The sequence below is a fragment of the Vicia villosa genome, linkage group LG7, assembly GCF_029867415.1.
Source record: "Vicia villosa cultivar HV-30 ecotype Madison, WI linkage group LG7, Vvil1.0, whole genome shotgun sequence".
Classification (NCBI taxonomy): Eukaryota; Viridiplantae; Streptophyta; class Magnoliopsida; order Fabales; family Fabaceae; genus Vicia; species Vicia villosa.
In genome coordinates this window covers 23,455,448-23,526,924 of record NC_081186.1, presented here as the reverse complement: position 1 = coordinate 23,526,924, position 71,477 = coordinate 23,455,448, and the positions used below count along the sequence as shown (strand labels likewise).

Below are 71,477 nucleotides of genomic sequence, written 5' to 3'. Positions count from 1 at the left end.
TAGGACAAATTTGGGGTATGACATAGAGCAACTTGATGTTAAAACAACATTCTTACATGGAGATTTAGAGGAACAAATATGCATGGAGCAACCCGGAGGATTTTTAGAACCAGGAAAAGAACACCTTGTGTGTCGCTTGAAGAAAAGTCTATATGGGTTGAAGCAAGCTACAAGCAATGGTATAAGAAGTTTGAACTCTTCATAACAGAACATAAATTTGAAAATACATCTGTAGACCACTGTGTGTTTGTGAAGAAAAATGATAATGGTGAATCTATCATACTTTTGTTGTATGTTTATGATATGCTCATTTTTGGGAAAGACAAAACAAAGATATCTGCTCTGAAGAATGCATTGAGCAAATCTTTTGCCATGAAAGATTTAGGTGTGGTAAAGAAGATTCTTGGAATGAAGATCATTCGAGATCATCCTAAAAGAATGTTGTGCATGTCACAAGAAAATTATATCAAGAAAGTCCTTGAGAGGTTCAACATGCATAACGCTAAACATGTGTATGTACCACTACCTGGTCATCGGAAACTCAATAAGACACAATGTCCAAGCAATGAAGAAGAAAAAGAATAAATGAGCAGGGTACCCTATTCTTCAACTGTGGGTAGCCTTATGTATGCAATGGTTTGTATAAGACCATACATTACTTATGATGTAGGAGTTGTGAGTAGATTCCTGTCGAATCTAGGAAAGGAGCATTGGAATGTTGCGAAATGGATACTGAGGTATCTAAGAGGAACTGCCAAACAATGTTTGTGCTTTATTAGTGAGAAGCAATTACTCATTGGGTATGTAAATCCAGATATGGTAGGAGATGTAGATTCAAGAAAATCGACTTCTGGATATTTGATTACTTTTGCAGGGGGAGCTGTCTCATGGCAATCACGATTACAAAAGTGCATTGCTTTGAGTACCACAGAAGCTGAATACATTGTAATCACTGAAGGTTGTAAGGAAATACTGTGGATGGAGAATTTCATGCAAGAGTTAGGTCTGAATCAAGAAATTTATATTCTCTATTGCGACAACCAGAGCTCAATTCATCTCAGCAAGAACTCGACATACCATTCAAGGTCGAAACACATTGACGTAAGATAACACTGGATTCGTGATGTGTTGGAGAGTAATTTGTTGAAAGTAGAGAAAGTTCACATTAATGAGAATGTGGCACACATGATGACAAAACATCTACCAAAAGAGAAGATAGAATTTTGCAAACAAGTTGTTGGATTGGCAGCAACCTCAAACTAATCAAGGTCATTCCCCTATGGTTGGAGGGGGAGAAATGTGGGGTCCAACCATTTCCACCTGACCAACATACATTTGACAAAATGGAAGGTTGCATGTGATGACAAGTAGAAAGGTTTATGGTGTACACATGTTATGGTGCATGTCTTGCAAAGAACACTTGTTATGGTGCATGTTTTGCAAAGAACACTTGTTATGGTGCATGATTTGCTAAACACACTTGGTGTTTTGCATGGAAGGCAAAATACAAGTGTCTTAATGCATGTAAGGTACCTTTGGCTTGCTTCTTCTATAAATAGGACCATAAGCAAAGGATTCAAATCACAACAAAAAATAGAAGAACAAGAAGCAAGAGAGAAAGAGAGCCTTGCTCAAGAGCAAATTATTCTTTATAGAGAGTTTCTTTGTGAGAGTGTTTCTTGTAAATTGAGAGATACATTTTAGTGAGTTCCACCTAAGGGTGAATTTGTTGTATTCCCACTATCATTATAGTGGAAGTTTAAGAGGCCTAAGGGTCCCGTAGTTTTTCTTTTCTCATATTGAAAAGGTTTTCCACACTAAAATTTCCTTGTGTCTTTAAGCTTATATTTCACGTTTTCGCTAGTGCCTATTTTTGAGTTCACAAAGGAGGTAAATTATGGATGTTATTTCCCAAAATTTTCTTCCTAATGTTACAGGCAAAGCAAACGTTGAGGATGTAATACAAGTCACTCTTCCACTCAACTTTCAACTCTAAGAATCTTTCGCTAGATAAACTGAAAATAGGAACAATAGACTCATTCATCCATAATATTAATCAATCACCTGATTGACCTGTGGCTACCTTGCAAGACCAACCAACTTCTTGCGAGCTCTAGAAGCTGTTAATAATTGTTATGTCTATAATGTTAAGCTTACTTTCTTGAATGAAAAAGATCTCTGCATTACCTGATGAGATTTCCTTCTTATTCTCCTCTTTAGAATATTTCTGCCCCCTCTGATATTGATAGATCCAAAAATCATTTCATAAGTTTGATTATCCCCTTCGATCCCTCCTTTCTTTCTTTCTTTATCTATAGCCTCCATCTCATAAATCTATTTCTTGTAGTGTTTGAATTTGTCCTTTTTACCTATTTTCACTTTAGAAATAGATGTCCACAGTTTGTCACCAACATTCTAGTCCATGTTTTCATGTCAGACATCAGAATGAGACATCTCGTCCAACATAAGATTGTTCCTGGTAAAAAACGATCTTCTTCCTCTGGCACTTTGGCTGAATTAACGCACTTAGGTGTATTTTGGATGAAATTAGGTTTAGGTTTTCTTAGCACATCAAAATAAGATGGTTGAGAAAAGGATTCAATTTCATCTGAGTATGATGAAATTTTAGTCTACTTTCCCCTCATAGTATGTTTTGGGCATTGGTGAGATTTCACTTAGAGAATTTCTCTTTCTACCCCTATACCTTCTCAGGGCCTCTGGCGCAATTCCTTATTTGTCCCCATAATTCGTAAATACATCTCCGAACGCACCATATTACGTTTTTTAGAATTGTTTTTGGAGATGCATCTATGAATTCACTTTTTTTCAAAATCATGGGTATTTTAGATACGCATCTCCGAATAAACCTATTTTTTTAATTTTGGTCTTTTTAGAGATGCATCTCCGAATTATGGTATATATATTTTACCCGCGACAGAAACCCCTCATTCTTTCTCTTTTTAAACCTCAAACACCTAAAAAAAACCCACAATCTACAATTTCATACTTCATTTTCACCCATTTCCAGAAATATTTCTCCATTCATTGCAACATCATTCAACAAATTTCTACACATTGAGTAAGTTTTTGAAAAATTATTTTTCTATTTAAGTATATAAAGATGTTTATGATCATTTATAGTTAGTAGATATTGAATAATGTTGGTTGTTTGTAGTTTAAATTGTGTAAAAAAGGATTTTTAGGGTGACTGTGGTTGAAGCTCCAAAAACAGAGTTCGCATGTGTTTTTGGATGTACATCTCCGAAAATACCTCTGAGGGGTTTCGGAGATGCATCTCTAAAATAATGACTGAGTTTTTTTTTTTTGTTTTTTCAAACCTCACCTGTTCTTGTCTTTATTTTTTTTTCCAGGAAAAATGTCTGACAACCCAGAGAGAGTTAGACTCGACAGGCCAACCCAAACTGCTTCCGCTAGGTGTGAGAGAGCTGAGCAGGCTGCGAAGGCTCGCAAACGCCGCCGGGTATCGCGGGAGAAAGTGAAGGGACCATCGGCTTCTGCTTCTAGGAGTTGTCTATCCCGTGCGTCCTCATCCTAGGAGGCACTAGAGGAGGTACATGTTCCTGCACACGAGGAGGTTTGTGTTCTTGCACTTGAGGTGGTTCGTGTGTTGACACCTGTGCATGTTACCCCGACTTATCCAGGAGGGCCCTCTGACACCTCCCTCGATATTAAAAGTTTGAGTTAGACCTGCTAAAAATTTCAAAATCTAAACATGTCATGTGGCTTATCTTAGGCTTATTTTTAGGCTCAAGTCTTGCCGTTTTGAATGTATGATTAGTCTAATAGCCTACATAAAAACCTATTTATTTGAACATTTGTAAATTAGCAATTCAACTAATGTGTAAATAGACCAACACATTAAAAGATCAACGAGACTAAATACTTATTTGCATTGACTTATTCAAGTTTACCTAATAACATAAGTTTTATTATACCATTTATTTGAGAGAACTTATGAAAACAACTTATGATATTGTTCATAAGGCTTTTTCAACTAATTTTCTTAAGTTCTTCAAAATAACTAAACTTTATTTTTGTATTCTAATTCAAAATACAAATATGATATAATTATAATAATTTTACTCATATTTATTTAAATAAGTCGGTTTGATAGGGTTAAAAGGTTTATTTTATAGCATGTGGCGTAGCCTCTTTAACTAAATAGGCTTAGTCTATGTTTGGTTTCACGTTTGAGGCATCTAGAATTGATTATGGACGTCTAGAATTGATTTTGACGTGTTTGGTTGATCTCGAGCATAATTGATTATGCTTTCTAGAATTGATTCTACTTGAAGCTAGGATTTGTAGCTTTTGATCAAACGTGATTTTTACACTGAAATTTATTGTTCAACTCACTTTTGCAAAAATTTCTCCAAACATAAATCACTTTACCTTTAACTTACTTTTATCCATAATCAATTCACTCAAAATCAATTTTTTTTTTACTACAGAATCAAACACACACTTATTAAAAAGGTATAGGCTTTTTTGTAAGGTGTGGAGTACTTCTTGTACAGCCATTATTAATAATAATTGAGTATAAAAAAAAATTGAGCAGTATTCATAAAAGTAATAGTAGGAACTTTCTATATAAAAAAAACTCAAAAAGAGAGGAGCAAAGGAATATACGTTGTACAATGTAATTCTGTTTGCCCAATTAAACATGAAATAAATTGGATGGCTAAAACAATATTGATTGAATGTACTATTCATTTGTAAACAATGACCTGAGCCAGGTAAGAAAGAAGCAAAACCACCAACTAACATCGCAAGTTTTTTGTTGAAAACACAAAGCAATGTAAACTGGCTTCTTTTTTTGAGGAAACAATTTTATATGTACATAGGCTATTGTGATGAATGGGGAATGGTTATGAAAAATAAGCTGTCCTTTTATTTGGCTGATTAAGACTTGGCTTCTCCTTTAATAACCTACCTGAATCAAAATGAAAACAAAACAGAATTTAGAACATGCTATATCACAGCAAAAGAAGAAGAAAAAAGGCCATATTCTTAAATATATATGTTTGCTAAATTCCGAAAACTAGAAGTTTCAGATGATATACTCAATCTGTTTCTTATTATAATTTTTTTCAACAATGTCTATATAAGATGTCTGAACATTTGTGTATATTATGTAAACCTAGAAAATTGTTTGGGTTCCAAGTCTAAAACACAATAAATCCCATGCTACGACACTCACTCCAAAGTTCTAAGAAGAATACGAGGGAACGACCTTAAATGAACTCCATACGCAAGACAGAACCTGAGAGCTCAACAAATATCACCAGAACCTGGAAGTTGCAACCTCTTCCACAACATCTCAAGCACTTTTTTCATACGGTTATTTGCAACTTGAGTACCGCCAATCACACATTCCGAGTGATAAGGACTGCTGATACGCACCTCATTCATCACAACTATGACAGTCTTGTCCCAGCGGACTGGATGCGTTTTAGATAAAGCATCAAAGATGTTCTGTGCTACACTTGTAACACCAACCCCAATCCTCTCAGCATCTGCTTCTGCTTGTCTAATGGCAACTTTTTCCCTTGCTTGGAGAACATTGAGATCAAGGTAGCACTTATATGGATAAAGTGGGTCTTTATATTGACCTAATAAGGTGAAGTCTTCTATGTAATCAGCTTTCAAAATCCTAATTTTTCCAAGAGGGACATCTTTGGAACTTTCCATGAGTGCGAGGATGTTGGAGGGACGATCAAACGTAACAACTTGGCCTTCAAACTCTTCACCAAATACTGTCCTGATCGACAGCAAACACCCCACCGCAAACTCTTCTTCATTGTTGTTCATGGTGGTGCTGCTTTCACCTTCCACGGTCATCGGAAATTCTTCTACATTGTTGTTTCTGGTGGTGCTACTCCCACCCTCCCTCGCCATCGCAAGCTCTTCTGGGTTATTGTTGCTAGTGGTGGTGCTGCCACCCTCCCTCACCATCGCAAACTCTTCTGGGTTATTGTTGCTAGTGGTGGTGCTGCCACCCTCCCTCACCATCGCAAACTCTTCTGGGTTATTGTTGCTAGTGGAAGTGCTGCCACCCTCCCTCGTCATGGCAATCTCTTTTGCATTGTTGGTGCTGCTGCCACCCTTCATCGTCATTGCAAACACTTCCCCTTTGTTGGTGCTACTCCCACCCTCCCTCATCACCGCAAACTCTTCTGGGTTATTGTTGTTGCCACCACCCTCCCTTATTATCCCAATATTTTTTTTGACTGACTGCTCCTAAGTTATGAATGCAGTCATCATAGTTAAAGTGTAAGCAGCTATATGAACTTCCTTTTTTTGTAAAATTGCTGAATAACATAATCAACTCTTAAAAAATATTTTTATGATATCCACATTATACATTGATTTCAACTTGAGATCATCATGGTTAAACTGAACTCGAGTCGACTATCTTATGAATTATAAGAGCTTCAGGCTTTCTATTTTAATTAATGAGTTCATGAGAGAACCAATAAGGTTTTTCCTATGTTTAGGGAATGAGGTAGTAATCAGTATCTTAACACTGCTTTTTATTATTGGTCTTACCCTGTTCTTAGATAGCTTGAACACACGCAGGTAATAATAAAATGAAAGATGTAGAAGATATACCTGATCCAAGTCATTAAAGTAAGCATGCTTTAGAGCAGCTTCCGCTGAAATCCTCTTGTTTGGGTCCAGGCAAAGCATCCTCTGCAATACATAAGAAACCGACATGTCTAATTCACCTTCCATGATAATATATAAGCAATATCAACTTAGGGTTGTAAATGCATTCATATTCAATTATTGCAGCACCCTCAAAGCATTATGTGGCAAATGCAGTGTAGTAAACCTAAGGATCTTCAAACCAAAATTAGGGAGAAAATGAGACTCACCGTTAGCAGATTAAGACCAGTTGGATCAAGATCATGAAAAATTGTTGAAAGGTCCTACACAATTGAATAAAGGCACACATAACAAAGATTCTATAACTGGACATTTAGTGAAAACTAACTCATATATTTGAGAGTGAGAATTTTGGTACCATTGGGTCAGATTTGGTATAGGCTTGAAGGTTGGTACATAATTTAGTGACCCCTGGCCACGTTTCCTCTGTTGGTGTACCAAACATTCTTCATATATATAGAAAAAGCTTATGTTAGTACTCTAAAAATTGTGAAATCCAAAAAGTGAAATAAACTAATTTGTGTCTAAAATTACCTGAAAATCAGCTGTAGCTCACCAGTGCAATTAAAAACATTGTGTATTGGCTGTCCAAGTACCATCTCACCAAATATACAGCCCACAGCCCAAATATCCATTGGAGTTGAGTATTGACCGTTAAGAAACAGAACTTCAGGTGCCCTATACCACCGAGTTGCTATCTGTCGCAATTGTAACACAAAAACTTGAATCACAGCAACCAGATATCATATAAATATTGTAAGATTTCAATTTTGCGTGTCAAAATGATGAATATTCAACATTACCTTATCAGTATAGAACTTTTCTGGATCTCCCAACTCTCTAGCCCAACCAAAATCAGCAAGTTTGATTATCTTTTTAGAATGATCGATTAGAAGATTACGCGGTTTCAAGTCTCTGTGCATAATCTGATGAGAATGACAGTACTCCACAGCAGATAATATTTGATACAGAAAACTCTGCAACAACAACACCAATTTTTTTAATTGAGTATTCAACAAAGTATATAATTGGGAGAACAAAAATCCTTACTTACCTTTCTTGTGAAGGGATTATTAATAGCTGAACCGTAGCGATCTTTCTCTTTAATGTACTTGTCAAGATCGCAATCAAGACACTCGAAAACAAGGCTCACCACATTTGTATCCTTATTGTTCGTTACATTCAATAACCTACACATTGAATTAAAGAAATTGAGCTAAAAAAAACTATAAATATTATGAAAAGAACTGGCAATTGTTAACCTAAATTAAATTACCTAACAATGTTTGGATGATTCAATTCTTTTAGAAAGGAGACCTCTCTGATGATGAAACCAGGAACAGCATCGGAAGTGTTGGCAATCGAGATTTGTTTAACGGCCACAATGCTGTTATCATTGACGATACGGAATTGAGAAACCCTACCGTAACTTCCTTCACCGAGAATTTTAAGAAACTCCATATTATCATAATCAAACGGTTGGATTTCATGTATGAAGTTGCTGTAAGTGAAAGATTTCTCGAGCCTTTGATGCCTTCGATTACGACCACAGATTTTGCATAGTAAGATGCGTCCCAACCTGGTGATTCAATGAAATTCAATAAAATTAAGCACAATCAGTGAATGATGATGAACACAGTGTGATGATTGGAGAAGAGCTTACACGGAATTGAAGGATTCGCGTTCTTCTGCGTCTGTCAGCATTTTGAAATGAAAGCAGAGAAGAAGAAGAACAAGAAGAAGAAAGAAAGTGAATTTGAGAAAGAGAGGGTTGGAATAAAGAAGTGAAAGACTCTTGGATTTATGCTTTGATCTGTGTTTGGCGCCAAAATGCGACTAACAAATTCAGTTATGACACGTGGTATTGCAACAACGAACCGAATGCTAATGTATAAATGTTGACGTTTTAAACAAATACTATTATGGCATTTATTGAAAAACTTCAGAAAATTTTACTTTGTAGAAGAAAATTTTGAAATAAAAATTGTTGAGATTTCATAATAGTTATATAAAATTCAAATAATTTTTGTGATATCTAATTAGTATAACATTACCAAAAACTAAGTCTTATTCCAATAGTTTAATTTCCTTTTATTTCTCTATCATTTTGTGTTACGAATCCGAGATATTTAAATTGTGTGATTTGAAGCATAATATGGTCTCCAACTTTCACCTCTAGGCTAGAAACACTTTGGGTCTGATTAAGAGACCCTCGGAGCCAAATTAGTTAGTTGTAAGTGGGTCTTCAAGGTGAAAGAAGGAATCAAAAGAGTGATGTCGAAGAGATGCAAGGCAAGATTGGTCGCTAGGTGGTTCGCTAAGTAAGAAGGAGTCGACTTCAATGATGTATTCTCTCATATTCGGAAGCACATGTCCATTCAAATAATGGTTGCTATGGTGGAAAAGTTTGACCTAGAACTAGAACAAATGGATATGAAGATTGTTTTCTTGTATGGTGATCTAGATAAAACGATCCTCATGAAGCAACCTGAAGAGTAGAAGAAAAGGGCAAGGAGGATAATTTGTGCAAGCTCAATAGGTCTTTATATGGCCTAAAACAATCTCCTCGACAATGTAATAGGAGATTCGACAAGTTCATGCCACACATAGGTTTCACTAGAAGTCATTTCCACCATTGTGTTTACTTCAAGAGAAGTCAATGAAGTTCACTTGTGATTTTGTTGCTTTATACGGATGATATCCTTATAGTCAACAATAGTGTCAAAGAAGTATTGAGGGTAAAGACAAAACTCAAACAGGAGTTCGAGATGAAAGATGTTGAAAATGCCACTAGAATCCTTGGGATTGACATCAGAGAGGTAGAAAGTAGATGAAATTGTGCTTATATCTAGAAACATACCTACAGAAGATTCTCGACAAGTTTGGTATGTCGATTTCCAAGCCTGTTGTGACTCTTCCAAATCCTCAATACAAGCTAAGTATAACTCAGTGTCCAAGTAATGAGGTCGAAAGAGCATATATGAATAACATACAAGATGCTAACATAGTACGTTCTTTGATGTACCCTATGGGTTACACTAGGCCATACATAGCATATGCAGTGAGTCTTGTAAGTAGGTATATGGTCAATCCTGAAAAAGCGCACTGACAAGCATTGAAGTGGATTCTAAGATACATAAATGGCTCTCTGAACAGAGACATGATTTATGGTGGTGCATGTGGTGATGATAGCAAAGTAGAAATCGAAGGATCTGTTGAATCTGATACAAGTTGTATGGATTCCAGAAAATATATTTTTGAATATGTTTTCACTATGTTTAGCACAACAATCAGTTGGAAAGTAATACTTTAGAAGGTTGTTGCCTTATCAACCACTGAAGCAGAATATAATTCCCTCACTAAAGTTGTGAAAGAAACATTGTTGCTTGAAGGTTTTACTAAAGAGTTGAAGCTTCAAGGTCGAGCAATCACTGTTAAATGTGATAATCAAATTGCAATACACATGTCGAAGAATTCAGCCTATCATGAGCGAACCAAGCACATCGATGTGAGGTTGTATTTTGTCTAAGAGATAATCGAGCATGGAGAAGTCCAAGTGCTAAAGGTTTCAACATAAGACAATGCTACTGTTATGATCACCAAGAAATTCCAGATTGCAAGTTTTTCCACTATATGCAGTTGATAAAGCTACATGAAGAAAGCTAGGTTGTTCCTTTGATGTTGTAGATTTTGTTCCAAGGTGGATATTTGTGGTAATTGGATCGAACTTTAGCCTCGACAAGGGTTGGTTCGGCAGAAGTCAAAGTCTTACATACTGGAGTCGAAGTCCGTTCAAGCATGCAGTTGTCGAAGCATGCTTTGTTGTTAGCATGTCGAATTAGGCCAGTCTGTTAGCAAAAACTCTTATTTAGCCAACCTATCCACCATTTGATAAATGAATGGAAGAGGGAAATGATCTTTCCTTTGGCCTTATTTACCTTCCTCACATCCATGCAGATTCTTCAACCAGTGGCAACTCTTGCAAGGATCAATTCATTCTTCTCATTTTCAATTATTATGATGCCACTCTTCTTAGAAACATATTGAATGGGATTCACCCACACACCATCAGAAATAGGATAGATGATCGGTCACCATTTCTAGTAAGTTTCCGCACCTTTTTCCGACCAAAATCCGTAATCTTGGTAATACTAAGTGGCATTGGCATATGTTTTTAAAGTAAGTTTCTTGTTTTTCGGTTGTGTGACTTTGTTGCATCTTAGTGCGTTTTGAGTATTATAAAAGTGTCGTTTTATGCGCTGGTTGTTAGTTTGTTGTTGACCAGGTTGATACACGGGAAAGATAGGAACGTATGGCGCGCACGAGTCGAAAGAAAAGAAGCAAAAAAAGCCAAGTCTGAGGCTAACACGGGCACCCGTGTGCATGCACACGGTCCGTGTCAAAAAGTGGCCAGAAAAGCAAGTTTGAAGCAAAAAACAGAGGTTTCACACGGGCACCCGTGTGCAGACACACGGTCCGTGTGGAAATATGCAGGGAACATGTGTTTTTGGCCCAGGAGAAGAGGAACAACACGGGCGCCCGTGTGCAGCAACACGGCCCGTGTTGTTGAGGCGTGCTGATTTTATTTTCATTATTTTTCTCACCTGAAGGGGACCAGTAAGGGCATTTTTGGTACTTCAGTTTCAACCTGAATGGAAGTGAGTTATAAGAACAACCTTAGGGCAAAGAGAAGGACACTTTTGGATAGATCGTAATAGAGAATTGCAGAGAAGAAAAGAGACAGAAGCAAGGTTTTGGAAGGCGAAGAGATTCAACGGTGGACACCATTGAAGATCCTAGTTCTCCCAATTAATTGTAATGTCTAAACTTTTTCACTTGTGTTTCTTGAATACTATGATAGGCTAAACCCCTCAATGCTAGGGGGTGTCCCTGATTCGATCTGTGATAACTCTGGATTTGGTATTTTGTTAATTTAACATTCGTGTTATTCAATTCAATTGTATAATGTTTATAATGCTTTCTTTATCGGACCAATAAGGACTGTTCTGTGGTTAACAATTCGTAGGACTACAATTGTTAGGATTTGTATACAATTGAACCTTATAATTATCACCTAGGACTAGGGATATAATCAGGTTGTTCAGAAATTCTTGATAAATTAACGATTTGGTTTTGTCTTATTTCTCTAAGGACTTAAGTAATCGGATTTTAAGCCAAATAAGATTTTCACTAAGGACTTAGGATAATCATACTTGAGAATGAAAATTGAACCATATGAACGGATTAAAGGAATCTTCATCCAGAGGAATTAGAGAGAGAATCACACACCCTACCTTAGCATTATTTTCTCATAATCAAAGTTCAGTTTTAATTTCCAATATTTCTTAGCATTTTAATCGCTTTTACTTATCATTTGAAACAACACCCTTATGATCTTTTGTTTGATTGACTGAGTGCAACCACTTGTATTTTCTACGCAATCCTCGTGATCGATACTTGGGGTAAAACCCATTATTACTACATCGGTGAAAATAGTACACTTGCTATGGAGATTGGGAAATATCTGTTGGGTAAAACCCATTATTTTAGGCAATATCTGTTGGGTTCTAAAGTCATTGTTTATACTGACCATGCTGCCTTGAAGTATCTTTTTGCTAAACAGGACTCTAAACCAAGGTTGCTAAGATGGATCTTGCTCCTTCAGGAGTTTGATGTGGAGATTCGTGACAAGAAAGGTTCTGAAAGCACTGTGGCTGACCACTTGTCTCGAATGTCACCTATTGCAGAAACAGAAGATACGCACCCGATAAAGGACGAGTTCGCGGATGAACATATCCTCGCTGTTATCGGTGTGCCTTGGTTCGCCGATTATGCGAACTATTTGGTAGGTGGTATTGTACCTGAAGATTTTGACTCTAACCGAAAGAAAAAGTTTTTACATGATTGCAGGTTCTACTTGTGGGATGGTCCATTCCTATACAAGAAGGGACTCGGTGGCTTGATCAAAAGATGTGTACCCGAGGAGGAACAAAGGGATGTGCTAAAAGCATGCCATGATTCCGAATATGGAGGACATTTCAGTGGTGATAGAACGGCTGCAAAGGTCCTCCAATCTGGGTTGTATTGGCCTACTCTATTCAAAGACGCCCAAAGCATTGTGAAAGAATGTGATAGGTGTCAAAGAACAGGGAATATTTCCAAAAGAAACCAGATGCCGCAGAAGGGTATACTTGAAGTGGAATTGTTGGATGTGTGGGGAATCGATTTCATGGGACCTTTTCCACCATCTTTTGGAAAGAACTACATCCTCGTAGTCGTTGATTATGTCTCCAAGTGGGTTGAAGCAGTCGCTCTACCCACAAATGATGCGAAGGTGGTAGTAAACTTTCTCAAAACCAATATTTTCTCTAGATTTGGGGTTCCCAGAGCACTCATAAGTGATGAAGGCACCCACTTCTTAAACAAGTTAATGGAGAATCTGTTGAAAAAGTACAATGTGAAACATAAGATTGCCACTGCTTACCATCCACAAACCAGTGGTCAGGTGGAGGTTTCGAACAGGCAAATCAAGCAGATTCTCGAAAAGACTGTTAGTTCTTCGAGAAAAGATTGGTCTATGAAACTTGAAGATGCACTATGGGCGTACAGAACAGCATTCAAGACCCCCATTGGTATGTCCCCGTATCAACTAGTTTATGGTAAGGCGTGCCATCTCCCTCTTGAACTTGAGCACAAAGAATTTTGGGCTACCAAATACTTGAACTATGATCTGGCAAAAGCAGGTGAATTACGGATTCTTCAACTCCATGAGCTAGAAGAATTCCGTGATCAAGCCTATGAGAATGCTAAGGTCTATAAAGAGCAGACCCGGAAATGGCATGATCAAAGGATAAAACAGAAAGTGTTCTGGGAGGGCTAGTTAGTGCTTCTATTCAACTCCAGGCTTAAACTTTTTCCTGGGAAATTAAAATCTCGGTGGTCTGGTCCGTTTGTGGTACAAACGGTATTCCCTCATGGTGCGGTGGAAATTAAAAATCCAAACAATGGAGATGTTTTCAAGGTGAATGGACAACGGCTGAAGCCCTACTACACTGGAGTAGGAGCGGGAGTGATCGATCATTTGCGTTTCACCGGATGAGGTGTAGACCGTCGAGCCATGCGACGTTAAACGAAGCGCTCCGTGGGAGGCAACCCACGCTTGTTTTCTTTAACATATTTTTTTCTTTCTTTGTTCTATTTTGTTTTATGGTAGGTGGTAAAGTTTGGACTGGTAGACGCAACTCGAGTAAAAAGCACGATGATTGTTCCATTTTGATGCATAGAAGAACATCAACACGGGCTCCCGTGTGCAGAAACACGGCCCGTGTTGAGTCAGAGCGCAGAAAAAATAAAAAAGTGAAAAAGTAAAGCTACAGCATCAGCAACACGAGCGCCCGTGTGCAGCAACACGGCCCATGTTGCCCCCCAGTATCACCCTTTTCAAAATACCACACAATCCACACGGCCGCCCGTGTGTAGGAACACGGACCGTGTGGGCTATGCGGGGGCAGAAATTTCAAATTTTTTTGGGCCACCCATGTGGGCCCCATCTGCATTATAACCTTCTTCCTCTTCATTCCATTCATTCTCCCACTTCTTACTCTCTTCCTCCATTAAAACCTAGCCTCCACCTTCACAAACCTCACTCTACCACCATCAACCACCCACTTAAACACTATAGTGCCTTCACAAAAGTTGCTCTACTCTCCATCCTCTACACTTCTATCGGTTTAGATTTTTATTTTGTGCATTTTTATTTTTTCGAATTTTTCCTTGTGTGTTGTTTGTCTCCTGTTTCAATTTTCTTGCAGAGCCCTTATCATGCCTCCCTGAAAGACAACCCAGCGCCGCAACGTCAGGGATGATTTCGCCGAATCCTCCCAACCAAGGCAGCGGGTCCGTCGCGCCCCTAGTCGCGCAACCGGTCGTAGTGGGAACCAAGAAGAGAATGCCCATGGCATTACATTTGCCCTTCCTGAACACAAAGCAAGGTATGATGTTTTAGTTCAGCGTAAATTACTCCCGACTAGATATATCTGTGATGACACACTTGTCAAGTTAGGCCTTAAAGATGAAGTCTACCGTATGTTTCACAACATAGGGATGTTACCCTTTATGCTATTTGAGGCACCGACTTATGAAGGCCTAACTCTTGAATTCTTGAGCACTGTAGAATTTAAATTGAGACACAAATGGAATGGTTCCGAATTTGAGTATTTTGGTGATCTGGAATTTTATATGTTTGGAAATAAGCATTCTTTATCTGTGGAAGAGGTTGGGGCGGCCCTTAAATTACCTTCCGCTGGACCGGGAGCCCCACCCGAAACATTTCCTGCTTGTGAATTTTGGGAAGCCATCACAGGTGCAGCTGGGTACAATCCTAGTAGGGCTAAGGCCTCGGGGATTCATAACCCTTGCTTCAGGTATGCTCAGAAAGGTTTGGCCTTTACCTTATTTGGGAGAGGAGATAGTACGGGGGTATGTGCGAAGAGAGAGCTGTTTCTTTTGCATAATATGATTGAGGTAAGTCGAGTGAATGTAGCAGCCTTTGCTGCTAACCAACTAAAACAAGTTGGGTATGCCTCTACTGGAGAGATCTCAGTCGGTGGGATGATCTCCCAACTGGCTGAACACTTGAACTATAGCCAGCTCTTGATTGAGGAACCCTCGATACCGGGTAAGAAGATTGACTTGCAAACTCTTGTCAATCAAAGGATGATTGTGGTAAAGCCCGGGTACTTCTCCCTAACTGTTCATGGGCAACATGTTATGGCATTGCCTGCACCTGATAGTATTTCTATTGCAAATCGTGCTAACTGGTTGTATGTAGCTACAGGTGAATATATGGGTGAAAGCCCTCCACATGATCATAATTTTGCAGGTGACGACTTGGAGGATGACATTCCAACCCAAGATAACCCTGTCCCGCCTCCTCAGCAGTTCTTCCAACACACTGCTGGGTCATCCTCCATGACTCCGGATCAATGGGGGTGGGTACAAGCAGAGATTGGCGCTCTCCGTACCGAGCAAACACGACAAGGTGTTGAGTTGTTCCGACAAGGAGCTGTGGTGGATGATGTCCAAGAGATGATGCGACGCCTTATGTTGCAATTTCTGCAGGATCCTCCTCCACCACCGTTTCAGTAAGCCAGGTAATCTCCGTCACACTGGAATTAAAACATTGAGGACAATGTTTCGTTCAGGTGTGGGGGAGGTTCTTTTGTTATTTCATTGCTTTGCTTTCCGTTTTGAATTCATAGTTTAGTTTGTTTGTTTGATTTGATTAGGTTTATTTCTCTTACTTTTATTTTTAAGTGTGTTTCTTTCAAGTTTGTGTGGTGCAGTGCCATCATGGTGTTACCAGATAATGGATACAAGTCGGAAGGGAGCGAACTAATAGTTAGTGGTTGAACAACACATTCCACACTTGATCTCCGCAGGCACCACGGAAGCTGACACAATCAAAGAGAAGAAGGTAGGATGCAACAAGTCGACACTGAACCAAGAGAGGAGTATGGTGTACTTTAGATGAAAGGAAACTGCAGGACACCAAGAGCACCTTGAAGCATGCAAGCTAAACCTACCCGGTGAGATTTCAGAGCCAAATTCATAACTCCACATGAGAGTCCAGTCAGGTATGGCACTATTCACTTTGATTTTGCGTACGTTCTCATAACACAAGCACACTACGAAAGCGCACACTGAGGCAAGTTTTTTTTGTAACCCCGAGCCTTTCTAGCCATCCCGTATGCATGATATCCATCGTCACCCTTTTGAGCCGTAATGTGTGTTTTGTTCATTGTTGTTATTCTTTTTACCACCCGCATTCTCATTGTTCATGTTATCGCTCGGCATTCATGTTAATCACTTGAAAGACACTAAAGGATCTAAGTGTGGGGTTGTAAACCATTGGAAAAAAAAAGGGGGCAAGAAAAAATAATATCTCAAAAGAAAAAAAAAGAGAAAAGATGAATTGAGATCTTGTGAAAAAAAAAGAGGTTTAAAAATCAAAGCAAGAAAAATCTTTGCCCTTGCCCACTTTTGTGAAAGACCAAATAAGGTCCAAACCCCATTTTTACGATTCAAATTAGTATGAGTAGAGAAGTGAATCCAATATAAATGCCGAGCACCAAAACCATTTGTTATCCCGTTCCTTGTTTACCCACCAAACCCAAGCCACGCTACAGCCCTAAGACCTCATGAAGTGTGTGTAATCTGTGTGTAGTGATTAGAGAATATATTCAAAGTTAAAAGTAATATGCATACCTTGGTACTGTGAGTGTAGACACTTTAACCCGGAGAGATTTTGTGAGATTGTGAAAAGCTTGCAGGTGAAAAAGTGCTCAAAAGTGATAATGCAGTTGATAGTTTGAAGAAGGAAACCAGAAACTCGATTGCTAAGTGAAGGAACTTTGCGAAGAACCTGATTGTGTTGTGGAGGAAAGAATCTCGTCGGTGACCTTTTTTTTGCCTCGATACATCACTTGAGGACAAGCAATGAGATAAGTGTGGGGTTGTGATCGGTCACCATTTCTAGTAAGTTTCCGCACCTTTTTCCGACCAAAATCCGTAATCTTGGTAATACTAAGTGGCATTGGCATATGTTTTTAAAGTAAGTTTCTTGTTTTTCGGTTGTGTGACTTTGTTGCATCTTAGTGCGTTTTGAGTATTATAAAAGTGTCATTTTATGCGCTGGTTGTTAGTTTGTTGTTGACCAGGTTGATGCACGGGAAAGATAGGAACGTATGGCGCGCACGAGTGGAAAGAAAAGAAGCAAAAAAATCCAAGTCTGAGGCTAACACGGGCACCCGTGTGCATGCACACGGTCCGTGTCAAAAAGTGGCCAGAAAAGCAAGTTTGAAGCAAAAAACAGAGGTTTCACACGGGCACCCGTGTGCAGACACACGGTCCGTGTGGAAATATGCAGGGAACATGTGTTTTTGGCCCAGGAGCAGAGGAACAACACGGGCGCCCGTGTGCAGCAACACGGTCCGTGTTGTTGAGGCGTGCTGATTTTATTTTCATTATTTTTCTCACCTGAAGGGGACCAGTAAGGGCATTTTTGGTACTTCAGTTTCAACCTGAATGGAAGTGAGTTATAAGAACGACCTTAGGGCAAAGAGAAGGACACTTTTGGATAGATCGTAATAGAGAATTGCAGAGAAGAAAAGAGACAGAAGCAAGGTTTTGGAAGGCGAAGAGATTCAACGGTGGACACCATTGAAGATCCTAGTTCTTCCAATTAATTGTAATGTCTAAACTTTTTCACTTGTGTTTCTTGAATACTATGATAGGCTAAACCCCCCAATGCTAGGGGGTGTCCCTGATTCGATCTGTGATAACTCTGGATTTGGTATTTTGTTAATTTAACGTTCGTGTTATTCAATTCAATTGTATAATGTTTATAATGCTTTCTTTATTGGACCAATAAGGATTGTTCTGTGGTTAACAATTCGTAGGACTACAATTGTTAGGGTTTGTATACAATTGAACCTTATAATTATCACCTAGGACTAGGGATATAATCAGGTTATTCAGAAATTCTTGATAAATTAACGATTTGGTTTTGTCTTATTTCTCTAAGGACTTAAGTAATCGGATTTTAAGCCAAATAAGACTTTCACTAAGGACTTAGGATAATCATACTTGAGAATGAATAATTGAACCATATGAACGGATTAAAGGAATCTTCATCCAGAGGAATTAGAGAGAGAATCACACACCCTACCTTAGCATTATTTTCTCATAATCAAAGTTCAGTTTTAATTTCCAATATTTCTTAGCATTTTAATCGCTTTTACTTATCATTTGAAACAACACCCTTATGATCTTTTGTTTGATTGACTGAGTGCAACCACTTGTATTTTCTACGCAATCCTCGTGATCGATACTTGGGGTAAAACCCATTATTACTACATCGGTGAAAATAGTACACTTGCTATTTTTCCGATCAATAGATGATTACAACATCCAACCATTTGTGATCTCTTTCTTTACCACCTCCTCCATGATATGGTTCAACCATCTCTGATTTTCCATGTTATTCTTTGCATTCCCCTCCAATATAAACTTCATTGCATATAAACAATAGAAATGATCTTTGATATCAACAATTTTCAAGCCATTGCTTTCTTGTGTCATCTTCAAAAGTAAAGATGAAGAGAATCTAGATAAGAACAAATCTTGATACGAAAATGCGGAAATCACATCTTGTCATGAAACTTGAGAAGATAACTTGAACACAAATTGAAGAAAGATGAAGATGGATGATCTAATTTTTTTTAGGAAATCCTAAAAAATATCCATTGCAAACGGTCAAAGTGGTTTCGAAGGAAGAACATGTTTTATGGAGGTTTGTTCATTCACTATGTACAGTTTTATCATCTTATTTGTCACATAAGCACAAGTTAACGTTTTTTTTTTTCAAAATTTCACATAAATGACCAAATTGTTTAACAAAATTATTTTTGAAAGTCTTTTTATTAACTAAAGGATTAAAGTGAAACCTTAAATTAACATAGATTAATTTAATTTAATTTTTAAAAAGTAAATTCACACAAACCTTTTGATTTAGACTTAAAAACTCAACTTTTTTTTTCTTATAAAAAATACTTCAATGAACATCGATATGCTTTATACTTTTCATTTTATTTTTATATATTTTTTTCATTTTGCAATTAAGACTTGTTTTTCTCTATGCTCACAATTAATTTCTGTAAGGGTCTGTTTGCTTCAAATGAGGGGGGAGAGGAGGGATTTTAATGGAGGGAAGGGAAGGAGAGGGAAGGGGAGGGATTTTTTGTAATTATATATATGTTTGGATCAAACGAGGGGAGGGGAAGAGAGGGATTTCGTTTAAAAATTTGTTTGGTTCACGAGGGGAGGGGAGGGATTTTAATAATAATTTATAATTTTATCCTTGTAATTTTATATAAGTGAGATGATATTCAAAGATGAAAATTTCATAAATATTTTTTTGAAAATAATATTTGTATAATTGAGTGATTAAAAAGTTATAACTTACCACATAACATTAAAAAAAAGTACACTTGATTTGTATTATAACTCTCGACACAAAATAAATTATGCATTGATAACAACTTTTGAATACATAAAATAAATTATAGTAAAAAAACAAAAAATTACAGTAATTATAATTTTAAGTAAATAAAAAAATTAAAAATAATTTGAAAGTGAAGACTAATTATAATAACTTGATGTAAGCGATAGAGAAAAAATCGCAAAAAGAAAAGCACTAACATAAAAGAAAATAATAATTTTAAAATAATAAAATAAAACTGAAGATAATATAGTAAATATATTAAAATAAAACTCAAATTCCCTCCCCTTCGAATCCCCCGATTCGGGGGAACGCAAAAAATGTCATTTGGAGGGATTTTGCTCTCCTCCTCTCTCCTCCTAAAAATTGAACCAAACACATTTCATTATAAATATTCCCTCCCCTCCCCTCCCGTTGCTCTACCTCGAACCAAACAGACCCTAACATATTTTTCTTATTAGTTCTGTACTTGAGGTTTATTAGTTAAATTAATATGTAATCTCCTTCAATTTTAATTAAACTAAGTTTAAGTTGAAATGTTAGTAAAAGTTTACGTACTATGAAAAAAAATTAAACATTAATTATGAGGAGATTAAAGAACTGTTTTTTTTTTTTGAAGTAGAGATATAAACGGTAATTATGAAAAAGTGTAATAAAATTCAAAAATATAATTACTCCAATACATATTTATTTAAGTAGTATTCCTATAAAAAAAAAATAGGAGCTTTGTGGATATGGATCCTCTCCTTCCCTTTCTCTCATGCTTCCATCATCCTCAAAATTTTAAGATCTTTATGGTGTGGATTTATCAACCATTGGATTAAAAAAAAATGAGGGAAAGCTGAACCATAAAAAATTGGAAAGGATCTAAATCGGAACTTTGTCTGCTTCTAAAAGAGAGGAGGAAAGGTTCAACCATTGTATAATGTAATTCTGTTGTCCAATTAAACAATGTCAAGTAGGCCCAATTGTTAGCTCATCAAGCTCATTTTTACAAAAATAGAGTGTGGATAGAAGAATTCCCTGTAAAAAAGAAGCAAAACTACTAACTAACAATTCAATATTTTGCCTGAAAATACAAAGCAACTTAATATGTACATTGGCTTTTTAGCAAATAGAGAATTGTGATGAATGGGGAATGGTATTAAAAGGCTGATTAAGACTTGGCTTCTCCTCTAATATATAACCTGGATGAAAATGAAAACAAAACAGAGAATTTAAAACATACTATATCACTTGGTCAAAAAAGAAGAAGAAAAGTCATACTCTGCAATTTTTGAGTCAGCTAGTTCCAACTTTAAAACTAAACACTTCGGCATTTAATAACACAAACTAATCAACTATAATGTCAATAATAGATAGATACACTAATTAAAAAAACACAACTAGTTTGAGTTGATCTTTGATATTCAATTCAACAACTAAATAAAAGAACTGAACCACAACCCAAAAATCACATCCAAAAATATAGAATAAAGAGAGACTCATTTAGATTTGAGGGGAGATATTGAAAATTAAAAACATTTCACATAGGTGAGAGTGTGTTCATAAGTGTGGTGGACAGTCTAAGACTATTAAATTGAACAATTAAACCATAAATCTCCATACTTAAGGATACAAATTAGTTTCTTATAGTGCCCTACTCCAATTGAAGCATTTTAGATAATGCATCAAAGATGTTCTGTGCTACAAAATATTTTAGGGAACCAATATCATCGTGGTTAAACTGAACTCGAGTCGACTATCTTATGAATGGCATATAACAGCTTCAGGCTTTCTATTATAAGCAATGAGTTCATGAGAGTACCAATAAGGTTTTCCTATATTTAGGGAATGAGGTAGTATTCAATAACTTAACGCTTCTTTTTATTTTCGTTACATTGCATTGGTCTTACACCCTGCATGCACTAATAAAACGAAAGATGTAGAAGGTATACCTGAACCAAGTCATTGAAGTAAGGATGCTTTAGAGCAGCTTCTGCTGAAATCCTCTTGTTAGGGTCCAGGCAAAGCATCCTCTGCAACACATAAGAAACCGACATGTCTAATTAACCTTCCATGATAATATATAAGCGATTTCAACTTAGGACTGTAAATGCATTCATATTCAATTATTGCAGCACCCTCAAAGCATGGTGTGGCAAATGCAATGCAGTAAATACTAATGATCTTCAAACCAAAATGAGACTCACCGTTAGAAGATTAAGACCACTTGGATCAAGATCATGAAAAATTGTTGAAAGGTCCTACAATATTTGAATAAAGGCACACATAACAAAGATTCTATAACAGGACATTTAGTGAAAAATAACTCATATATTTGAGAGTGAGAATTTTGATACCATTGGATCAGATTCCGAATAGTCTTGAAGGTTATCACATAATTTAGTGACCCCTGGCCATGTTTCCTCTGTTGGTGTACCAAACATTCTTCATACATATATAAAAAGCTTATGTTAATTTGATTGAAATCCAAAAAGTAAAATAAACTATCTTGTGTCTAAAATTACCTGAAAATCAGCTCTAGCTCACCAATGCAATCAAAAACACTGTGTATCGGTTGTCCAAGTACCATCTCACCAAATATACAGCCCACAGCCCAAATATCCATTGGAGTTGAATATTGACCTTTATTAAACAAAACTTCTGGTGCTTTATACCACCGAGTTGCTATCTGTCACAATCGGAACACAAGAACTTGAATCGCGGCAACCAAATAGCATATAAATATAGTAAGATTTCAATTTTGTATGGCAAAATTATAAATCTTCAACATTACCTTCTTTGTATAGAGCATTTCATGATCTCCTAACTCTCTAGCCAAACCAAAATCGGCCAGTTTGATTATCTTTTTCTTATGATCGATTAGAAGGTTACTTGGTTTTAAGTCTCTGTGAATAATCTTATGAGAATGACAGTACTCCACAGCAGATAAAATCTGATGCAGAAAACTCTGTAATAACACCAATTTTTTCAGTTAAATATTCAACAAAGTATATGTATAATTGGAGAAAACCCTTACTTTACTTACCTTTCTTCTGAAGGGACTATGAACCAATGAACCGTAGCGTTGTTTCTGTTTAATGTACTTGTTAAGATCGCAATCAAGACACTCGAAAACAAGGCTCACCGTATTTGTTTCCTCATTGCTCGTTACATTCAATAACCTAACAATTGATTCAAACAAAATTGAGCTTAAAACTATACATATATTATGAAAAAAGACCTGTCTGATTCAATTAAATTACCTAACAATGTTTGGATGATTCAATTCTTTTAGAAACGAGACCTCTCTGATGATGCAACCAGGAACAGCATTGGAAGCGTTCGCAATCGAGATTTCTTTAACGGCCACAATGCTGTCATCATTAGTGATACGGTATTGAGAAACCCTACCGAAACTTCCTTGACCGAGAATTTCAAGAAACTCCATATTAGTATCATCTAACGGCCCCATTTCGTGCATGAAGTTGGTGTTAGTGAAAGAATTCTCGTGGCTTCGATTACAACAACAGATTTGATGTATGAAGTTGCTGTAAGTGAAAGATTTGTTGTGCCTGCGTCCCAACCTGGTGATTCAATAAAATAAACGACAATGAGTGAATGATGATGATGAAGACGGTGCGTGTGATGATTGGGGAAGAACTTACTGAGAAGAGAGGGAATCATGTTCTTCTGCGTCTATCGGCATTCTGAAGTGAAAGCAGAGAAGAAGAAGCAGAGAAGAAGAAGAAAGAAAGTGAACTTGAGAGAGCGATAAAATAAAGAACTGAAAAGAGTGAAGACGACTTGGATTTTTATTCTTTGATCTGTGTTTGGCGCCAAAATTCGAGTAACAGATTCAGTTATGACACGTGCTATTGCAATGAAACTTTTTAATCTATCCCAAAAATTGTATTATCATCATGCTTCATAATATATCATTATTTTTTTATTCATTTTTTTTTCTTTGTAGAAAATTGTGTTAAAGTAAATTTTAAATTAAATTTTACTAAAATTGTGGATGTCCAGTCGTGGCCTAAAGACAAAGATCTAAGATGTATGAATTTTTTTGAGAATGATATGATTTGATTTTTACTTGAATCCTCTATTTATAATTTGATTGTCTCTATACTCTCGCATGAAATGATGTGGAGGTGGTCATTTTTTCTTTTGGATAGGGAGATCATAATATGGACTCACGTAATCTCAAGTTCCTAATGAACTACTAACTCGTGGTGAGTTGGACAACAAGAATAAGAAAGCTTAAGAATATTACAAGAGAAGAAATAACAATGTATTGTAAGAAGTCTAGTACAAAGTGATGAATCCTCCTTAAGTGTCACCTATGGTATCCCTTTTGCTTAATATCTAAGTTTCTTGTTACAGTAATCTAAGTCATAATTGTGTACGGTCTAGAAGAGTTTTACCTTGTTCTACGGTGGGCGTCATCTGTTCCTAAAGAATAATGTGATGACTTTTTCGAAGCTGGTCGGGAGAAGTTACAGTATATTTAAAATTTTGTGTATTTGGAATTGTTTGCCTCTACCGTTCCCTTTTTCGAAGCTGGTCGAGAGAAGTTACAGTATATTTAAAATTTTGTGTATTTGGAATTGTTTGCCTCAACCGTTCCCAGACTACCTTCTTTATAGTGCTGAACCTGATATGAAACCATCTTGTATTTATGTTTATTTATTGTCCCGGTTTCCTTATCGTGTGGGTATCATGAAGGACATTGATTATATTTAACGAGGGTGTTTCATGTCCTTCAAGGGAAGGGAGATTTGGTAGAAATCAGGGTGTCAGACTACCTTCTAATTTTATTTTATCTGGTTGTGGTTTGGTTGAAAATAAATGATAATTTAATTTAGGAGAATGTTAACATGTCCTCTATGGATATCTATTAAAAAATTCAATAAAAAATATAATTTTAAAAATATAACGAAAGATGATAAGTTCAAGAACCAAGGTGAAAAATGATAGAACCAAGGTGAAAAATGATAGAACCACTACTATTGGGCCTGTTACTAATGAAAGGCCCAATCCTGCTGTTTGGAGAGTATACGTGCGCAGGGGTAAGAAAGTGGGGAATAATTCTGTTAGTGACGTGGCAAAGGAAATCCCTGATTCTTAGGGAGTTTGTTAGTAGTGAGAGATATATGGAGGAGGGGAGTGTGGGTTAGACTCACGCACGATTATTGTTATTATTGTACTAGGAGATTGTATTCTCTGGAGGAGCTCTTCTCTGGTTATACAGTATCACTATTTTCTTTCCTTCCATTAATACAAAACTACATTTCACATTCCTTTACACCATTTTATTCATTCTTTTTTTTTTCTGAGTTCTATCATTGGTCCGACCTTCCGGATCTTCGAGAGGTACCACTGATTTCTTATCTTGTACATGTCACCTAAGTTGTCAGATCGAATGGAAATAGTATAAGAAAGGCTCTCGGCGGTGGAGAAATCTGTGCGTCATGAGTTGAAAGATTTTCGTGAGATGATGATGCAGGAGTTTCGTGATACCATGAGGAGTGAGTTCACGAAACTGTGGGAGCAACGACCTATGGGGACGATGGAACGGCCTACGTTCTCGGAGGAGTCTGCGGCAGAGTATAAGATGGCGGTGAAGAAGGTGGAGTTACCATCGTTTGATGGTGACGATCATGTGGGTTGGGTCACGCGTGCTGAGATGTATTTCGAAGTTCAGGGTACATCGGAGGAGGTGAAGGTCAGATTGGCAAAGCTAAGCATGGAAGGAGCAACAATCCACTGGTTCAATTTGTTGAGGGAGACGGAGGACGATTTGACATGGTTGAAGCTAAAACAAGCCTTAATCGAGAGATATGGGGGAAGACAGAGCGATAATCCTTTTGAGGAAATGAAGGATTTACAACAGACTGGAACGGTTGACGAATACATCACCACCTTTGAGTATGTTTCGTCGCAGGTAGGGAGGTTACCGGAGGAGCAGTACCTGGGGTATTTCATGGGAGGACTCAAAACGGAAATTTGTTTGAGGGTTCGAACATTCAATCCACGTTCACGAGTTCAGGCGATGAAGATCGCTCGTGATGTGGAGACGGAGATATGTGGGTCGTTGTTGCCAAGAGGTGCTGGTGGGCCCCGTAATTGGAAGGGGAATGGGTCATGAGGATATGGGCTTAGTTGGAAAACAGGTTCTGGGTCTCAACATAACCCAGGTTTGACCCGAGTGGGAAATGGGTCTACTAATTATTCCACTGGATCGGTGCAAAGTAAAACGGGTTCTTCACCATCTAACCCGAGTGAGAATACGAATGCAAACACCAGCACAGCCAAATCGAGGGGTGACGAAGGAAGGAGATATGGAGGAGAATGCAATTGTGGCCTCAAGCACTTGCCGTATTCTGAGTTGATGGAGCGAAGATCACAAGGGTTGTGTTTCCGCTGTGGAGAAAAGTATCATCCTCTTCATCAATGTGTTGAGAAACAACTTAGGTTGGTGATTTTGGGAGATGATGAAATGATTAATGAGGAAGGTGAGGTGATAGCCATCGAAGTTAAGGAAGACGAGGAAGAGGTGCTAGATTGCAACTCTATGGGGCTATTTGGTATTTCCGAAACAGACATTAAGTCGAACAATACCCCTCCTACCACTCTGTGCCTCCAAGGAAGCTTGAAGGGGGTATCAATTGTGATTCTAATTGACAGCGGTGTGAGTCACAATTTTGTCTCACCTCATGTGGTCACTGCATTCGGGTTAAATGTTGAGCAAGGAAGATCGATGGGAGTGAAGTTGTGTGACGGTCACAGAGTATCGACAAGAGGAAGATGTAGAAAATTGGAGGTGTGTTTGAATGACTTTACCCCCAGTGTTGATGCTTATGTCCTTGAATTGGGTGACCTAGATATGATTTTGGGGGTAGCTTGGTTGCAAAGGTTTGGAAAAGTAACTTTTGACTGGGAGAAAATGACCATTAGTTTTCTATGGGAAGGAAAAAGGGTGGAATTACATGGTCAATTATTCACTACCAAAGATGTGTCAACCAACAACATATCTCATGCACCAATGGACTCCTTGCACAGTTTGTTAGAAGAAGAAGTGGTACCAACAGATGAAGTACAAGAACTGACTGATGTACAAAAGCATGAGCTTAATGAATTGTTGCGCAAATTTTAGGGAGTTTTCGAAGAAAATATAGGGCTACCACCTAAACGAGAAATTAATCATGCCATTGAGTTACAAAAGGATGCAGGACCAGTAAGCGTAAGACCGTATCGTTACCCTCATCACCACAAAGAGGAGATCGACAAATAAGTTTGGAGTATGTTGAGCCAAGGTATCATTCGAAACAGTTCAAGTGCATTTTCAAGCCTTGTCACTCTAGTAAAAAAGAAAGATGGTTCATGGAGGATGTGTATTGATTATAGGGAGTTGAATAAAGTCACAGTTCCTGATCGCTACCCTATACCGGTGGTGGATGAATTGTTAGATGAGTTGCATGGAACCAAGTATTTCTCTAAACTTGACTTGAAATCTGGTTATCACCAAATCAGAGTGAAGGAAGAAGACGTGCAAAAAATGGCTTTCCGGACGCATGAAGGACACTATGAGTTTTTAGTAATGCCATTTGGATTGACAAATGTGCTACCTTCCAATCCACCATGAATCAGATTTTCAAACCATATCTTCGCAAGTTTGTTTTAGTTTTATTTGATGACATTCTAGTATATAGTAAGGGGTGGAAGGAACATTTAGCACAGTTGTCCCAAGTATTAGAGGTTTTGCAACACCATTGTTTTGTAGTTAACCAAAAGAAGTGCAATTTTTCTAGTAGGAAGGTTGAATATTTGGGGCATGTAATATCTGAACAGGGGGTGGCAGTGGACCAAGCAAAAATTAATAGCATTTTGGAGTGGCCAGTTCCTCATAATGTCAAAGGGGTGAGAGGTTTTTTGGGGCTGACGGGGTATTACCGGAAATTCATTGTTGGTTATGGTAAGATAGCTAAACCGTTAACAGAGCTAACCAAGAAAGAAGGGTTTCATTGGGGACTAGAAGAGTTGAAGGCATTTGAGAATCTAAAAAGGGCTATGATTCAAGCTCCAGTTTTAACCCTTCTGGATTTTGCACAACCCTTCGAGATTGAGTGTGTTGCGTCCGGGAGAGGAATAGGCGCGGTACTGATGCAGAAAAAGAAACCCATAGCCTATTTCAGCAAAGCCTTATCTAAGAATAATTTGAGTAAGTCGGCGTATGAGAAGGATTTGATGGCATTAGTGTTGGCCGTTCAACATTGGCGTCCTTATTTGTTGGGAAGGAAATTTGTGGTGTATTCTGATTAAAAAAGTTTACGACACTTGCTGTAACACCCCGATATCCGCTACACGCATCAACCGTGTCGGCCAACCGAGCATGTCACCAGCTTAATCAATACTCCCCCTAGGCCCGCTTATCGGCTGCCCAGGAAATATTGTTTTTGCCTCTCACTGGAATCGAACCACGTAACTAGGGGTTAAGTATGTATTCATAGCAATTCCTGCTACCACTTGAGATACTAGCTCAATTGGAAGAACCTGAAGAACTATTGGTTTCAAGATCAATTACGAAAAATAGACAACGGGTGCGATAATGGTTGGTGCGTTGGAAGGGAAGAGTTGTAGAAGACACCACTTGGGAGGATGAGTCGGTTTTAAAAAGTCAGTTCCCTTCTCTCAGCCTTGAGGACAAGGTTGTTGTTTCTGGGGAAGGTAATGATAGAACCACTACTATTGGGCCTGTTACTAATGAAAGGCCCAATCCTGCTGTTTGAAGAGTATATGTGCGCAGGGGTAAGAAAGTGAGGAATAATTCTGTTAGTGACGTGGCAAAGGAAATCCCTGATTCTTAGGGAGTTTGTTAGTAGTGAGAGATATAGGGAGGAGGGGAGTGTTGGTTAGACTCACGCACGATTATTGTTATTATTGTACTAGGAGATTGTATTCTCTGAAGGAGCTCTGCTCTGGTTATACAGTATCACTATTTCCTTTCCTTCCATTAATACAAAAACTACATTTCACATTCCTTTACACTGTTTTATTCATTCTTTTTTTTTCTGAGTTCTATCAAAAAACAAGTTATTCTCTTACTTTTTAGAGAATAAAAAAAACATCATCAATTTCATTTGTAATCTTTATAGAAAAAGGTTACAACATAGTACATTTTACAAAACTTCCTAGTGGCACCTTACCAAATAAATTTTACACATAAAATTATGGAATTGATAACAAATTTACATGAGATAACACGCCTCAATAAATAAAAAATCTTATATCAATGAGAAAATAACTGAAGGCTAGTAGTGATGTTACATGCTTTTATCATGTTTTATAGTGAAGGTTGAAGTTGTTGCAGTACTTGAAGAAGCAGCCAATGACACAGTAGTAGTAGTACCCTGGCTATCTGAGCCAGAGGAAGCATTGTATGAAGATGTACTCTCTATATCTTTATTTTTCTTAGCTCCTCTAACTTTAAGATCCATAACATCTGAAATCAACCCCGGTTTTGTTATTTTACTTTCGTTAATATCAATTTCTCCGGTGAGCATTTTGACAACAGAAGACATGGTTGGCCGGAGCTTAGGAGTGTCCTGAGTACAAAGAAGGGCAATCTTCAGAATTTTACAAGCCTCCACAGGATCGAAACCCCCGTTTAGTGATATGTCTACCAACTGTACCAATTCGTTTCGCTCGTAAAGCTCCCATGTCTGTCGTAAGAACAGAAGCTTAAATAAGATCTGGTCTATTGATACCATTATGCAACAGAGAACTGTCCATTTTAAAAAATTGAAAGATACTTGAACACCAAAGAGAAAATACGATAAACATACCGTTTCTAGAATATATTGATCTGCAACTGGTAATCTGACATTTGTGTTAGATCTCCCACTGACTATCTCTATAAGTAGGACGCCAAAACTGTAAATATCTGCTTTACGAGTCAACTGCCCCCTTATCGCATACTCTGGTGCCAAATAGCCTCTGAAATAAAACACAAGATGGAGTTCCAGATATAAATAATCGGTGAGAAATGGGAGATAACAACACACATAGTGAAGGAGACGATTTCCTCATTCACACGTAAGAAGCAACACTGTGATGAACGAACGAATGAATGGACATAATATAAAATAACATCCCAAAGAAATCACGGTTATAGCCTTAAAGGCGATACATGAATTGAATACCAGCCAGAACAAGTGTGGGTTGCATTTATTAGACTACAAATTTAAGCACAGCACTGGACCAACCAAACAAATATCTCATGTCAACATTAAACAAAGTAATAAAACAAAACAAAATATGATTGTTTTTTCTTCAAAGTCACCGGTTACCACCAAAACGAAGTTGTGAAATTTATAAATATTGAATAAAATCAACATGTTCAACAAGGTTCACATTTGGGAATGTGCGAATAACACATGTAGAAACCCCAAAAACGAGGTTTGATCAAATAGAGATTCGTCAATCAGTGTCACGAAATATGATTTCTGATAAGACGTCTTAACACCATTTTATCTACGTAGCTAACTCGCAAAATGTGAAAACCCTTTGCTGTTCTTGTATAGTTTGAAATTGAGTTTAATACATAAGTGGAAGCACGGTGCCCTGGTGTTTAAACAAAACAAATGCTTCCAAATTTTGTACTGACTGTAAACCTAAAACACTTACATTGTTCCTGCTACGCGTGTGCTGACATGAGTCATATATGATGGAATAAGTTTTGCAAGACCAAAATCCGAAATCTTAGGTGTAAGGTCTTTGTCAAGGAGAATATTGCTTGCTTTTATATCTCTGTGAACAATATGCGGCGTTACTTCTTCATGGAGAAAGGCAAGTCCGCGTGCAACTCCAATACATATCTTACATCGCGTTTGCCAATCGAAGTAGATATTACTGTGACCTCCAGCTGCAAGTGCATATAATATAGTTTATTCAAAGATTTAACATATCAAGTCCACGAAATTATGATGAAATAAAAGTCATTCTTCTCAACCCTCACAGAAAACTCTACCAAAAAATCGTAATGCATTTACCTAGAAGGGTTTGTGCAAGACTATTGTTCTCGAGGTAATTGTAGACTAATATTCGATGATCTCCTTCCACGCAACAACCATATAGTATAACCAAATTTTCATGCTGTATTTCTGAAATGACATTAATCTCGGTCAAGAATTCCTTCACTCCTTGCTTTGATTCAGTTGAAAGAACTTTAATAGCAGCTAACTTCCCACCTTTTAGTACTCCCTAATCATCCACCAAAATAATGTTAGGGAAAAATAATTATCAAAACAAACTATACAGCGGTGAAGGAAATACTCGAGCATTGTTTGGTTACCTTATAGACAGAACCAAAACCACCCTCCCCGATTTTATTAGCCGGGCTGAAATTGTCAGAGGCATTTTTGAGTTCTTTGTAGGTATAAACTTTTATTCGAATACCGGAAAGTCCTGTTAACAAGTATATTAAATCAAAATCAAACACCGTAAACAGGCAATTACATTTGACATGAAAAAATGAATGTTTATTCATATAAATTAAGCAAACATAGAAAAGTTAGTTACCTTGGTCAATTTCAGGATCTCGTCTTATATCAGAAGACACTTTCTTACCAAATAAGAAAGAAAAACAAGTCATGACAGTATGAAGTAATTCAAATGAGCTTGGAATGTATCCTGGTTGATTTGAATCAGAGCGAATTCAATTTTAATCTAGAGTATGATACAGTTCAAGTTAAAGTAATGATTGACTATTCTTGGGAAACTAAAAGAAGAGGGGGAAATCAGAAAGCTAAGAAAACATTAATAAAATAGCATAAAGAGAAAGTGTAAATTTTTGTGAAACAAACCTTAAGAAATTGGATGAAATGAAAGCAGATGGACGAGGTTGAGAAGATGAAATGGAGAAGGTAAAGAAGAATTCAGAGAGAGAGAGAGAGAAGTCAAGAGAGGACTTTTGTGAGTTATGATGAGATGAGATGACGGGGTTAGGTTGGTATTATATTATGACTATGCTGTTGAATTGAATTGAAGTAAAAAAGTTTTAAAATGAAAGATTTATAATAAGACTGAAAGAGTAATAAGCCAGCGCGTGAAACGACGAGTATGTGTGTGAATCTCTTCATTGACTGGAGACTATTCCAAATATAGTTTAATAAATAAAATTTACAACACGGGATAGAAGACCAATACTATTGCAATAAAATAACAAACAACAAAGGACCACATAATCTTAAATTTCAGTACCAACTTGTATCTAGAATGACTTTTCATTATACTGTATCATATAGTTAGAATCATTTAGATTTTAGAATAATAATTTGTGGATCACAGGTTAACAAGGTGAAGTCACAGCTTTTTAATATAATATGGTTAACTACTAAAACACATGCTATAATAAGTTAGATAAGTTTTTTTTTCATAATTATTAGAATTATTTATTTTTATAATTTATATAAAATTATATTAAAGTATAAAATTACTCAATAGTTCAAATAAATATTTATAATATAAATTATATATTGATTTATTTTTAAGAAAAATAATAAATTATTATAAAATAAAATTTAAAAAATGCTATAAAATATACACATCAGAAGAAAAAAGCATTATCATTTTTCATTAAAAAATGGTCATATGTTGCATATTATTAAAAGAAAATAGTATTAACTAATTAACAAAGACATACAAAAAAATATATTATTAGGTATATAAATAAGTAAAGGCAATAGAAATTAGTGTTATGATATTTAGGGTGACTTATTTTTTATAGACAAAATCTTAAGAAAATTGTCTTAAATATTGTTGATACGTTCTTACTTAGTTTTTGTCTGTCGTGCTTTTTAGAAAAAATTATTTTGTCTCGATTTATTTCAGAATAAAAAGACTAATTTCATGAAGATCTATTTTGCTTAAGATTCTATAAATATGTTTTGAAAAGGTTTTGGTTGGAAAAGATTTAATTATCATAATCGGCTTGATAATTTTAATTGGATTTGTTTTGATTAAAAGATTTATTTCACTGAAGATTGAATTTGATTTGATTTTGTGTTTACCTTATTGAATTTTTTGGTTGGATCGTCCTCTCTTTATAAAGAGATCATTCCCCTTATGGCAGACACGCTCGAGAGAGAACAATCACGGCGTTTGACGCTTTATCAATTTGAGTATTATAGTGTGTTTTGCTTGGATAAAACTCTACATCGTCATCTCTATATCTCTATATTTTATATTTATGATGGACAGTGCCAAGGAAAGAGGATCTATTAATCGTCCATCAGTTCTTGATGTTACTAATTACGACTACTTGAAGGCTCACATGATGGCCTTTCATCAGTCTATGGATAGCAAAACCTAGAAAGTTGTCATCAATGGATGACCCCTTCTTACAATCATAGTTGATGATGAGTCTGAATACGTGAAACCTAAAAAGTATTGGACACCTGTTGAAGTTGGAATTTCTTTTGATAATTCTTGTGCCCTTACAACTATATACAATGGAGTTGAAAAAAAACATCTTTAGGGTCATCACCAACTACACTAGTTCTAAAGAGGCATGGAAAATTGTACTTGCTAAAAAGTACTATGAGGTGAGAGCCTACTTGCTTAAGGTTGCAAGAGACTTCATTTACGTATCTATGATGGAATTAGTGAATGTCCTCCTCAATTATGAACCGAGGTATTTAAAGATGACTCATTGGGGTTGGGTTAGAAAGCCAAAAGGTAGTTTTCCTCATTCCATTACAAGGAGTGTGAGAGAAATGGAAGATTTATTCTCCCCTAAATTGTGGGGAAAAAGGTTTTCCTTTGTCTAACACTTCATAACCCCTGATTAACGAGGAAAATGGATCTTGGATACAAGATCGGGCAACCAAGCCAAAATGGATGATTAGCCCTAGTCAGACGATTGAGTCTAGTTTTGTTGTACTAATCCTATTTTTACCATGGGTTATCTTTTATGACCCAATAATTTTCATTGTCTTCACCGACAATCATACTTCCCCATAAATATTATAGTCACTTGAAGCTACACCACTCCAAGAATTTTCATATTGTCTTCACCGACAATCATAATTTTAAAAACTATCATACTCCACCTAAAGAAGAGTATACTTCACTTAAAATTAAACCACTTCAAGAGTTTTCAGATGCCAAAAAACAGGTTGAATGGTGCAACTTCCATGTTGGTAGGAAGCTCTTCAACCATCGATATGATATTGCACCTTGTGTAATCTTGATTATATCAACACATCTTTGACTTGAACTTTCTACAAGTCAAAAAATTCTTCCATCAATTTTCTCTAGCTCAACAACTCTTTCACAATACTACATTTTTTTATGTGGAAGATCAAACAAAGATGCAACCATAGAGCATACTAAGAACACTTATCCCCGGATCGAACCAAAACCTCTTATACCATTTGTTAGAAAAAATAAAGCATAGAGAAAAAAGAGGAACATAATAACAACATAAGAACATAACGTGGAAACTCCAAAACCGGAGAAAAAACCACGATCGTTGTCAATAGACAGCCAGTGAATAAAACTGTGAAAACTATTACAATACATAATATACCCTCAACTTACCCAGTACACACACACCCTCCAAAACAAATATTTAATTACATCTCACAACACTCTAATACATTTGTTCCAATCACTTCAACTATTTCAATTTCTATATTTGAACCTAAATCTTCAACCTCATCCACCTCAACAACAATTCCAATGTTAACAACCTTTGATCCTGTCTCCCTGATAATGGTATCTGCTCCCACTTCAAACAATCCAAAACCAATTTCTCTTCCATCCTTAACTCTTTCCATTCCATCAACACCCATCCAGACCTACACCACATTTGTTCTCACCCCAGTCTCTGAATCATTTCAATTTGTCACCTCTCAAACCTTACTTGAATATGCACCCACCTCTGAAGCTTCAACCAACAATGACTCACCATTGTCCATACATTATGATCCTTCATCACCAAAATCTGAAAGTTCATTTCAAGTTCTCAATGATGAACCCCTTGTTACAATTCTTGCTGAACAAACTACATCTGAACCAATTCTTTCTGCACCCTTCAAAAATATGTTGTCAAATTCAGCCCAATTTAACAAAGTTATATAGTAGAATTCGACAAAATTATGCAGCCTAACTCAGTCCAATTTAACAAAGTTATGCATCTGAATTTAAAAAAATTATGCAGTCGAATTTGACAAAATTGTGCTATCAAATTCAACCTGATTTAACAAAGTTATTCATCTGAATTCGACAAAATTATGCAGCTGAATACGACAAAATTGTACTATCAAATTCAGCCCAATTTAACCAATTTATGCAGCAGAATGCAACAAAATTATGCAACCGAATATGACAAAATTGTGTTGTTAAATTCAGCTCAATTTAGCAAAGTTATGCTACAAAATTTGACAAAAATATGCAGCTGAATTCGACAAAGTTAGGCAACCTAATTCAACAAAATTATGCAGTTTAGTTCGACAAAGTTATGGAACCAAATTCGACAAAATTATGCAACATGAATTCAATTATATTCATAGTCGAGACATGTGAAATTACCATCAAAAGTGCTATAACACTAAGTTGATCATCTTGTGTTTGAGGGGGCTCGTAAGTTGGAGGTGTCGAACATGATACTACTTGTGAAATATGACTTATTGCCTCTTTATTCTAAAATAATTATGTAAAAATAAATTAAGTGATTATACCTGTAAAATTAAAACCAATGATCTATATGTCAACATATACACCTGCAATATTTGACGTTGTAGTTGTTTTCTAGGCTGTATGTTTTTCATTCTATTATGCATAATCTCAACCCAACTCTTACGTCTCTTTTGTTTTTTTTAGCCAGATCGTATCTTGAATCCTTTGGGTTGTGTAACATCATCACATATCAGAATTATCAGCATTGTTATTTCTGACTTGTAAGTGAAATTCCATTAATTGTTTACTCAATAAATTTAATTGTGGTATCTACAATCTCAAGACACTCTTCTAAAAGAGATGCGCTGGAAGCTACTATAATGAATATAGAAACAACATTTCTAAATTTTTCGTGATAGATAACTTTGGATCACCTTCCACCTTCCCCCCCCTCAAATCTTGCACAACACCGCAACGAGCTTCTAATGTCCACCTTCTTTAAATATACTCATCCAAAACGACCTCAACATCATTTTCTTCAAACACTTTTAATACGTGTGAACAAAGTATGCTAAATATCTATAATTTTCTATAACTACAAGATATAAAGGATGAAGCACAATTAAATGTTACTTTCTAAGATTTTTCATGATTGTCCATCATTATGGAATATTTACACAAAGAGTGAGACTCACTTCTCTCTATTATATTCGTTGCTAAGAATAACTTAAAACTCGTTTTGGACCCCTATGGTCGTTGAAATAGGAAAATAGAGCAAGTGGCCTATTAGCATGATTAGTATAATATGTAGTATCTAATCACACAACATTCCCAAAATATCTGTAATATAACACCATAATTGCATCAATTTAAAACACTTTGGTTATTTTTTCTTCTATATCCATCTGGTATGCATGAAAAAAGATGGATTCTCCAACAGTTGTCGTTGAAAATATTGTGAAAGACGTCTGACCTCGCCATACACCATACTTCTTTGTCTTCTTGCTTTAAGGTAATTTTTTTACATCCAAACATGTATATCCAAGATAAGATTTGTGCCCCGCATGTTTTCTTATAAGTTGAAATGTTGATTTTTGTCTCAACCCAGAGTCATCAGCTAGATCAATCGCATGCGCTTGGACTTCAGTTATCTTTCTATGTGATGTAAACATGTGTGTTGTTTCTGGTGGTTGTAGAAGGTGATTATGGTCTTGTACAAATTCATGAATGACACATTTTCCATTTTCCATATAAGAGTGATCATTGATTTGCAACCAGTTCTGGTCTCAGCTCTATGGTTGCTAACAAATACATCTCTCTAGTCAGGTTGTTGCAATCCTTCCTTGCTACCAACAAACCTACATGACAATATACTACCATCTTTTTTACTCTTTGTAGTTTCTGTGAGGTTGGAGTAAATTTTGGTAAAACAAACTTAGTAATCAAAGTTGAAAAAAATGCAAGATGAGTGAGCATTCAGACTTCAACATGTCAAATAAGATGTAACAACATGTCTGGTATGACATCCTATTTGCAAAAGTTAATCTTTCAAGTGAATCAGGCGTCTTTATGGATACAGGAATCTCGTGTTTCAGCTACAGAATATTCGGGAATAATTAATTAGCTGACGTGTTATCCAAGCTTAATTCAATCAATAGATTTCCACACTTTCTATTATTGGAGACAATATAGAAAAGTTTGGATTGAAGAGCTATTTTCTTGGAGAACAAGTAGCAGATATTTGGCAGCCTCCTTGCTGCATTTTGAAGCCCAGTCCAGTCGATGTTAAACATATAAATAGAAGGGTTGTAACTAAGTTTTAGGTGGAACTAATATTTTTGTTTTAGGGTTATAGGAATCCTTATTTTTGTTGTAAGTTCCATATGTGTGCATTCACAAACTTGTAGGTGTTGAATGCTGGAGTAATCTCCAAAGTTGTTAAGTAAGGAGAGTGTGTCATTCTCATAAGCTTTTAAGCATTGAGAATTTTGTGTCTTGGAAGAGTGTCTTTTACGTGAGTTTTTGTTTGGTTGTTTATTACCGTGTTTCTGTAATTAAAGAGATTTGAGGAGGGCCTCATACCTAGGTGAGTCTTAGATAGAAGTCATAGAAATGGTAGTGATTAAGTGAGTAGATCGTCAACGGGTGTGTTGGCTGTAAGGTCTATGAATTGATACTATCGAATATTGATTTCGTCCCTGGCTTGGTAGCCCCCAGAGTAGGAAGGTTGTTTCCGAACTGGGTAAACATATCGTTGTGTTCTTTACCTTTATGCACTGTTATTATTTTCATTACCACTGCCATTTGTTCCATTAGGTTCATCAATAGATATTTGTGTCGTGACATCTCATTCGACATCACATATCTGATACTAGAATTTCACTCTTGTTCACATAACATTTTCTAAAACCAAAGCCAACATGTGCACCATATGCGAGTCAAAATTGATAAGCTGGTTCTATTGAGTCAAATTTCATACCAACCAACGACTTTCGATTAATACTTGAAAATGCCATAATAATCACACTATATATATATATATATATATATATATATATATATATATATATATATATTATTACCTGATTTAAAAGAAAAACAATATTTAGTCTTTCAAAAATTGTAACAACATACACATACATTTAATAAGAACCACACAACAACTTAGATGAACTTATTATGAGTATAACACACTCAATAAAAAAAAAGTAAACAAACTAACATAAAATACCAAAATAAATTGAAATATATTAACAAATAAAAAATAAAAAGTAACACCCATTACAAAACAATACAGAAATACATGGATATAGAAAAAGAAAAGAAAGAACAAAAATACACCAACACACACTGACATAGAATAAGAAAACAAAGAAGAAGAAAATTAGAAATATGAAATGGTGGTGATATTACTTTAGGTTTTTTCTTTACCCACCTCCCTATGGGGGTCACCCCCAGCGAAAACCCTAGTTTACCCCTGCTTCGGAAATGAACTTCCGAAGTGTTTTTTTTTTTAAAATTTTCTCAGACTTCGGAAGTTCATCTCCGAAAACACCCACACCAAATGGGGGGTGTTTTCGGAGATGAACTTCCGAAAACACCTTTTTTCAGATTTTGGGGGGTTTCGGAAATGAACTTCCGAAATATGCAGAAACTGTGTTGTTTTTTTTTTATGATTTTGGAAACAGCCTCGTATTTTTAATTAAAGAAAGACGGCAAATAAAATAAGCGATATATAAACAGAAAATACTAATATACTAATATGATAAGAATAGTGATATATACAAACTGATCCGATCCAAATCCAAATAATAATAGTGTACGAAAGATACAATCCGAAAACAAAAAAAAATAAACCCGACCACTACTGGGTATGCCTAACCCTCTCACCCTGGGCCCTCCTCTGCCGCCTGTATGCCGCCGCACGGCCCGCATCAGTGACGATCATCTCCATCACGACGACTGCCTCTGGACCGCTCTGATGAACGACACCTCGATCCAACGCGTCCCGCCCAAGCATCTCTATCCGCTGGCAGATCGGAAGGAGATCAATGGTGTGGTCATCCTCGGCCTGCTGGTTCTCCAGGATCTCCTCGTGTGCTGGCGTAGGAGCGTCGGGTGTCAGCAGAGGATGTGACACCCGATAGAACCATGTGACGTACCCCTCCACACTGTGCCAGTCCTGGGTGACCCGCATGCGACGGTACTCCTCCGGTACCACATGATGCTCCCAATCCTCAAACATGGCAGTGAGCTGCACTCTGGTCACTGTGTCGGGAGCAGCCTCAAAGGGTGGCCTGGGTATCATCTGCACAAATCCGAACTGACGCATGCACCGCTCAGGGAGATACCGGACCATGATGTTAGTCCCGCATGCCAACCATCCAGAATATAGAGATATGCCGTCAAAGGGGACAATCTGAGTGTAGTCGCTGAACGGCCTCCAGGTGACGTCATCGTGCATCGTGCGGTCCAAGTACCCACGGTATGGTCCCACCGCATTGTTCCCCCTCTGGATAACGTATCTGGCGGCCCTGGGCATGGTGTCAACGTACGCATGATCGATGTGGAAGCCGTGGATGCGGGAGAAGTAGGAGATGATCCAGCTCTGAAACATAAATAAATACGAAACATAAGTAAATACGAAACACAAATACGAAACATAAATAAATACGGAACAATTAAAATGAAACATACCGTGAGTAGTGTGCAGGATCCGGTTAACTGCCTCGTCCTCCAGTTGGATGCCTCATTCAGCTTCTGGTATAGGTATGCCAGAGTAGCTGCCCCCCAGTTCCACTGGTGAACGGTGGTCAAGTCCATGAAGTAGCGGAGGTAGGTCATGTCGACGTACCTCGCACTCTTGTCCACAAAGATCGCAGCGCCTACCACATGCATGCACCAACACCGGAGAGCGCAGCCACGATGATAATGTGTAAATAGATCGTCACCCGCATCCTCAGCCTCGGCCGCCGCCACCAGGTGGTGCTCGAAGTAGCGGCTCAGTGTGGTGAACCGGATATGAGGCCCAGATGTCGTGGCGCACTCAAAGTCAGCAACTTCGGGCTCCATACCCAAATAGAGCGCCATCCACTCAGTGGCTTCGACCCTCTGGATCCGGGAGTGGGTCAACAGCGGACCCCTGATCGGCAGGTGGAGAAGACACTGCACATCATGCAAGGTGATCGTCATCTCCCCAACCGGCAAGTGGAAAGAAGACGTCTCCTTGTGCCACCGCTCCACAAAAGCCCCCTGCATGCCGTGGCTGATGGTGGTGTACCCCGTCATGCAGAGCCCACTGAGCCCTGAACCTCTCACAGCATCGTTAAACCACTCGGCAGTCGGTTTAAACAGACTGAAAATCTTTCGGGCATGGTTCACCATTTTCAACGGCTCTCTCTCCTGTTACAAAAAACAAATAAAAAAGTATGTTAAATAGACGGTTAATAAAATATTGAATAAACGTCTAAATTATAAACGGTTAAATAATGTAGTCGGGCAAATTATAAAAAATACCTCTCCTTCTGATACAATTCGGAAGTTCATTTCCGAAACTGGGAATGGAGGTGTTTTCGGAAATGAACTTCCGAAACACCCCTGCGCAGAAGTTCTCTGCAACCTCCAATGGCAGACCCCAAAATCCTAAATCAAACCTATGTCTACACATTCTAAACATCCTATATATCAGTACAAACCTAACCTAATACATTTTTTGCTATTTGTAAACACCCTAATATAAATTTTAATCATAGATCTTAAAATTAAAATGCTTACCGATTGAATAGATTGGAGGACTTTTGAATGTAGTAGAGCAAGTAGATGGAGCCTTTGATGTAGCTTGGAAGTGGTTTGCAGAAAAATCTCTTTGGGGTTGAGTTTGGAAGAAGATTAGGGTAAATGAATTAGGGGAGGGGGGTTGTTTTGCTTAATCTGCAAAACGCGCAGTATTTCGGAAATGAACTTCCGAAATAAGACAATTTTTTCAAAAAAAAAAAGGCGCTTTCGGAGATGCATCTTCGAAAACACCTTTTTCTTGCATTTCAGAAATGCATTTCCGAAGTCAGGGATAGTTTGGGTTTTTCACTAGAGGTGGACTAGAAGGTTGGGAGGTAGCCAAAGAAATTTCTATTACTTTAACATAGACAATGATCAAAGATGTGGCAACGGTGAAGTTCGCCAACGACGATGAAAGTGAACAACACAGAAGATGATCAATAATAAGTGATGAAATGACAATTAAATACATGAAAATGATAACTTTTTTTTTTAAGCAATTTGTATCTAGCGGGTTTCGAACCTGAGCCTTGAGAGGAGCACACTCTCAGGACCCAAGCATTTCACCGCTAGATCCCACACACGCACACCATAAAAATGATAACTAAGTTCACAAGCGATGAAGGAGATGAAATATCAACGACATAATGGATTTTAATTTTATGTTCAAACACATACTTCTGTTTTCTTTTATAAAAAATACAATATTGAAAACGTAGCATAGGTAATTAAATTAATCCAACAGTCTATAATTGTTGAAAGGTAGAAGGCATTTGCAGCAAAAAAAAAAAAGGTTAGGGATCCATTCCAAAAAAACATGGTGTAGTTTGTGTTTGTTTACATTTTACATAACACTGTTCTAACTAATGTTGTGAATGAGCATAACTCATTCAAATGTTGCCGCCAAAACTGCAATCCTTTCTCAAACACCGCACGCTTTCAACTGTTCCGTTCCCTCCTCCTACCCTAACATTCCTCGCCGACAATTCCACCACCATACAACACCTCAAACAGGTTCACGCCCAAATGATCGTTTCCTCCCGCATCAATGATCATTTCGCTGCAAGCCGTTTATTCTCCTCATTCGCACTTTCCCCTTTCGGAAACCTCACTCACGCTTCTAGAATCTTCTCTTCTATACACAAACCCAATTCCTTCATGTGGAACACTCTCATCCGCGCCCAACAACAACCCCACAATTCTATCTCCCTTTACATCTCTATGCGTAGACTTGGTGTCTTGCCTGGTAAACACACTTTTCCTTTTCTCCTCAAAGCGTGTTTTTCACTCTCCAATCCCTTGCTACCTTGTAAACAGGTCCACACTCATGTGCTTAAATTCGGACTGGACTTAGATTGTCACGTGGCTAACGGTTTGGTAAGAGGTTATTCTGTTTCTGGTGATTTGGTTGATGCCCGTCACGTGTTTGATGAAATTCCGATGAAAAGTTTGAGTCTTTGGACCACTATGATTTGTGGGTATGCTCAGAATTTTTGTCACAACGAGGCGTTGAATCTTTTCGAGGGGATGATTGTTGGTGGGTTTGAGCCTAATGGTGCCACCTTGGCTTCAGTATTGTCGGCTTGTGCGCGCTCTGGATGTCTTGAGCTTGGCGAAAGGATTCATGAGTTTATGAGAGTGAAAGGGGTTGAAGTGGGCGTTATTCTTGGGACAGCATTGGTTTATATGTACGCGAAGAATGGGTCAATTTTGATGGCGGGGAAGTTATTTGATGAAATGAGCGAGAGGAATGTTGTTACTTGGAATGCTATGATATGTGGTTTAGCTTCACATGGACATGTTGAAGACGCTCTTAGTTTATTTGAGAGTATGAAAAAGGATGGGACTGTTGTTCCTAATGATGTCACCTTCATTGGGGTCTTATCTGCGTGTTGTCATGCAGGTTTGATAGGTGTCGGTCACAAAGTTTTTTGTTCGATGAAGGATGTGCATGGAATTGAACCAAAGATTGAGCACTATGGGTGCATGGTTGATCTTCTTGGGAGAGGAGGTAAGTTGCTGGAGGCAGAGGAAATGATAAAAAGGATGCCGTGGAAACCTGACGTGGTTATTTTGGGATCTTTGTTGGCAGCTAGCAAGAATAATGGAAACACTGAGGTTGCTGAAAGAGTAGTGAAAGAAATTCTTACTCTGGAACCTCATAATCACGGAGCTCATGTTGCTTTGTCGAATATGTACGCAGAGGCTGGACAATGGCAAGAAGTTTTGAGACTGAGGAAGACAATGAAAGAAGAGAAGGTCAAGAAAGCTCCCGGATGGAGTCTTGTTGCCACTTAATTGAGTTTCTGAAATGGCTTGTATGTGGCAGATACTTATCATTTTTGGAAAAGAATTGGATATTTTATTCTTAGAAAAAAAAGGAGAGGGATTGATTTATTATCATCATCTAAACTTACCCAGTTCAACTATTAACCGATTTAAAAATCTTGTTCAACCAATTCTGCTGTTCTGAAAATAGTTAAGTTGCTTACTGAAGAAATGGTTCCACACTGCTGCTTTATAATGAAGTTGTATCCTAACAATTTGGCAAGTGACCGGTATTTCCTTCGTTGTTGCAAGCACATGATTATGTTACTGGAGTCCAGCGGTTATTTATGCAAAAGCAGTTGATAAGTCAATGATACTAGTGCTAAATGTTGAAGTCCCTCCTGTCAGCTGAGAAACTCATGAGGTTACCATTGCTAATCAATCCCCAATTTGCCTGCAATTGATGGACCTAAAGTATATTTCTGAAAAACTTCCTCTCATATCATTTGGTGTTTCTGCTGCATATATACAGGTAGAGCCTCTCTTTTTTATTCTGAGATGTTTAGATATGATTTATGTTCTTATTTATATAGTTACTTTAGCTAAACAAATATTGTTCACCTGACAGATACTCAGTGAAGCTACATTATAATATGAAAGCATGAAAGAGCTACATTAAGCAATTGAGTAGATGCATCTTCCCAATGTTCAGCGAAGATATCAGAGTTCCATCCTTGTCTTGGCTTGTGATTATTAACATGCATGCATCTTCCCAATGTTGTAGACCAGATTTTTCTGGTATCTTATAGTTCTTGGTTCCAAATCGTTATTCCATATTATAAGTCGAAAACCCTAAGAGACTGTTTGAGTTAAGAATTTTAAAATATTAATGTATTTATATAGAGGATTCAAAATGAATTGTGCCAAATACCTTATTTGGAATTTTGGATTTTAAATCCATGGAATCTAAAAATGCTGGGAATTATATGGGGAGTTTTTTTTCTCCAAATAAATGAGAATATAAGTTAGTATTTGTAACATTCTCCATCTCGGAGCATTTATGTTGAGTAATAGATCTTGAATCAAGACTTGTTGCACACATTACAAGCCTCCTTCACTAATTTCTTCTTATTTGTCTAGTGCTGGAGTTGTTCACTTTGATTCAATCTAGGGGAGTTCTGTTTGAGGACACATGAGTTTTTTGAGCTTTATGGGGTTTGTATTGCAAGTGGTATTTTGCCTTTACCCTTATTGTTGTCTTTTGGGTTATTATAGCTACTATTGTTTCCCTGAAAATATTCATGCACTTCTTTGGTGATGATAGGGAAGTTAGTGCTGATGCGGTTACTGGACCAACATTTTGGAGTGTGTCAGTATTAGAGGAGGTTTTAGGAGAGAGAAGGAAACTATAGGGGGAAGTCAATTATTGTAATGGGGGAACAGTTATTTGAGAATGGGCCGGTTATGTCCTGTGTTTAGTTTTAAATAATCTTAGGAAGTTATGAGATCTTTTATTATGGTGTATTTTCTGGTTTATGTTAGGCAGAGAGCTACATAGCACTCTGAAAGAGCATTGTGCTCTGGGTAATAAGTAACCACTGTAATTGATTATTGCGTACTACGTAAGTGTACATTCTGTTTTTTTATTAGGTGACTGCAAGCTGTTATTACCAAGGCATTCCCGTAATTGGAGACTATATAACCAAGGAACAAGTGTATGGATGTGGATTTGAGATAGCTCAGTAGGCACCCTATACTCCCTATACACAATAGTATTTGGTATGCTCTCTGTTTGTAAATCACAGTCCTAATTTCTCTAAGACATCTTGAGTCTTAATGGCTCTCATGGTTACTACCTATAAATGTTTTGGATTTCAAGCTTCCAGTGATCCATTTTTTTACAATCATGGTTGTCTTAATAATTTTTTGGAATTATCTACCTGAACATTAGGGCCTTCAAGGAACAATGCTCAAGCTCAAGTTATGGTTAAAGGAGAGTAAAGAGGTCACTTCAGTCATAGCTTGAAACACCTTGGGACAAGGTTTCTTATCTTATGGCCGACAGTATTAGGATGTCAAGTTTGGGCCTAAGCCCAATGAAGGGGCTGGATAGGGAAGTAGGGTAGAATTACTTATATGGTAGATAGTTGGGGTAGGCAGCCAAATATAGGGGAGGAGAAAATGCAAAGGGAATCATTCTGGTAGTTTTCGGTTAGAACATTATTATAGGGCAGGGGGAGTATCACTCATCTCTTGGGAGCAATAGCTCTGGGGTTACAGAGTTTTTCTTTTGTATTACAACTGGTTTTCTAATCAATAATACTATTTCTATTTCTCTTAACTTTGGGTTTCTGTGGGTGTTCTTTTTGTGATTGGGTTGCAATATTTTCTGTGATGGTGGAGACATCAGGTTTCCGAATCTCTGTTTTCGATTTCATTTCACGCCATCAATTATTTTGGTTGTATGTTTATTGATGCTTTGTAATTGTACTTGAACTATTAAAGTCCTCAAGAGTTTGTTCTGATCTGAAATGGGGTTGAGTCTTGCTATGATTGCAGATAGGAGTTTGTTGAACACTACAAATGAAGAGATTTTAGGGATTCCATTCAATGTAATGTTTCATATGGGCGTGATTGATTGCTATTTATCTCTATGTTGGTTTGTATATTTAAGGTCTTGGGATGCATGTGGTGATTGAGCTGTCAGCTGTTCATGGATTACTGCTTTATTTGTGGGATGTGCTAGGGAAATTTATGACAGTGCACCCCGCACTTTGAAGTGAGCAGGTATGTTCTTAACCCTTTCAATGCTACATCTACTAAATCAGTTATGTTTTTTCTATAGCTGTTATTTGGTTACTCTTATTCTATGTGCTTGTTTCGATAAGTAGTGGTGAATGGTCATTTAGGAGAATTTGTTTTAGAGTTATGTTCACTCTGAATATGAGTTAGTTACACTAATTAGTTATGAAGTTACTGTGAGGGAGAGCATAGGCTGAAAATTATAGGCAGAAGAAATTAAAAGGGGTCATGTATGTTGTGGAATTGGGAAGGCGAGACCTGGACCTCTCAAAAGCATCTGTGAGTTATATAATAGATGGAAGGAAATTTTTCCCTGTCTTTCAGCAATAAAATTCGATAGTTTCCAAACTACTAGTTTCAGTAAAACTGAGTTTTATGTGAGGATTGTCTTGTCAAATAGTGGCTATATTGGTGTATAGCATTATGACGTAGCAGAATTTGAACAAAACACTATTGTTCTGCTATACACTATTTAGTTTAGTACAAATTGTTGCTAAAGCACTGCAGCATAATGGAATTTGAACAAACCGTTCTTTTTCGCAATATACAATTGACAATAGTGCATCGTTTAAGTCTTCCTACACAATCTGCTTTTGTGTCAAACAACCCTGTGAGGTCAGCCACCACATTAACATTGTTGCCCTTCAGTTTGTTAATTTTTGTTTACTATTTGGGTGTTGGTATCTAAATCAAATTTGAATTTCAAGGAATATGACAAGCCATCGTTCGTGTGCAACTTCATAAGATAAAAGATGACACAAAGGAGTCTACTGAGTTTCTTGGCATAAGGATGAATGATCATATCACAGCAAGTGTGCCTCATATTCAATGTACGTGAGTGTGTGATCAAGTGTGCCATAATTTACTTCTAAGTATCCATCTTTTGTATACAGACATCAGCTCACTTACTAGTCCAGCTAAAACCTTACACACAATTGTCTATTCAAACACTAGTTGTTTTGTTTCCCATAAAATAATGCAAGCTTGAGCTACAGTGCTTTAGTAACTTAGATTTGACTATTGATGGCCTGTAACATATAGATACGAGACATATTTCATGCACAAGCTCATTTGATGAAAAGAGATGCACATGAAGAAAGAGATACATATATGTTGATAAAAATAAAAGTTTGATGAATATAGTGATAGGATATAAATAAAATGTCAATTAATGTAGCTGTTTAGACATATATTGTAGGATTCCAATTAGATTATTGTTGACATTTACTTAGACAAACAGAGTCACCACATTATAGTCTAGATAGTATCTTTCAACATGTTAAACTCCAAACATGATCTTTCTAGAACTTGGAAAAGCATGACGCTGACTTGGTTTGGGAAAATCATGGTTTGATGTTTGTGGAAGTGGGATATTAGTAGGAAAGGGATGAGGCATAACTGGAACTGGTTTACTAACATGGTTTGAAGTTTTGTGAAAAGCATGAACTTCAATAATTGGCACATCACTCGTCATAAGTTCATAACGTTAGTATGAAATGATTCGTCCGGTGGTTCTGGATCTGGTTCAGTAGTTGGGAAAACAGGGTTAGAAGTTTTGTGAAAAGTCTGAACTGAAGTAATTGGATCAGCATTTGGCATAGCATCTACACAAGTTGATTCTATGGATGAAAGAGCACTCTGAAAAATGAGTAAATAAAACAATAGCTCCCATTAAAGATGGTAGAAAATAGTATCATTATGAAACCTTTTAACATTATATTCAAGTCAAATAATTTATAACTAGAGTGGTTTTACCGCGACTTCTATCTGCACCTCACCAAATTTCTTGTTCCCCATTGGAATAACATTTTTTTGTTGAAAATGATGAGGAATAATCATCATTGAGCACACATTTGTAACTTGTCTGTCACTAAATATAACATTTTTTTGGTGTTTGATTTAAAATAGGACTATCATTACAAGGTGACTGACTATAAATAAAATACATTGGATCCAACTTATTTATTCTTAGTAAAGAAAGTATACATACCCAAATAACCCTTTATTCCATGTCATAATACATGCAACCCTTTCCTTCTTTCATGATATTAATTAAAATGAACTACATGTTCAATATTTATTGAAAAGCAAGTGTATATACATAAACACACCACAGAAATAAACTTCACCATCTTACTAATAATCATTCTTTCTGGAACACGACAGGGAGTGCACCACCATCCAAGGCCAACAGAATCTTGCCATGCTCACGAATAACACCAACAGTCCCACATTCAAACTTACAACTGGAGCATACCTCTGTTGGGCACCATTGGATGTTATATATACGGCTAGTTTGTGTTGGCACAATCCTAAAGAAGTTTCCATAAGATCCAGCTGTACTGTCATCCCTTCCAGTTATAATCAGCCTTCTTCCACTCGTAGGATCTTTCTCACCCACTCTCCATTCGGTGGACTGCGCGCAACTTGAGGAAGCTACAAATGTCACTCTCAAGTCTCTGTCAAGAAGCACGTCGTCCTCATCGTGACGGGGGACAAAAGGTGTGAATACCACCGGCAAACCGTTTGCCAAGTCAGTGCTGACAAGACCAACTTGCAGAGGGCATGGCGCATTTCCTGTGATCAATGTAGGACCTCCTCCATTGCCTGTGATAGCAGGCCTGATGAAGTATTCCTCATCGTCCTCAACTGCGTCGCCACTTGTGTCAATCACAATTTGGGCTATCGATGTCGTTGCCATCAAAAGCCAGACATGAGCAAGGATGAATACGGCGAGGAATCTAGTTGACATTATGGATTAATCTTACTGGCTCACACTCTCTCTCAGGTTATTTATATGAAAGGGGACTTGGACTTTTTGTGTTTTTGCTGTTGAATGCTAGGCAAAGTATTTATAGGACTAATCATGATACCATGCAACGAATAGAATGATTCATGAGTAAACAAAAGTAGAATAAAATAATTTACATGAATTTTCATATTGTAAACTTGCTCTGTAACTCCTACCGGACAAATTAAATAATCAATATTAGCAGGAATGGATGAATAGAAGTAAGCATTTATGTTGCTTTGTTTTGATCGCACGATTTTGATAGGGTAGAAATGGTGAATGTATTCCTAGTTTGAATCGTTCAATTAATGAAGTATTATGTAGTTGCGTACAGAAACCAGAATCTACGACAACGCTAAAACACTTTTGTCTCTTCATTGTTTTCTTTCTGTCCCTAAATTAATAAGAGTCATGCTATATCTTATGAAACGAAACATACGATGGCCAATGTAATAACTTTAAAAATATAAATTTGACATAATACGGAAACATGGGTGTGGTTAGTATAATTCTTGCGATTCTAATTGAGGCTTTGTAACAAACAGCATTTCTCAATTAATAAATAGTAACTAATAGTTTCACTAACCATATACATCATATTACTTAGAAGAGATTATACGGAGTATAACGAAATTATTTTTTTAACAAAATGAATGAAAATGTCAAAAGAGTAAAAAAAAAACACTAATAATTAAGAATTTAATTACAATACATAGATACTATAAAGAAGTTATAAACGGTCAATAAATTATAACTTTAAAATTTTTGTAGATGTTTGATTTTTTTCTTTAATTTTATATAAAGTAATACTTGTGAATAATTGTAATGCATTAACAATATATAATATTTTACACTGATAATATATAATAATTATTTTTAATAATTAATTACTTCTCCTTATTATTTTCTACTTTCAAATAATTTATATGGAGATACAAATATATTTTAAGCAAAAAACGATTGGTTACCTACAAGAGAAATAAAATTTATTATTTCCTACATTCAAATAATTTATATGGAGATACAAATACATTTTAAGCAATGAACGATTTGGTTACCTACAAGAAAAATAAAACTTATTATTTCCTACCCTCAAATAATTTATAAACTTATTATTTCCTACCCTCAAATAATGATCCCTCACAAAAATTATGCAACCTAAATTAGTCTTTCATAAAAAAAAAGGGCTAAATTACAGTTTTTGTCCCCCTATTTTGTCTGATTCACGAATTTAATCCTTCTATTTTAAATTCAAACAGTTTTGGTCCCCCTAATTTATATTTAAACAGTTTTAGTCCCTCTTTCATATTTTTTCAAAGAAAATCGATGAGATTTTTTATTTTTTAACTTATATTTTTATCTACGAAATTCAATAATAAGTTTATATACAATGATTTTGTTGTAGAAATTGAGCACTAGCATAATTCGATCATATCTTCTCACAATCACAAATGTTAATCCTGCAAAAATAATAAGACATTAACTAAACCTGAGGCGTGTATGAACACTGTCCTTAAGGATTTATCCGCCTCATAAGCGCAAATCCCCCAGGATTCAACAGGTTCAGTCAACTGATTAAACCTAAAAGTCAACCACAATCAAAGCATGATCCAAACCTCTGATCATTGATCAAACATCAAGTATAGAGGTATATATCCATCATTTGATCAAAATTTGATCATGATTTATCAGTAGAAACTCAGAGATGAACAAATACAAAAAGGTTCAAATAGGGTTTCTCTAGGAAAAAGTCAACTCAACTTTGATTGGCCATAACTTTCACATGGAACATCAAAAATTCCCCACTCAAAGCCTATTTGGAAGGAAATTGGATTCTCTACAACTTTGTCTCTCAATAGCCAAAGCTAGAAATGCTTCATTATGGATATATAATGCAAAAGATTACAGGTCCTTTTCAAGCATCCTTCAAAAGCAGTTTTTTGTCAAAGAGGATATGATCAAGATAAAAGCTCCAAATGAAAAATATGTTCCAAAGTGGCTTATAGAGGACATCTTGAGGTTTCCAAAAAGTCCTAGAACTCCCTCATAGCTTAAAAATTGAGTGAGATATGCTTGGTCAAAGTTGGGTAATTTTAGAGGACAAAATGTGAAATAAGGGAGGTTCAAATGAGATTTCTTGCAAATGGGCCTATATTTTATGACTTAAACTTGATCCACAAGTTATCCAAACCATATGCCACGAGTTTAACCTTTTATTTAATTTATATATAATTTTATTTCATTTAAAAATGATTTAAAATAGTTTAATTAAAGGGAAAATCAAATATTTTTGTTAAGAGGTGCATATGGATTGATTTCAATCAGTATTAATGACAAATTCAGTATAATTTTTGTGACAAATTGATTGAGGAAGATTTGGCACAAGATAGAGCAAAAATAGAAGGTTTTGAATCAAGAATAAAATCAAAATTGTCAAACTTAGCAAGATTGGATTTAAGGAAGTTTGGGCTTTTCTTTAGACCTAATTCAATCCTTATAAATAGTGGATGCAAGGCAATGGACTAGGGGACGAAAATTCTGAGTGGAAGCACACTTGCAAGAACTCAAAAATTCCCTAAAAGTGTGAATTCGGTTTCTGAGATTTAGGAGGTTTCAACAAGAATTAAAGGTTGCAAAAGACTCCTTGAGGCCTTCTGAACGTGTCTGGATCATTACTCTGCTTCAGCACCCTCAGATAATCTCCATACAAGCCCAGGTATGTAGCTCTGCAACTTGGATCGATTAGAGTAATCTACACATCCTCATAGTTTTTTGTTTGCATATTATGATTGGCGTGATTATTATGAATGTTTCTGGACTTGTAATTGAATTTTTGGGCACTCTTGGTATCGATCACCATTGTTGATCGAGTTAGGGTTCGTGGGTTTTAATTTAGGGCTTTTTGTTAAGGGAAAAATTAAAAGAAATTAGGATTATATTTGTGATTAGGGATCCTGGACGAAGAGAATAGCATGGGTGCGAAGAATTTATGTGGCTTTTATATGATTTTTAGATTGTAGGGTTGATTGGCTACGAACGGATTTACAGCAAAGTCGTAGCAAGAATTTACAGGTTTTTGTTGTGAGTTTCGTGGGGAAGACGATGATGCGTCTTTATATGATTGGTCCATTTAAATTTTAGCGCACGTTTCCAATTATCTACTTTAGTTTCATATGTATTGGTCTGAACGCATGTTATAATCAAAAGCGTAGTTTGGTTGGAGTGGTTAAAGCAGCGTGTGTGTGAGGGGGAGGTCTTGATTCAGTACGCGTACACTCATTGGACTCACCATGCGCTTCCAGATCTGGGCCCTAGGATATCCACTAACTTAGATCTAAGGCCCCAGAATTAATCCCTATACCATGTACCTTGCAGTTAGCCATACTGAATCCTAACCCTAATAAACTAAAAAACAATTTTAATTAATACATTTGTTTTTTTAATTAATTCTTTATATTTATTAATATAATATTAATTATTTTTTTATAAATAAAATTAATATGTAATATTAATATTAAAAATCATAATTTGTTGTTCGTTCCGATTAAATCGATTAATTGCTATGGTCAATAATAATTTTAATTAAAATGATATTTAATTAAAATGTAATTAATTTCTATTTGGTTAAATGGTTTCAACTATTTTATTAGTTGCGATGATTAACTCTTCTATTTTTCTCATTCTAATGCGTTGTTCTTTTTAATCGAATCAATCGATTACGAGGGGTAACGATACAAATTAATTCATAAAAATTATTAAAAAAATACTATTATTCATTATTAGTAATAATTAAATCAATTGATTAAAATTGGTAACGATCCAACTACTAATCTGTTAACTATGGTAATTGAATCAATCGATTATTGCGGTTAATAGTACAAACAAAAAAATCAGGGTTGTACGCTCAAATCCTAAAGCACTTCCAAACAAACCTTTCAAATTCTTAACTCATCATAGGCTATTTCAAAAGCCTTTGAAGCAACCTTTCAACCATATCAGATCAAATTCGAATCCTAAGGCGTACAACCCTTCCCCGAACTACGTAGACTCTGATCCTCCATAAAGAGGTACGTAGGCACTTGGCAACAAGGCGAGTCCCCTCCCCCATAGATCTCATTTTGTCCCAATTCTATTTCTTTGAATTAAAAACCTTTAATTATGATAATTTTTGCCATTTTACCCTTTTGACTGTCTGTAGCCTTTCTTTATTTTTGCCATAAACCTTGATCATTATAATGCAAACCTTAGGAAAGGGTTGAGGGTGCCTAACACCTTCCCTCGACCTGAATATAGTATCTTACCCTGATCTCTTAACTGCGCGAGGTTTCCTATTCGCCTTGGTAGAATAGGTGGCGACTCTAGGCTTTAATTTTTAGGGCAGGTTGCTATAGCTGGCGACTCTGCTGGGGACAACTATTATGGTGAATACTATGCTCTTATAGGTTTTAGGTTTTGGCAGGGTTTAGGTTTGGCAAAGTGTTAGGGTTTGGCTAATTTGCCATTTTTAGGGTTTGTGTTTGATTTTTTTTTAATTGTTTGTTTTTCATTTTTATTTGTTTAATTGTTTCTGCAAAATATTATATTTGCTTTGATATTTGTATTTAATTGCATAATTGTTATATTATATGCACTGCTGGGTATATATTATGTTGTGTTAAAACCTAAGTGTGGGAGTTATCCTTGAGATCAGGGGGGACTTGAGTCGCCTACGAGTCTCATTGATAACTCCACTTGGAGTGGGTTGAATATTCGGAAATGTCCAAAATGAGGCTTGACTTTGTTGAGGGCAGGACTGGTAGTCAGCTGATCTCTCCGAGAACCTACCCCAAAAATTCGAACCTCATTGGATAAAATGAGTTGTTCTAAAATCCGAAGAGACAAAAAGTCTCGGAGGCTACGAACGACCCCATGAGACCCGTGTCTAGGACATACCAATGGAAAGGGTAGGCCCCCTAAAGCCGCTACGTCGAACCTATGAACCTAGGGCTTTTGTGTTTATGTGATTAAATATGAATATTATTTGTTATTATTATATTTGTTTTTTTTTGTTTTTGTTTTTTTGTGTTTTATTTGTGTGCATGCATCATTCATCATATGCATTTTATCATGACTTATCCACAAAAAAATAGTAAATTAAATATATATATATATATATATATATATATATATATATATATATATATATATATATATATATATATATATATATATATATATATATATATATAAATGTATTCTATTTGGTGAATTTGTAGGAAGGATGAGTACCAAGAAGCCCATTATCCACTTTGCTGTTTCCACCCCAGATATCAAGAAACTGAAAATAATAAAGGAAAAACTACCATCAAGTGTTTTGGATAGGTTTGTGGCCCGTTATGGAGATATTTTGGATTTGTTAAAGGTAAAAGTCCAAGAGGAAGCTATCACTGCATTGGTCCAATTCTATGATCCTCCGCTTAGATGCTTTACTTTTCAAGATTTTCAGTTGGCTCCAACTTTGGAAGAAATGGATGCTATGTTAGGATTTTCAAGGATAAAAAGGGAATTCTATACTGGTGTGGGTAAAGAAGTTGATTTCTCAGATTTGGCAAAAGCTTTGGGATTGTTCGCTACGGAGTTGAAATCTAATTATAAAACTGATGGAGATGTGCATGGGATCAAAAGATCTTACTTAGAAAATCAAGCTTTAATGTATGCTCAAAGGAAACAATGGGACATTTGTGGACATTTATTAGCTCTTTTGATTTTTGGTGTTGTCTTATTGCCAAAAAATATTGATTATATTGATCCCGCCGCTATTCATGCTTTCACCTCTTTTAGGATTTTTGATAAGGATCCAACTCCCACCATCCTTGCTGATATTTATTATGCCATCCATGCTCGGTGTATGAAGAAGAAAGGGATGCTATTTTGTTGTGTGCATTTACTATATTCTTGGTTGACTTCCCATCTCTACAAAGCTAGTTGTTTTATTAAAGAGTTAACTAGAAATAATTGGTCCCAAAAATTAAGGGCTCTCAAAGCAGATTCTATCCTTTGGTATGCAAAGAAATTAAATTCCGATAAGATTATTTATAAATGTGGAGATTTCAACAATGTGCCTTTGATGGGAACATTAGGATGCATTAATTATAATCCTATTCTAGCATTGCGCCAACTAGGCCATTCTATGGATTGTGAGCCTCCCAAACCACAATTGGAAGAATTACTTTTGCATGACAACGGAAAAGGGGAACCAAGAACTTTAAAGAAAATAATTCAAGCTTGGAGGCATGTGCAAGCAAAGAAGGGCCAAAGAATATCATTGCTAGGGAACCTTATACTAGTTGGGTTCAAGAAAGAGTTGGAAAGATTTTGCTTCCTTTGTTGTGGATCCCGCATACAAGCCTGATTCTCCTAATCCTGTTCCTCTATCCATCGAAGAGGTAGAAGGGATCAGGGCTGCCCTAGAGGCGTCCCGAAAGGAAAAAGAAAAATTAGAGCTTGATATTCATCAACTTACCAACGAAAGGAGCCAACAACTACGCTTTGACCTTAAAGAGAAAAACCAAGAGCTTCAAGCAATGAAGGAAGATAATGATAGACAAAGAAGTAAAAGGAAACATGCAACCGAAGGAGTTCTAAGTGCTAATTACAATCTAGAAGCATATAATGAGAAGTTGGAACAAGCAAATCTAGAAATTACAAGGTGGAGAAGACGTTATGAAAAATCTTCTCATGACAAAGCGGAATCCGAGAAAAATTTAGAAGCTGTGGTCTTTGAATTAACTGATAGAACTAAAGATCAAGAGGTGGAAATAAGGAATTTAAAGTTTGATCTTCAAGAAGCTCGCAATTCTGGACAAGAAGAGCGCGCAAGAAGATTAACTACGGAATAAGCACTTTTACAGCGCACCGGCGAGTACGATAGAGCACTTCAAGCTATGGAATCACTTAGGCAAGTGTTCATAAGGCAAAGAGAGATATACGAGGCAGCCATGGGTGAAAGAGATCATTGGAAAAGATTTTACACAATTGTTTCTACGGCGAATGAACATGTGAGCATGGTTCCTAAGATGCTTGAAGACTACGAAAAATGTCGCGATAATTATGATAAGCTAGTCTTCTTGTGTAATGACTTGATCCAAGATATTCCAAAGAGTTTGACAAAAGCGGAATCATCTCCTATCATCCTTCCTAAAGAAGTCAAAGAGTTTATGGAGCTTTGTAGGGATATGGTGGACAAGTTCCGAGAAGACATCCAAAAGCGTTCTTAGTTTTATTTTATTTCCTTGCTGCTTTTATTTCAAGTATTTTAATTTCAGTTTCCCTTCTTATTTGTAAACCAACAATAAAGTGGTATTTCTTTCAAATTAATAAAGTGTGTTTATTTTCGCATTTACTTATTGTTCCTACAAAATTCACCAAATAATTATAAAAAAAAAGAGTGAAGTAAAAAAAAGAGAGAATATAAAAAAGAATATATATATATATATATATATATATATATATATATATATATATATATATATATATATATATATTTACTATAATAATGTGGATAAGACATGAACATAGCATAAGCATAACATTCATATCATGCATACCATAATTTATTTTCAAGACATTAAAAGAGAAAAACTATCTTTATCTCCAGTCACACCATTGGAGAAGACAACCAAGCAACCATACCACCATACCAAACCCGTGCTCAGAAGAAGAAAGCCATGGAACAACTAGAGCAGAATCAAGCCGCCCTTCGCGAAGAAGTAACCCAGTTGAAAGGTACTGTGGATGAGATTAAGGGAGGAATGACTCAAATGTTAAGTTTCATGAAGGACATTAGGGATGAAAAGGAAAAGGCTAGGGAAGCTCGGAGTCAGTATGAGGAAATACCAAACGATGACAACCCGCTGTTGGGATTTGTTCGAGGCTTTGACCCTCACAAGTCAAATACCCACTCCTCAAAGAGAGTTACCAGAACCCATGAAGAGGGAGAGGCTTCCCATGAAGGATTCATTCCCACCAGTCAGAAAGAGGGGGGCGCCTCGCACGGTTCGCATCCCTGCTAACAATCCACCTAAGGATGAGGATTACGTGGATTTACAATATGGGGAGGCGGATGAAACAAATCAGGAACCCCAACATAAGCAAACCCAATCTAATTCTGAAGAAAGTGCTAGAAATAGTGGACAAATCAAGGCGCTAGAAGAAAGGCTGAAAGCAGTAGAAGGTTATGACGTCTTTGATGTGGATACCTATGAAATGAGCTTGGTGCCGGATTTAACCATTCCTCATAAGTTCAAGATACCCAACTTTGAAAAATACAAAGGACTTACATGCCCTAGAAGTCATTTACGCATGTACGTCAGGAAGATGGCTGCTTATGCCAATGACCAAAAGCTAATGATGCATTTCTTCCAAGACAGCCTGAGTGGGGCATTTGTTGAATGGTACATGCAATTGGAAAAGACACATATCCGAAGCTGGAACGACCTTGCTAATACGTTCCTAAAGCAATACAAGTACAATCTGGACATGGCACCCAATCGAATGCAATTACAAAATTTGTCCCAGAAGAAGGAAGAATCATTCAAGGAATACGCCCAAAGATGGCGAGAAATGGCGTCCCGAGTCCAACCTCCGTTACTGGAAAAGGAGCTGGTTGACATGTTTATGAGAACTCTACAAGGACCATACTACGATAAGATGATCGGAAGTGTATCCTCAGGATTCTCAGATCTAGTGGTCATCGGAGAAAGAATTGAGGACGAAATCAAAGATGGGAAGATACAAGGAACATCATCTAACTCTTATCACTCAAAGAGGCCCACCTCAACCTTCGCTAAAAAGAAGGAAGGGGAGACCAACGCAGTAGTGCATCAAGAGCCTAGACCTCCTATGTCTTACTCGCCGCAACAAAATAGATTCCTAGCGCCACAAAGGAAATTCGACCCTTTGCCCACCTCCAGAAGTGAAATACTGAAATATCTGGTAAATGAGCAATTAGTAGAACTCAGACCTATGCCACCTCCGATTCCTGGAAGAGCTACGCCCAACTTCAGACCTAACGAAAGGTGTGAATTTCACGCCAATTCTCCTGGACACACATTAGAAAAATGCTGGGCTTTCAGACACAAGGTTCAAGACCTAATAGAGTCTAGGGAAATTGCTTTTGACAAACCCAACGTGAAGACGAATCCCATGCCTCGTCATGATGACACAGTCAATGCAATCGAGGTAGTCACTGAGCAAGAGTTAGTTCAACAACGGAGTTCCCCCATAGATGCCCTTAAGAGGTATCTACTCGCAAAGGGGTTCATCCTAGAACATAACGAGGCCTTTAAGAACACCCTGCAAAGACTCGTGGATCAAGGAGTAATTCAATTTAAGGAGCATCCTGAAGAGGAGTATGTGGCCATGCTAGATAGGAATGAACCATTGATAATACCTAGGCAAGGGGTAAGGAAGACATTAATCATCCCCTGCACCAAAGCACCATTGCTGATACCCACACAAGTACACACTAGGATCATCCCAGTCAGAGATCCATATCCGGTGGACAAAATGAAAGCGGTCCCTTGGGAATATGATTCTAGTACTAATACGGATGTGACAAACATCGTTGGGCCTGGGGGCATGACTCATAGTGGTCGCATATTCAATACTGCGAAACCAAATGAGAACTTAGCACAAGCAAGTAATCAAGCTACTGTGGTCCCGACTGAAGAAGGCACATCCAAGGACAAAGAGACCACTAACAAAGATGCTGAAGAATTTTTAGCGTTAATCAAGAAAAGTGATTATAGAGTGGTGGACCAGTTGCACCAAACTCCGTCAAAAATATCACTCCTCTCGCTGTTAATACATTCAGAAAAACATCGAGACGCCTTGATGAAAATCCTGAACGCCGCCCACGTAACTAAAGACATCACTGTAAATCAATTTGATGGAATGGTGGCTAATCTTACTGCTGGGGCATGTTTAAGTTTTAGTGAGCATGAGCTACCCTCACAAGGGAAAGAGCATAACAAAGCCCTGCATATCTCCATACAATGAGGGAAAGCTCATCTATCTAGAGTTCTGATTGACACAGGATCGTCATTAAACGTGATGCCAAAGGCCACTCTCGACAAGATAGCCTTGGAGGGTCTGGTAGTTAGACCAAGTCGTCTGGTAGTCAAGGCCTTCGATGGATCACAAAGTCCGGTATTTGGAGAAGTAGACCTCCCTGTAGTAGTTGGTCCCCATACATTCTGCATCACTTTCCAAGTAATGGAGATTGAACCTGCTTATTGGGACGTCCCTGGATTCATGCTGCTGGGGAAGTTACCTCTACTCTGCATCAGAAAGTAAAATTTGTGGATGGAAACTCTATAGTGACCGTCAATGGGGAGGAGGATATATTTGTTAGCAATCTGGACTCATACCGATACATCGAGGCTGGAGAAGGGGCGTTGGAAACCTCATTCCAAGCACTAGAGATAACAACTACTGTCACACTACCAATTGAGAAAATACGAAGGGCGGTGACATCCTGGAGAGACCTGCAAGACCTGAAAATGGAAGGCTGGGGCAAAGTTCCAGAAATTCAAGAGAAGAAGGACCGTCTGGGGTTAGGGTATCAACCAACAAGAAAAGCTGCAAAGGAAGAGCAACGATTCCCTCCTATCGCACAAACTTTTGTCACAGGCGGATATGAACATGTATCTGTGATATCTAGCATGGATTCTAAGGAGGGTACATCCAATTCCATCCGAATGATCAGACCGGGAGAACAACTTCAAAATTGGACAAGCCTGGAGATACCAGAGATAGTTTCTATTTCAAAGTAATTTGTTTTTGTCGTGTGTTTTATTTCCCTTCCAATCAATCAATAAAAAAAACAATGTCGCTCATGCCTCGCCCGAAGCATAGAGTAGGTTTGTAAGGGCCCCATTTACTTCCAAAGTTGAGTTTATTAATAAAATTGTCGTTTGCATTTGGTATTGAAAACATCGTCTCGCTCTTGCATTTACTTTCTTAAAAAATGACAAATAACATTCTTGCATAAAACAAAAGCACAATCATAATTGCACACTAAAAACAAAACATAAAAATGTGCAGATAACCTTCTAACATCACCGATAATAATACTGCTGAAACTCAATGTAAACTCGAGGCTCTCGCTAATTAGTCCGAGGAAGGGGATGAGGAAGACGATGAACTTCTGGAAGAATTGTCAAGGCTAATGGACAGAGAATCCAAAAGCATGCTCCCTCCTCAAGAAGCCATCGAAATCATAAATTTGGGCACCGACAAAGAACCCAAGGAAATCAAGATTGGGGCAACACTGAACGAGGACATAAAAGCAACGCTGGTCAAACTCCTCCATGACTATGTAGAAATATTCGCTTGGTCATACCGTGACATGCCTGGGTTGGATACAGACATTGTCGTACATAGGCTACCACTCAAAGAGGGTTGTACACCTGTCAGACAAAAGCGCAGAAGAGTTCGACCCGACATGGATAATAAAATCCGAGAAGAGGTGCTCAAGCAGTTTGACGCAGGTTTCCTGGCCGTAGTTGAATATCCACCATGGATCGCCAATATAGTTCCAGTTCCTAAGAAGGATGGGAAGGTGCCCATGTGTGTTGATTACAGAGATCTGAATAAGGCAAGCCCAAAGGACGACTTTCCACTACCACACATAGACATACTAGTGGACAATACCGCACAAGCTTCAATATTCATTCATGGATGGATTTTCTGGGTATAATCAAATCAAAATGGCTCCCAAAGACATGGAGAAAACCACCTTCATGACATCTTGGGGTACTTTCTGTTACAAGGTGATGCCTTTTGGATTGCGAAACAATGGGGCAACGTATCAATGAGCTATGGTCACACTGTTCCATGATATGATACACAAGGAAGTCGAAGTATATGTGGATGACATGATTGCTAAGTCCTGTACTGAAGAGGAACACATCACACACTTGCAAAATTTGTTCGAACGCTTGAAGAAGTTCAAGCTAAGGTTGAATCCGAACAAATGTACATTTGGCGTGAGATCGGGAAAGCTGTTGGGATTCATAGTAAGCCAACGAGGCATTAAGGTAGATCCTGACAAAGTGAAGGCCATACAAGAAATGCCCGTTCCAAGAACAGAAAAAGAGGTTCGTGGTTTCCTAGGTCGTTTGAACTACATCTCAAGGTTCATTTCGCACTTAACTGCTACATGTGAGCCCGTATTCAAATTACTAAGAAAAGATCAACCAATCAAGTGGAACGACGATTGTCAAGTAGCTTTCGAAACCATAAAGCATTATTTACAAGAACCACCGATACTCGTGCCTCCCGTGTCAGGAAGACCTTTGATCATGTACCTCACCGTCCTCTAAAGGTCTATGGGATGCGTACTGGGGCAGCAAGACGAAACTGGCAGGAAAGAACACGCTATTTACTATCTTAGCAAGAAATTCACCGATTGCGAATCTCGATATTCACCGTTGGAAAAGACATTTTGCGCCCTAGCATGGGCCTCCAAACGTCTAAGGCAATATATGCTGAACCATTCCACATGGTTAATATCGAGGATGGATCCTTTGAAATATGTGTTTGAAAAACAGGCTCTCACAGGAAGAATCGCTAGATGGCAAATGCTACTGTCAGAATATGACATTCAATACGTCACTCAGAAAGCAATAAAAGGGAGTGTACTGACAGAACATCTAGCTCATCAGCCCATCGAAGAATATCAGTCTATGAAGTTCGACTTCCCTGATGAGGACATTATGCTAGTAAGAGACTATGAAATACCTGGACCCAATGAAGGACCCGAACCAGGATTGGTGTGGACCCTTACGTTCGATGGAGCCTCAAACACACTAGGACATGGCATAGGGGCAGTCTTGACATCTCCTGACAATCGTCACATACTGTCATACCCCAATTTTTGACCCTAAGATCACGCATCATTTGCATACCAATCATCAATCAAGAAGTTTTAACCTAGATCTCTACTTGCAATGCTGTGCTCAATTCATCTGCAAAGGAATCATCGAGCACCCATGTTTTAGTTTGTATATATTCCTTTACTAACCAAAATACCAAAAATATTGCCTTGTGCTCTTGTATGTTTGTGTTTTGTAGGTACCAAGTCAAAATACCCATCAAAGGAGCATTTTTCAACATTTTCACTGTGCAAATCGATTTGCATAAGGTGTAAATCGATTTACACAACTGTTTCTGCACCAGATTTGCTTCTGCCATCAGTGCAAATCGATTTGCATAAGACAACAATCGATTTGCATAACTGTTTTTGCCCCAGATTTTGCCTTTTTTCAGCCATGTAAATAGATTTGCATAATGTGCAAATCGATTGCACCAGCACGAATTTGGAAAAATGAAGGCAAATTTCAGCTTTTTGAAGTGTTGACATCATTTGCAAGCATGGGAAGCATGACTTGGTTCTTACATTTGATTTCCTACATCATCTAATCATGTACCCTCATGTGATTGCATCAAGACCATTGGATTTCATTTTTGGCTCCAAATCACTTTCACAAGCCTAATTCTATTTTCCAATCCTAACTCCAAGCCACAAAATTTCCAAGCCTAAGTGCTATAAATTGAGGCACTCCCCTCTTCATTTTTCAAGCTTTGATAGCCAAGAAACTTATTGCAAATTCTCTCCTCACCTCTTCCAAACCCATCACTCAAAGCTCTTTCTCTTCCACACAAATTAGTGAGTCACATCTTGAACCTCACTAATTTAGAGCTAAACCTCAACATAAACACTAGTTTCTTCATCAATTGTGAGAGATCAAGGCTTGTGGTTGTGTGTTCTTGAAGAAGACTCAAAGTTTGTGAAGATTTGGTAAAATTCTAGATCCTTTTCATGATCCAAGATGTGATCCTTTGTTGTTTATGCTTGATGCACCTTTGGTGCTACATTGATGAGATTTGCTTGCTTAATTGATACATTTTCGTGCACAAATTGATCCAAGATCACAAGGTGTTTGGTTTTATGTTTAAACAAAGTTTCTTCTCTTTATTTGCTGTTTTTTTGAAAACTGTGTTGTGCAAATCGATTTACATCTTGTGCAAATCGATTTACATAACTGAAAACTGCGCAGATTTTGAAAACAGAGTTATGCAAATCGATCTACACTCTGTGCAAATCGATTTACACTGGGCAGAATGCTGATTTTTGTGGTTTTTGACTTGTTCTTGGTTCTAACTCATCTTCTACTCCATTCTTTTGATATTTTCTTTGAATCACAAGTTAGAGGCCTAATTTCTCTCTAATTTCAATGGACTTAGGGCGTCGATAGGATGAGAATCCAAATCCGCAAAATTAAGTGATTGAAATTATAGATGAAAGGAGCTTTTAATGTGGTTCCATCTTTTACTTCTCTTTATTTTGATCGATGAAAGTCTTAATACCTTGAGGATTCTTATGGATTCTTGGTGAAGACTAGATCACTCACCTATTTTCTTTTCGTGCGGTATTGCTTTCGGAAGGCGATCTACATATCGCTCTTCTCGCATGCATTAGCACATAAAGTTTTGACCGGCCTCGTTGTAGGGTGATTTCTATATAAATCACTTGGCGATCTGCTTAACATAGCGCAATATTTCGTGTCCCGAATAAAAAAGATCAAATATGGAAGAGAATTGTATGCGGTTGATTTAAGACTTGTGGAGGTTTTTATCGTGTAGTCGCTATGATTTTATCAAGCTTCTGATAAACCCCATTGAATTTAAATCCGAGTACATCATTCACTCACCATCGATCTCCTACTAACTTTGATAACATACTTGACAAGTTTCAAGATGGTTATCTTTAACATTTAACAACTAACTTTAATTTCCGCACCTTTACTATACCGCTCTTTATATTTCTCGCTTTATCGCTTTACTTTATCATTTCATCATATTTACTTTCTGTCATTTTCTCTTTGTCCACTTGGACCATACTTTATTTTTTTCGCTAAAACACTAATAAATAATCAAAAATCTAAAAAATACATAAGGCTCTCTTTGGACTATCAGTTACTATCCCTAGCAATTTGGAGATTCGAACTTATGGACCTAGTACCTTTGGACTCATTCTATTACTATCATGTGATTGTTCTGTCTGTCTGGCATTGTTCTGTTGTATGTTTATGTGTGCAGGTATTTCCTTGAAAGCCCTTGATGGTTAATTCCAAGGCATTGAGATAAGGATTTTACCCAAAAACAGCCGTTACTCTGCCCAATTTTTGTCAGAATCTTAATGTGCTTAGTGAAAAATGGTGCTAAGACAATAAGTTCGTCTGGATCCCCAAGTGTTAATGTGTTGGTATTGATAAATCCAAAGGATGGGAAAATTACCTTGGCTCTTAATGTCAAGTGTTGGCTTCTTATTCGGTTAGACCGTTTCTTTCCTTAGCTTTTATTTTATGCATTAGGTTAGCCTCTTCATCTCCTCCCATTCTTAAATTTTCAAAATCTTCTCCCTTTTTCCAAAATATTCTTATGTTTGCAAACCTTTTCAAAACCTTTTTCTTAAAAATATCTTTCGCCCTTAGTGGTTTTTCTTCAAAAGTTTAGACACCGTTAATTGTCGAAACGAGTGGTTATACCCCACGATTTTGAAATTGATTGATAATAACGAGATCTTTTCCGCGTGAGAGAGCTAGTGGCATACTCGTTGATTTTATCCGAGTTGGCGCCCTTCTTTCATTTGCGATGCAAAGAACTTGTTTGTTCTCATGCTCAAGATCAATGGCTGAGTATTTCTCTCTAACGACAACAAAGTGTTTATTCGTTTTAAAACGTTTTTCCCAAAAGCGGAACTACATTAGCTCTGACTTCTCCATTGCACCGAGGAGGTATGTAGGCCCAAAGCTTAACGCTTTGCCGAGCTTATTTTGAAAATAAAACAAACCGTTTTTTAGCACACACACAACACAGATTTTCAAAAAGGTTCCCGTGGAGTACCACGGATATGAGGGGTGCTTTAAACCTTCCCCTCATATAATCAACACCCGAACCTGAGTTCTCTTTCTTGTTTTTTTTTTAAAAACAAAACTTTGGGTTTTACGTTCTTTTCCCTTTTCCTTTGAAAAAATAAAGCGCGGTGGCGATTTCAAAACGGAATATTGATTCGAGTCAATCCCATGGCTTCGATATCAGATTTTCCCCGCTACAGAAAAATGGAGACTTCACTGGGGACCCAGTTTTAAGTGTGTTAAGCCTATTTTTGTTTATCTGTGTGTTGTTACCTGTATATATTGTTGTGTGCTTTGTTTGTTTATCTTTTTTTTTTCTTTTTGGTGCTCGATGGTTCCTCTGTGATGAGATAAAGTTCTAACCCGAACTTTGGTGAGTAACTTGAGATAGGAGGTGGTAAGACCAATAAGGAGCAATCCTTACCATGAGCGTCATATGGTGGAACCCCAATCAGTGGAGGCCTCATGGAAGGTAGTAGAGGTTGTTACGAACCATCGTGATAACGCTATTACTTTCAATAGTGAGTGTCCGTAGAAGCTGAATGGCCTAGAACCCTTTTAACCAATCTAAGCCTTTTTAGGATGTAGTGCAGAAACAAGATCAAGTACCAATTTGAGCTTGTTGTCATGCGATACTACGCTCAGACGAGGTCTTTTTAGGCATATTATTGGCGCCCATGAGCAATTGTGCGTGCCAGTAATATCCGATAGAAGATTGAAAACTCTGGGAACCTTTGTAGAACCCGATTGGCAGGTACAAACTTCCCTAGATCACACCTTGTGGGATGGGTAGACCCATGGCTCCATGCTCGTGACGTCGAACCTTTGAACCTGGACTGTGTGATTTTGTGTGATTTGATGTGATCTTGTGTGCTCTTGATTGTGATTGGTGCATAAACCATGCATTCATGCATTCATAAAAATAACATTCACAAATGGTTTTCAAGGAACTTAGAGACATTTTTTGTAAACATCACAGGTACTATGGATCAAAAGAGAAGCATCAAGAAGTACACTTTCAGAAATTCAAGTGCAAAGGAATTGAAAGAGCTAGCAACTTTGGTTCCTAATCTGGACAACTTCAAAAGTCGTTATGGGAAATTGATCTCTATCTTGAAGACTAAAGTGGAAAAGGGGATTCTTGAGACTCTTGTGCAGTTTTATGACCCGGTTTATCATTGTTTCACCTTTCCGGATTATCAGCTTATGCCCACTTTGGAGGAGTATTCTTATTGGATTGGTTTACCGGTTACGAACGACATACCGTTTAGTGGTCTGGAGAAAGAGCCTCAGGTTGATGAGATAGCAGAGCTTCTTCATTTGAAGATATCAGATGTAAAAGCAAACATGACCAAAAAAAGGAGGAATTTGGGGGTTGACTTCTAAGTTCTTGATTGGAAAGGCTTCTATGTTGGCTAGTAAAGGAAGTATGATTGCTTTTGAGACATTTCTGGCCTTGCTCATCTATGGTTTGATACTCTTTCCCAACATTGACCATTTTGTCGATGTTAATGCTATTCGGATTTTCATGATTGGGAATCCTGTGCCTACTTTGCTTGGGGATACTTATCATTCCATTCACCATAGGAATGATAAGAAAGGTGGACTTATCAATTGTTGTACTCCTTTGCTCTATAAGTGGTTTATTTCGCACTTACCTCAAGCTAAGAGTTTCTTGAACAATCCTGATGGTCTCTCATGGTCTCAGAAGATCATGCCTCTTACTAATGGGAATATCCATTGGTACAATCTTGCTTATGACATTGGTGAGATTATTGATCGTTGTGGAGAATTCCCTAATGTACCTCTTCTTGGTATACAAGGAGGAATTACCTACAACCCCATTCTTGCAAGACGTCAATTTTGCTACCCCATGAAGGAGCGACCTGCTAGCATCCTTGTGTCAGGAATCTTCTATCTTAATCAAGATGGGAATTCGGATATGAGAAATCGGTTTGTGCGTGCTTGGCACCATGTTGATAGGAAGAGACATTTGGGAACGAAACGATGTGTTGCTCTCAAAGACTACACTGATTGGGTTCAAGCTAGAGCTCATACTTTTCAGATGCCTTATTTACTCGAGGAGCCTTCTCTACTCGTTACTCCACCATTGTCTCTCACTACTCCTGTTGAAAGTAGTGAAGAACATCTAGAGCTCGTGGCTAAGTTGAGAGCGGAAAGAGATGCTTTGGAGTTTGAAAACAAAGAGTTGAAGATACACTTGAAAGAAAAAGATGAAATGCTTGATATCCAAGATGGTTGGTTGATGGAAAAGGAAGATCAAATTCGTCATCAGGAAGAGTTGCTTCAACAACATGGTGAAAAGCGAAAGAGACCACAAGAAGATTCAGTCGCATGGAAAGAATTTGCTGATAAGCTGATGGTCGAGAATGCTCATTTGAAGGCCTTTTATGAAGATGAATTGGAGAAGCTCCGTAGGAAGCTACAGAGAGGAGTTGGATCTTCATCAGAAGTGTTCCCTTCTAATTTTTAGCTTTTCCTTTATTTTGTAATTTTGGATCTTTGAATCCTTTTGTATGCTTTTCCATGACTAATGAAAGAATATTGTTATGTTTTATGATGTTTTTGCTAATGTTTACAATTAATGTCTTAAAAGTTCCTGGAAAACCAAAATAAAGATCATTTGCATTGCATTTCATGCATCATTCTGCATTTTGGTCCTGCTTCCGAAAGTATTCCCGAGGTCTTATTCAGTGTTCTTCATACAGAATCAAGCTGTCTCACCGGTATAATACTCGAGCTAACTGCAAGAAGAAGATGGAAGGTCTTGAACAAGAGAATCGTGAGCTACGTGAAGAGGTTGTTACTTTGAGATCTGGTGTGGATCGTCTTACTGCTCTAGTTGAGACATTGATGGCTGCTCAGAATCAGAATCAGAATCAAGTTCCTCCTCCCAATGCCCAAGCTCAGGGTCAGACCACTGTGATTTCTGAAATTGCTGCTACAACCATTCCTGCTATTCCTGTTGGTGCTACTCAGCAACGAATGCCTAATGGATATCCCTGGGGCATGCCTGAAGGTTATTTGTCTGTTCCTGAGATGACTCGTCCGTTGACACCTGTTATGGTCAACACATCTCTTATTGTTCATACTGGTCCTTTTGTCCCAGAGCCCATTTATGATGCTGCTCCAAGTGAAATTCATGACAGAATGGATGGTTTCCAAGATCAGTTTGAAGAACTGCAAAAAGAGATGAAAGCCTTGTGTGGGAAAGAACTGTTTGGAAAGAATGTACATGATCTTTGCCTTGTTCCTAATGTGAAAGTACCTGCTAAGTTCAAACTGCCTGAATTTGAGAAGTATAAAGGAAACTCCTGCCCTCAGGCACATCTGGTGATGTATGTAAGGAAGATGTCCACTCACACTGATGACCAACGTCTGTTGATTCATTACTTCCAAGACAGTTTGACTGGAGCTGCTTCTAAGTGGTATATGGGCCTTGATAGCACCCATATTCACACTTTTAATGACTTGGCTGAAGCGTTTGTGAAGCAATACAAGTATAATGTGGACATGGCTCCTGATAGGGATCAATTGCGAGCTATGATGCAGAAAGAGAAAGAATCCTTCAAGGAATATGCTCAGAGATGGCGTGAGGTTGCCGCCCAAGTGATTCCTCCGATGGAAGAAAAAGAGATGACTAAGATTTTTCTGAAGACTCTTGGTCCGTTTTATTATGAGAAGATGATTGCAAGTGCTCCTGTAGACTTCACTGAAATGGTGGGTATGGGTGTCAGATTGGAAGAAGCTGTGCGAGAAGGTCGTTTGGTTCGAAATGACAATTCGTCTGGTGGTGCGAAGAAGTATGGTTCTTCATTTCAGAAGAAGAAGAAAGAATCAGATGCTAATGCTGTTTCTCATGGGAGGAATAGTCGATTCAGGAATCAATCTCAACAAGTGCCGTCAGTGACTCCTGTTGTGAATTCAGTGCCTGTAGCTCCTGTTAATCAACAACCAGCAAGGCGGAATCCGTATCCTCAGATTAATATTGATCCTATCCCTATGACGTACACTGAACTGTATCCTGCTCTAATTCATAAGAAGCTGGTTCAACCAAGGTCACCACCTCCTGTGCCAGAGAAACTCCCTTGGTGGTACAAAGCTGATGCCACTTGTGCTTATCATCAGAATGCTTCTGGGCATGATTTGGAAAACTGTTGGGCCCTGAAGAATGAAGTTCAAAGATTGGTCCGTTCTGGAATGCTTTCTTTCCGTGATATTGGTCCAAATGTGAAGAACAATCCGTTGCCAACTCATGAAGCGTCTGCTGTGAATATGGTGTATGGATGCCCTGGGAAGTATAAGATTTATCGTGTGGAACACATCAGAGGATCATTGGTAGAGATGCATGCCACTCTGTGTGAATATAGTCATTATGAGCATAATCATGCTGCTTGTAGGATTTGTTCAGTTAATCCTCGAGGGTGTTACATTGTGAGAAGAGACTTGCAAGAGATGATAGATCAAAGGCTTATTGAGATTCTGAGGGACAGAGATGAAGATGATGTCAATGTGATCGAACCATGCTTTGAAATCCCGGAATGTGTAGAGATTGGTTATTATGGCAAAGCTGCTGTGGAACCTCTTGTGATATGTTTGCCTGGATCTGTACCTTATAGTTCTGATAAAGCTGTACCCTACAGATACAATGCCACCATGTTGGAAGCTGGAAAAGAAGTTGAGATTAAGCCTCTGTCTTCTGTTGAGAATATAGCAGATGTTAGTAGAGTGACTAGAAGTGGACGAGTTTTTACTCAGCCCCAAACAGTTGTGGATGTCCAGAGGAATTCTACTCAAGTGCCTGTGAACAACAATGATGCGACAAAAGTGAACGCTGGGTCATCTTCAGGAAAGGAGATGGATGATATTTTGAAGCTTATCAAGATGAGTGATTATAAGATCGTGGATCAGCTGCATCGCACTCCGTACAAGATTTCCATAATGGAGCTGCTGGCAAATTCTCCTGCTCATAGGGATTCTCTGATGAAAATACTTGATCAAGCCTTTGTGTATCATGATGTGACGCTGGATCAGTTTAATGGGGTTGTGAGCAATATTACTGCATGTAACAATTTGAGCTTCAGTGATGAAGATTTGCCTGAGGAAGGAAGAAATCATAATTTGGCTTTGCATATCTCTGTCAGTTGCAAAGAGGACTCAATGTCTAATGTGTTGATTGATACTGGATCATCTCTGAATGTCATGCCAAAATCCACTCTTGCTAAGCTGTCTTATGGTGGTACACCAATGAGATTCAGTAATGTGATTGTCAAGGCTTTTGATGGATCAAAGAAATCAGTGGTTGGAGAGGTTGATTTGCCTATTGGTATTGGACCATTTGTCTTCAAGATTACGTTTCAAGTGATGGATATTTTCCCTGCATATAGTTGCTTATTGGGACGCCCGTGGATCCATGAGGCTGGGGCAGTCACTTCAACTCTTCACCAAAAGTTGAAATTTGTGAAAGATGGAAAGATGGTCGTTGTGAATGGAGAACAAGCTTTGCTGATTAGTCATCTCTCTTTGTTCCATACCATAGAAGCTGATGAAGTAGTCATTGGAACTGCATTCCAAGCCCTGTCTGTTAATGATGAATTCAAAAAGGATGAAGCTTCCATTGCCTCCTTCAAAGATGCTCAACTGGTGGTTCAGAATGGACATTCAGGAGTCTGGGGACAAGTGGTGAGTCTACAAGAGAACAAGAATAGAGCTGGTCTGGGATTTTCTGCCTCAGACAAGTCTGTGATGAAGTCTGAATCTGCTTTTCGTCCTTATCAAGAGATGTTTCATAGTGCTGGGTTCCTATACCCAACTCTTCCAGAGGTGGATGCTATTGTTGGAGACGAACCAGAGCCAGAAGTGCCAAACTTTGTGACCCATGGAAAGATGATTAAGAATTGGATCACCATTGACATTCCTGAGTGTACTCATGCTTCAAAGTAATTTGCTTTTATGTTTTTCAAAATCCTTTCATTCTGCCCAAGATGAAAGTGAAGTTGTTGGGACTTTTTTCTGCTTGTTTTAAACATTAAAATCATCAATAAAAGTCATTTTGTTTCTGCATATACATGCTTTTTATCTTGTTGCTTTTTCTGGAAAGTGGTAACACAAAAAACCTTAAAAAATGTTTTCATTCTCCATAATCTGCACGATTACATGTTTGCATATATCTTTCCTTTTTCTGAAATAATAATCACTTGTGCAGATTAATCAATAAAACCGTTGAAAGTAATGACCCTGCGCCCTCTCCCAACTTCGAGTGTCCTGTGTATGAGGCGGAAGAAGAGAGTGATGAATGTATTCCTGATGAGATTTCCCGACTGCTTGAGCACGAGGAAGACACCATTCAGCCGTATAAAGAGCCATTAGAAGTCATCAACTTGGGTTCTGAAGAGGATAAAAAGGAAGTCAAGATTGGGGCACTGCTTGGTCAAGATGTTAAGAAGAGGATGGTAGAGCTTCTTAAAGAGTATGTTGACATTTTTGCATGGTCCTACCAAGATATGCCTGGGTTGGACACGGATATTGTGGAGCATCGTTTGCCGTTGAAACCTGAATGTCCTCCTGTCAAGCAAAAGTTAAGGAGAAGTAATCCTGATATGGCAGAAAAGATTAAGAATGAGGTCTTGAAACAGATAGATGCAGGTTTCCTTGTCACTTCTATATATCCTCAATGGATTGCCAATATCGTGCCCGTTTCGAAGAAAGACGGAAAAGTTCGCATGTGTGTTGATTATAGAGATTTAAATAAAGCCAGTCCGAAAGATGATTTTCCTCTATCTCACATTGATATGTTGGTAGATAGCACTGCAAAGTTTGAGGTCTTCTCCTTCATGGATGGTTTTTCAGGATACAACCAGATTAAGATGGCACCTGAAGACATGGAAAAGACAACTTTTATTACACCATGGGGGACATTCTGTTACAAAGTGATGCCTTTTGG

At 37.5% G+C, this 71,477-nt stretch overlaps 6 protein-coding genes across 8 annotated transcripts; 1 reads left to right on the top strand and 5 right to left on the bottom strand.

The window, feature by feature from the left end:
* Positions 1–4,681: 4,681 nt before the first annotated feature.
* On the bottom strand, positions 4,682–8,445 carry LOC131617033 (cell division control protein 2 homolog). The gene is made up of 9 exons (XM_058888421.1): positions 8,354–8,445; positions 7,967–8,269; positions 7,745–7,880; positions 7,494–7,667; positions 7,225–7,388; positions 7,049–7,136; positions 6,900–6,953; positions 6,634–6,714; positions 4,682–4,954 (listed from the first exon to the last, which is right to left on the bottom strand). Exons 1-9 carry the CDS (start codon positions 8,392–8,394, stop codon positions 4,943–4,945), a joined length of 1,053 nt encoding a protein of 350 aa, XP_058744404.1. The 5' UTR covers positions 8,395–8,445; the 3' UTR covers positions 4,682–4,942.
* Positions 5,203–5,995, bottom strand: LOC131617034 (uncharacterized). Its single transcript, XM_058888422.1, has one exon. The coding sequence runs from the start codon at positions 5,974–5,976 to the stop codon at positions 5,293–5,295; it is 684 nt and encodes a 227-aa protein (XP_058744405.1). The 5' UTR covers positions 5,977–5,995; the 3' UTR covers positions 5,203–5,292.
* Positions 8,446–20,704: 12,259 nt separating the features above from the next.
* LOC131618770 (cell division control protein 2 homolog) lies at positions 20,705–23,207 on the bottom strand. Its single transcript, XM_058889933.1, has 8 exons — positions 22,999–23,207; positions 22,782–22,917; positions 22,530–22,703; positions 22,261–22,424; positions 22,093–22,180; positions 21,943–21,996; positions 21,688–21,768; positions 20,705–20,773 (listed from the first exon to the last, which is right to left on the bottom strand). Exons 1-8 carry the CDS (start codon positions 23,205–23,207, stop codon positions 20,705–20,707), a joined length of 975 nt encoding a protein of 324 aa, XP_058745916.1.
* Positions 23,208–28,393: 5,186 nt separating this feature from the next.
* Positions 28,394–31,753, bottom strand: LOC131620394 (cold-responsive protein kinase 1-like). Of its 3 annotated transcripts, none has more exons than XM_058891462.1 (7): positions 31,600–31,753; positions 31,316–31,426; positions 31,089–31,201; positions 30,787–30,997; positions 30,422–30,659; positions 29,581–29,731; positions 28,398–29,457 (listed from the first exon to the last, which is right to left on the bottom strand). In XM_058891462.1, exons 2-7 carry the CDS (start codon positions 31,386–31,388, stop codon positions 29,059–29,061), a joined length of 1,185 nt encoding a protein of 394 aa, XP_058747445.1. In that variant the 5' UTR covers positions 31,389–31,426; positions 31,600–31,753; the 3' UTR covers positions 28,398–29,058. The 3 variants fall into 3 exon arrangements, with proteins under 3 accessions (XP_058747444.1, XP_058747445.1, XP_058747446.1); XM_058891463.1 differs by having other exon boundaries at positions 31,316–31,462; positions 31,600–31,745; XM_058891461.1 differs by lacking the exons at positions 31,316–31,426; positions 31,600–31,753 and having other exon boundaries at positions 28,394–29,457; positions 31,089–31,309.
* A 9,985-nt stretch (positions 31,754–41,738) lies between these two features.
* Positions 41,739–48,050, top strand: LOC131618769 (pentatricopeptide repeat-containing protein At5g56310-like). Its single transcript, XM_058889932.1, has 4 exons — positions 41,739–41,936; positions 42,008–43,490; positions 43,587–45,745; positions 47,927–48,050. Exons 1-2 carry the CDS (start codon positions 41,739–41,741, stop codon positions 42,986–42,988), a joined length of 1,179 nt encoding a protein of 392 aa, XP_058745915.1. The 3' UTR covers positions 42,989–43,490; positions 43,587–45,745; positions 47,927–48,050.
* On the bottom strand, positions 47,756–48,535 carry LOC131620393 (kunitz type trypsin inhibitor 104-like). The gene has a single exon (XM_058891460.1). The coding sequence runs from the start codon at positions 48,510–48,512 to the stop codon at positions 47,904–47,906; it is 609 nt and encodes a 202-aa protein (XP_058747443.1). The 5' UTR covers positions 48,513–48,535; the 3' UTR covers positions 47,756–47,903.
* Between the last annotated feature and the right edge of the window lie 22,942 nt (positions 48,536–71,477).

Excerpts from the sequence above, each read along its gene's own strand:
- LOC131617034 (XM_058888422.1), bottom strand. The coding sequence starts at position 5,976 with ATGGTGAGGGAGGGTGGCAGCACCACCACTAGCAACAATAACCCAGAA.
- LOC131617033 (XM_058888421.1), bottom strand. The coding sequence starts at position 8,394 with ATGCTGACAGACGCAGAAGAACGCGAATCCTTCAATTCCGT. Across the intron at positions 7,668-7,744 it reads ATAATCCCTTCACAAGAAAG|AGTTTTCTGTATCAAATATT; the intron begins GTAAGTAAGGAT and ends TTGTTGTTGCAG. Across the intron at positions 7,389-7,493 it reads AAAAGTTCTATACTGATAAG|ATAGCAACTCGGTGGTATAG; the intron begins GTAATGTTGAAT and ends CAATTGCGACAG.
- LOC131618770 (XM_058889933.1), bottom strand. The coding sequence starts at position 23,207 with ATGGGGCCGTTAGATGATACTAATATGGAGTTTCTTGAAATTCTCGGT. Across the intron at positions 22,918-22,998 it reads AATCATCCAAACATTGTTAG|GTTATTGAATGTAACGAGCA; the intron begins GTAATTTAATTG and ends ATCAATTGTTAG. Across the intron at positions 22,181-22,260 it reads GAGCTAGAGCTGATTTTCAG|AATGTTTGGTACACCAACAG; the intron begins GTAATTTTAGAC and ends ATATGTATGAAG.
- LOC131620394 (XM_058891461.1), bottom strand. The coding sequence starts at position 31,283 with ATGAATAAACATTCATTTTTTCATGTCAAATGTAATTGCCTGTTTACG. Across the intron at positions 30,998-31,088 it reads GTTTTGGTTCTGTCTATAAG|GGAGTACTAAAAGGTGGGAA; the intron begins GTAACCAAACAA and ends GTGGATGATTAG. Across the intron at positions 29,458-29,580 it reads ATCAATATATTCTAGAAACG|ACATGGGAGCTTTACGAGCG; the intron begins GTATGTTTATCG and ends TTCTTACGACAG.
- LOC131618769 (XM_058889932.1), top strand. The coding sequence starts at position 41,739 with ATGATCATTTCGCTGCAAGCCGTTTATTCTCCTCATTCGCACTTTCCC. Across the intron at positions 41,937-42,007 it reads TAGACTTGGTGTCTTGCCTG|GTCCACACTCATGTGCTTAA; the intron begins GTAAACACACTT and ends CCTTGTAAACAG.
- LOC131620393 (XM_058891460.1), bottom strand. The coding sequence starts at position 48,512 with ATGTCAACTAGATTCCTCGCCGTATTCATCCTTGCTCATGTCTGGCTT.